General features: G+C 42.8%; 2 protein-coding genes and 3 long non-coding RNA genes across 6 annotated transcripts; 3 read left to right on the forward strand and 2 right to left on the reverse strand.

Annotated features, from left to right (window-relative positions):
- Positions 1 to 194: 194 nt before the first annotated feature.
- Positions 195 to 2,976, reverse strand: LOC139829923 (uncharacterized). The gene is made up of 3 exons (XR_007867716.2): positions 2,186 to 2,976; positions 1,144 to 1,234; positions 195 to 977 (listed from the first exon to the last, which is right to left on the reverse strand). It is a non-coding gene; the product is annotated as an uncharacterized lncRNA (long non-coding RNA).
- A 3,824-nt stretch (positions 2,977 to 6,800) lies between these two features.
- LOC127326228 (uncharacterized) lies at positions 6,801 to 10,818 on the reverse strand. 2 transcript variants are annotated; one of them, XR_007867715.2, is made up of 3 exons: positions 10,029 to 10,818; positions 8,986 to 9,076; positions 6,801 to 8,819 (listed from the first exon to the last, which is right to left on the reverse strand). It is a non-coding gene; the product is annotated as an uncharacterized lncRNA (long non-coding RNA). The 2 variants fall into 2 exon arrangements; XR_011749254.1 differs by lacking the exon at positions 10,029 to 10,818 and having other exon boundaries at positions 8,986 to 10,018.
- Positions 10,819 to 11,788: 970 nt separating this feature from the next.
- Positions 11,789 to 19,381, forward strand: LOC127326274 (uncharacterized). Its single transcript, XM_071824142.1, has 5 exons — positions 11,789 to 11,813; positions 16,996 to 17,393; positions 18,370 to 18,499; positions 18,603 to 18,796; positions 19,019 to 19,381. Exons 1-5 carry the CDS (start codon positions 11,789 to 11,791, stop codon positions 19,364 to 19,366), a joined length of 1,095 nt encoding a protein of 364 aa, XP_071680243.1. The 3' UTR covers positions 19,367 to 19,381.
- A 2,165-nt stretch (positions 19,382 to 21,546) lies between these two features.
- Positions 21,547 to 30,203, forward strand: LOC127326273 (uncharacterized). The gene is made up of 7 exons (XM_071824143.1): positions 21,547 to 21,700; positions 21,782 to 21,859; positions 22,577 to 22,629; positions 27,808 to 28,095; positions 29,073 to 29,202; positions 29,306 to 29,499; positions 29,722 to 30,203. The coding sequence occupies exons 1-7, from the start codon at positions 21,547 to 21,549 to the stop codon at positions 30,067 to 30,069; spliced, it is 1,245 nt and encodes a 414-aa protein (XP_071680244.1). The 3' UTR covers positions 30,070 to 30,203.
- Positions 30,204 to 32,027: 1,824 nt separating this feature from the next.
- Positions 32,028 to 32,574, forward strand: LOC127326272 (uncharacterized). The gene is made up of 3 exons (XR_011749340.1): positions 32,028 to 32,126; positions 32,199 to 32,414; positions 32,496 to 32,574. It is a non-coding gene; the product is annotated as an uncharacterized lncRNA (long non-coding RNA).
- Positions 32,575 to 72,089: the final 39,515 nt, after the last annotated feature.

Below are 72,089 nucleotides of genomic sequence, written 5' to 3' on the forward strand. Positions count from 1 at the left end.
ATTGTCCCAACCATGACAACCCGGACTCGGGGGTAACCGTACCCTTGTATAGTTGTGCGGTGCCTCATGCTAAGAAGAACAAACGTCAAGTTAAGCCCCGTGCCCACGTTGGAGTAGCTATGGTTGCGCCTGTTTAGTTGTTAGAAACGAATACAAAGAACCATGTGTCGTTTTTCTCAAAAACCCAAGTCACACACTTTCCTCTTTCCAACCATCTTTGTCAAGATCCTTTCCTTTCATAAACCATACGCTTGGGTAAGATTGCCTCACCCAAGGTTTTCATAAACATTTACAACAAGGTAAACCTTGAGGGGTTCCCAACCTAAAGTTTCATGAGTTGAACTAATACAACACTATGGCCGAGATGAGGGTCATCACGCCATTGAGGGTATGAAAAAGAGGTATTGGAGTGGATCATACTTGCTTGAGCTAAGCATGTATTATGACAACACAAGAGGAAAATATACTTTCAGATTTGTGGTGCTATCTAACCCAATCAATAGATAGGGATGAGAATTGACCAACACCAACACCATTAAGGGAATCAGGCATACTCATCGCAATTTGAGAATACACCAAAAACATGGTATTGATACATCTACACTAGAAGGGATGTAGTATGAATCTTGTCCCGAGGTGGAACATATTCAAGCTAAATATAGAAAACAAGTTGGATAGCAATGGCCATGATACCATACACCCAACCAATTACCAAGACCTTGACAAGATAAAACTACTAGAGGTACCATGCTTGCATCCAAGCATAGATGACAACAATATGGAGATCATCACACATAGAACCAAGATGCTATTGATAGCACAAGATGACATCCAAAGAGACATCATATCAGAGATCAAAAGATGGCTTGCCTTGGCTTATTTGTCCCCGGACTTCTTCAACTCCATAAATATAAGAATCCCAACAATATAAATAAAATCCTCGTTCGATTCCACTTCTTCTCCGGAATTGTTCGCATCTATCGCCGGAAAATATAAAAGGAACACAATCAATCACATTGCATCAACAAGACAACATTCATCAATCAACAACTAACCATGCAGCCAAGGTATAACATACTAAGGACCTATAGATACCACAAAACAACTTTAAGAGTTTTAGTTTAGAAAACCCCATTTATTTACCTAGTAAAGGTATGAGTGCATCACAACTTAGCAATTGCCTCTCTCGGGTATCACCATGGTATAAACCAAATATCCCCTGGTAGATAACATCCTAAAGAGGACAAGTGCATTAGTTTGACATCAAATACATTCACAAAGCATTTTCAAACATTTTTGGAAAAGTAGAAAACAGTTTTCCTAACTTAATTTGTTCCCATAACACTACAACCAAAATAGGAAGCAAACCATATTCCACATCATTTGAAAACTTAAGCAAAACAAAAGAGCTAATGTTAGGTTGCAGAGGTTTTGTTTTGCAAGCATAAAACAAAGGTTGCCCACCTCTACTAAAAGAGTTGGTCAAGGGTTTTAGATAAACCGAAAAGTTTTGTTTCAACAATGCATGTCACACATAAACATTACTAACAGCAACAAATATGTATGAACAGAGACTAATAATATTTTTCCTAGATAGCCAGTACTAATACAAGACTAACCCAATTGGAATCACTCAAAAAGGTTGAACCTACAATTTTAGGACCTTGCTTGAATCTAACTGTACAGAAAACAAGATCTGTATGCCAAAAATTGTAGATAAATCCTAAAAATATGAGGTCAGTTGCATCTGAAAGGTATTGACAATACGGTTCTAATGCAATTGGTTTCACTCGCAAATTCATCTCCAAGCTCATGGTATAAACAGACAAAGTCAGATCTGACCAGAAATTGATCTATGAATCATTTCAATTCTAGGTGGTTATTTGAGGTGAGACCAACGGCAAAATGAAGCTAATGGAGAGGGCTTTCATCCCCAATTGAGTTTGCTCAAAAAGGTTTTGTAAAACTAAACAAATCTAACAAACAGTGAAACAGCATGTTTTCAGAACTTTAATTACTCAGGAATATCTGCTACGAATTTGAGGATGAAACCAACGCCAAGTTGTAGATCTTTTCATAAGCTAACCGTGGAATTTTGGATCACTCAATTTGGAGCTGTACACGAGTTTTGGTGGATTTTACAAGTTCATACCAGAATCTGAAACAGCAAGATGAAAGAAATTACTGCAAGGTTTTGGACGAATTTTGGTCAAGAACTTCAGATCTGAGGATAGGTGAAGCTTCTCCATGCTTGGATCAACATGTACCTGCATCAAGATCCAAACTTAGCAAGGGAGGAAGAAGAAGAGGAGAGAAAACCATCTAGGATTGGGGAGAAGAAGGAGAGGGATGCTCTCATGGAGAGGGGGAGCTTGAGGGAGGGGGAGAGCTTCATCTTGGAGAGCTTTTCATGGCCATGGCCGGCCATGAAGCTAGGAGGAGCAGCAATTTCGTGGGGAGAGGTAGGAGGAGAGTGTGTGGGAGTGGAGGAAAGAGTGGGGAGTGGAAAAGTGAGAGCAAGTGAGGAGGGGGTGGGCTGCCAAGCCCCTTTATATAGAGGGAGAGGGGGTGGGCTGCCTCCTCATTGATTGGGTTGGTTGGGAGGTAGCCTCTTCATTGATTGGGTTAGTTGGGAGGCTGGTTTGGGGAAGAGATATTTGACCCAAGCTGAATTTATTTGTGGCATTGGGAAGGGACAAAGGAGGAGAGGCTTCCCAAGGTGGAGTAATTATGTGAGAGAGAGGGAAATGGAGAGGCATGATGCATGTGTGCCATGGCATGGCCGGCTACATATTTTTGGCCATGCACAAGTGATCAACAAGAGATAATTGCTACACATGCATGACACCCAAGGTTGAGTGCCTCACAAATTACTAAAATGGTGGCCTAAAAAGATATACAATTTTAGGCAAAGTGATACTAATGCACAAGGGTGCTAAAGTAGATGGTGGTGACATTCTGACCTGATAAAAGATGTGTCCAAGAGAGGATGGTGGTGATGGTGATTTAGACAATGGTAGAGCAAGGCTAGGAGAGATGGTGAGTGAAGTAACCATATACTCACAAGGATGAATATGGTGACAGAAATCATCGGTTCATGATGTCAAGGTGATGATGGAAAATAATAAAGGATTGAGATGGGTATGATGAAATATAAGTTGCGCTTCAAATAAGAGGTCAATTGGGAGTGGTTTGAAATACTCCCTGAGTCTAGGGTTTTGTTGAAGGGATTCCACTTGAAAGCATCAAATGATCATCCATACGATCAAGAATTGGATGATGGGGGATACAATGTGGTGGATCAGAGATGTGCATAAGATGTGCAAGTATTGCCATTTAAATAGAATTCAGTTGAAAGGTATTCAAAACACCTCAATTGTCTAGGGACAATTGAGAAGGAAATTAATTTTAAAAAGACCTTGAAAAGGATTGAGAGAAGTTAGGTAGAACATAGGATTCAAAATGTTCTACTTACTTTATCAAGTAAGGTGGAGTTTTCTAAATTTTAAATAACCAAGAGAAAAACAAGAAATGGTATAAGTACCATAAGCAAGCCTTTTGTAAAAAGGAAAACAAAATAGAAAGTAATGTTTTAGAAATCAGTACTTGGTAGAAATGGGATGAAAAACAAAACCCATTTCAGTTCTGTGTTTTCTTTGAAGAAATATCCTGAAAAGATTTTATAAAACTAGAAGTAGTTTTGTGATCAAAACTAGAGAAGGAAAACAATAGGGTTTTTGAGAAAGAAAACTAATTTAGGGAGGAGTGTTCTCAAGGGTAGACGGTGGTTACAAAATGTACCCATCATTCCCACTCTTGGTCTTGTGAAGATTAAACTTGAATAAAAAAACAGAGATAAAAGAGGAGGAAGTGATCTAGTGTGGAACATTGGATAGGGTACAAGATCAGGGTGAATGTAAGAGTTGTTATGGTAGAATGGGACATGCAAGACGTGGAAGTTGCAGATGGTGATGCATAGATGAGATCCATGCATTGAGGTCACCAATAACAGTTGTGGGTGCTTAGAGATCGACTGCCAAAGTTGGAATCTTATAAGCCCGCCAAAATAGATTGTTGACTTGGATTCAGAATCAGCCAGGAGGAGTGGGTATAAGAGAAGGATGTAGCAAGGGGTAGATGATCCCCAAGTTTTGAATCAAGGATGGTTTGAGCTAGATTATACCACAAGAGGAATTTTGAGAAGGCACACCCATGTTGCCATAAGTAGAGAGGTTTGGTGTAGTGAAAAAGGAAAACAATTTTCCCTAAGCCACACATGTGTTTTATTAGGTGAGTTGTTTGTTTTACCACTAGGGGTGTTGTTCTTTGAGTAGCTCAAGACAAACTTAACAAACAGAACAAGACAATACATCTACCGACAGATCAAAGCAATTCATTACAACCAATGGATCAAGGCAATTCATCTAATTAGTCTTTAAAAAGTTTTTGTTCCCCCTAATTTTTGAAATAAGGACATCTAATCAAGGTTGCAAAAGTTGGGGTGTGACAGATCTTCCACCCTTAAAATAATCTCGTCCCGAGATTACTAAGCGTATAACTAGAGGGGTTGTAAAGTTTAACGAAAGTTAGACTCCATTTTTCTGTCGGCGTGCCGTTGTTGAGAGGGTCGCAACTTCAGCTTCTGAGAGACATGATTGATTTCTTCCGAGGGCAAGCTTTGTGAAGGGTTGACTACTCCATGCAGGTGTTGGATCTGTAGCTTCTTCACGATCCTAGCGGAGGTTCAAGACTATGGGAGGGTTAGTGCACCCAACGGTGCTTGAGCAGGGATGAAAACTTTTTTTTTAGAGTTAGCTTGATTTTAGTGGAAGACGAAGTCTTCCACCCTTAAAATTGTTCATCGGGGAGGGGGCGTTAAAAACTGTAAGCTTTGGCCACGGGTCTTGTCGGGCGCTTTTTGGAGAAGCCATTGATCTTTGGAGTTGAACATCTTCAGCGGGCGTTGAGTAGTCCACGGCTTCAAGAGGGGTTAGTGCATCCCACATTTCCAACGGTGTGTTAGAAAGGTTTAAAATGTTAGGGTTAGCTCCAACTTTTAGTGGAAGACGAAGTCTTCCACCCTTAAGATTTTTCATCGGGCTTTCGGAAAATCTTAGAGCTTCTGCCTTGCGGTCCTGTCGGGGGCTTCTGAAGGAGTCATCGATCTTCCGTACTCAGTTGAAGAATCTTCAGGGGCGACGTGCAAACCGCAACTTCAAGAGGCACTCACGGTGTTAACTAAACCATAGGGGACGCGCCGTGAGTTAGTAAGTTGATGAAACGCCTGGTTGGTACCCATATGAAGCAGCAACAGGGGTCGTCAAAGACAATCTTCAGCTTGAGGGTCGGTGCTGACTTCAGTAGCAACTAAGAAGTTAGCGGGTAAACTACGCCTAAAGTCTTGAGTCTTGAGGTATCTTCAGGAGCCTTCACTTGATGAGGACCAGATGAACCATGTGATGTAGCTTGGCTTTGACGCTATTGTTCACTCAACTTGTTAGACGGTGTGTTAGAGGGTAGTTTTCAAGAAAATATCCTCGAGGTTAGCGCGATTATGCTCCAAGGTTAGTCCAAATTAGTATGTCTTCTCGCAGAGGTGCAGTCATTCTTGAAGGTAGGGCTTCTTCTTTCTTGGCGTAGTCGAGATGCTCCAGCTGATATTGAAGGAAGTTAGCTTAGATGGGGGTTTGGGTTAGTTTTCCTGATGTTTGAAAAACAACTGCTAACGGGGGTAGAGTTAGAGCTTTTCGTTAACTTATCCAACTAACTAGCAGTTAGCAAAACATCGGCGAGGTAGGTGAGGGTGAAAACATCTTTGGGAGGCTTTCTAAGCTAGTTTATCACACTAAGGGTGTTTTTCAGACCGAAAGGCCAAGACAATTATACACACAACAAACAAACAAAAGACACTCAAGGCAGCACACACAAGGGAACTACAAGCAATCATCAAACCAGGCATGGTAACATAAGTACCCATGGAATGCCTAATGCGCGGGGGTAGCTCAATCAAAATGATTGAGTTTGTCCTATCCATCCTATATGTTTGGGGCTGGTCACGTATGCTGACGTCTTCATCTTGCTGACATTGGCTTCAACTTGGATCCTTGTAGCAGTTGGTGGCGACGTAGGCCTGGTGTTGAGTCATCGATGTCGAGGTGAAGACAAAAACTGCGTAGATCTTCTAGTCTCGATATCCCGGAAACATGAGGTCTTCAGAGAGGTAGTTGTGGAGGTACCCCAAGGTTGACAACTTCTGGTGGCTGGCCTAAAAATTACTAGTCAAGAAATTGAGAACTTGATCCTTGACGACTACGAAAGTGCGAGTCCAAAGAGGAACAAAGTCAGCTCCTTGACAAACTTTGGTGACAACCAAAGACATGACGTTATCATCCCTATATGTGCACACTAAGTTGACCTCCAATCTTCATGAGTCTTTCTGAGGGATTGATCCATCTTTGAGTTCGAGTCTCCGGTCTGAGTTGGGGACCTCGTCCAATTTGTAGGTTTGAAGTGGATGAGGCAATAGATTAAGAATTTTTGAATATTTATAGTAAAGTGGAGGGATAAGAATTTAGAAGTTTTTGAAGAAATAAGAGGAGTAGAAGCTTTGCTTCTGACTAAAGAAAGAATTTGTTTCGCAAATAGTTTTTCCCAAGTACTTGTTTCCTAACTAACGTCCATGCTAACTAAGGTCTCCTACAGTCAGGATAGCTCTGATAGCAGCTCTGTGGGGACCCCGGACTAGCTGTCCGAAATACCCTGTTATGTATACAGTTCACGTTCCCATGATCAGTGTGCCGTGAACACATAACCGAACTGATATCAAATTACATCATCCTTTACAAAACGGAATAAGAAAATTACAATAAAGTCACATGACCCATCTTTACAAGATAGCCTCGAAGGGCCTAATCTAATCATCAGAGTAGCAGAATCACTTCAGCAGCGTAGAGCCCAAGTTATCTGCCTTAACCCTACAGGCAACTGACTGGGAAGACGTTCCTAGCTCGCATAGACGTCGTCAACTCCTTCTTCATCTGTCGAAGTCCTCCAGGTCTGGCCAAGTAAATAGCCAGGGACAAAGCCGTGAGTACATTTGAATTGTACTCGCAAACCATCAAGAAGGTGATAACAATTCTAACTAAAGAAGACAAGAGAGGAAGAATAGTTTCTCTGGTGGATATAGCATGTGAAAGAGAATCAGTTTCTCTTGTGGATATAGCATGTGAAAGAGAATCAGTTTCTCTTGTGGATATAGCATGTGAAAGAGAATCAGTTTCTCTTGTGGATATAGCATCCCACATCACAGTTGAAGGGGACACTAAGAAAGTCCTATGACATCTCTATATCTTTGTTAAAGCAGAGTTCCTCTACATGAAACACTAGGAAGGGTCACCCTCTTTTGTTTCGTTTTCCTCGACCATCTCCACATGGTCGGCACACCATCTTTCTCGTACCCTTCCGGTACTTCCAACACACATTTCCTTTGGAAATCATTTTCAAAACCAAAACTCGACACAGCTCTGTAACGGCCATCCCAACCGTCCATGACCGCGGACGCGGCTATTCGAATAGTTTTGACTCTGCAGAGTTTGCACACTTTCACCACAACTATCCGGATACCTATCGTGTGGGCATCATCCCCGCATAACGACATATGCCACGACGGATACCCGGACATAACCTTTCGCCCATTCGACTTAACACGAGGTCCTACCCTATGGAGTATGTACCTCCCCGGCACCGTGGCAGCTCACCTCCTCTAGAGCGTGGCTCCACCGCCAAGCCAGGAGACCCATAGTGTCTTCCGGACGGGTCAGCCCCGAAGGCCTCCCGTTATACTATTGTCCCAACCATGACAACCCGGACTCGGGGGTAACCGTACCCTTGTATAGTTGTGCGGTGCCTCATGCTAAGAAGAACAAACGTCAAGTTAAGCCCCGTGCCCACGTTGGAGTAGCTATGGTTGCGCTGTTTAGTTGTTCCGGGCGAATACAAAGAACCATGTGTCGTTTTTCTCAAAAACCCAAGTCACACACTTTCCTCTTTCCAACCATCTTTGTCAAGATCCTTTCCTTTCATAAACCATACGCTTGGGTAAGATTGCCTCACCCAAGGTTTTCATAAACATTTACAACAAGGTAAACCTTGAGGGGTTCCCAACCTAAAGTTTCATGAGTTGAACTAATACAACACTATGGCCGAGATGAGGGTCATCACGCCATTGAGGGTATGAAAAAGAGGTATTGGAGTGGATCATACTTGCTTGAGCTAAGCATGTATTATGACAACACAAGAGGAAAATATACTTTCAGATTTGTGGTGCTATCTAACCCAATCAATAGATAGGGATGAGAATTGACCAACACCAACACCATTAAGGGAATCAGGCATACTCATCGCAATTTGAGAATACACCAAAAACATGGTATTGATACATCTACACTAGAAGGGATGTAGTATGAATCTTGTCCCGAGGTGGAACATATTCAAGCTAAATATAGAAAACAAGTTGGATAGCAATGGCCATGATACCATACACCCAACCAATTACCAAGACCTTGACAAGATAAAACTACTAGAGGTACCATGCTTGCATCCAAGCATAGATGACAACAATATGGAGATCATCACACATAGAACCAAGATGCTATTGATAGCACAAGATGACATCCAAAGAGACATCATATCAGAGATCAAAAGATGGCTTGCCTTGGCTTATTTGTCCCCGGACTTCTTCAACTCCATAAATATAAGAATCCCAACAATATAAATAAAATCCTCGTTCGATTCCACTTCTTCTCCGGAATTGTTCGCATCTATCGCCGGAAAATATAAAAGGAACACAATCAATCACATTGCATCAACAAGACAACATTCATCAATCAACAACTAACCATGCAGCCAAGGTATAACATACTAAGGACCTATAGATACCACAAAACAACTTTAAGAGTTTTAGTTTAGAAAACCCCATTTATTTACCTAGTAAAGGTATGAGTGCATCACAACTTAGCAATTGCCTCTCTCGGGTATCACCATGGTATAAACCAAATATCCCCTGGTAGATAACATCCTAAAGAGGACAAGTGCATTAGTTTGACATCAAATACATTCACAAAGCATTTTCAAACATTTTTGGAAAAGTAGAAAACAGTTTTCCTAACTTAATTTGTTCCCATAACACTACAACCAAAATAGGAAGCAAACCATATTCCACATCATTTGAAAACTTAAGCAAAACAAAAGAGCTAATGTTAGGTTGCAGAGGTTTTGTTTTGCAAGCATAAAACAAAGGTTGCCCACCTCTACTAAAAAGAGTTGGTCAAGGGTTTTAGATAAACCGAAAAGTTTTGTTTCAACAATGCATGTCACACATAAACATTACTAACAGCAACAAATATGTATGAACAGAGACTAATAATATTTTTCCTAGATAGCCAGTACTAATACAAGACTAACCCAATTGGAATCACTCAAAAAGGTTGAACCTACAATTTTAGGACCTTGCTTGAATCTAACTGTACAGAAAACAAGATCTGTATGCCAAAAATTGTAGATAAATCCTAAAAATATGAGGTCAGTTGCATCTGAAAGGTATTGACAATACGGTTCTAATGCAATTGGTTTCACTCGCAAATTCATCTCCAAGCTCATGGTATAAACAGACAAAGTCAGATCTGACCAGAAATTGATCTATGAATCATTTCAATTCTAGGTGGTTATTTGAGGTGAGACCAACGGCAAAATGAAGCTAATGGAGAGGGCTTTCATCCCCAATTGAGTTTGCTCAAAAAGGTTTTGTAAAACTAAACAAATCTAACAAACAGTGAAACAGCATGTTTTCAGAACTTTAATTACTCAGGAATATCTGCTACGAATTTGAGGATGAAACCAACGCCAAGTTGTAGATCTTTTCATAAGCTAACCGTGGAATTTTGGATCACTCAATTTGGAGCTGTACACGAGTTTTGGTGGATTTTACAAGTTCATACCAGAATCTGAAACAGCAAGATGAAAGAAATTACTGCAAGGTTTTGGACGAATTTTGGTCAAGAACTTCAGATCTGAGGATAGGTGAAGCTTCTCCATGCTTGGATCAACATGTACCTGCATCAAGATCCAAACTTAGCAAGGGAGGAAGAAGAAGAGGAGAGAAAACCATCTAGGATTGGGGAGAAGAAGGAGAGGGATGCTCTCATGGAGAGGGGGAGCTTGAGGGAGGGGGAGAGCTTCATCTTGGAGAGCTTTTCATGGCCATGGCCGGCCATGAAGCTAGGAGGAGCAGCAATTTCGTGGGGAGAGGTAGGAGGAGAGTGTGTGGGAGTGGAGGAAAGAGTGGGGAGTGGAAAAGTGAGAGCAAGTGAGGAGGGGGTGGGCTGCCAAGCCCCTTTATATAGAGGGAGAGGGGGTGGGCTGCCTCCTCATTGATTGGGTTGGTTGGGAGGTAGCCTCTTCATTGATTGGGTTAGTTGGGAGGCTGGTTTGGGGAAGAGATATTTGACCCAAGCTGAATTTATTTGTGGCATTGGGAAGGGACAAAGGAGGAGAGGCTTCCCAAGGTGGAGTAATTATGTGAGAGAGAGGGAAATGGAGAGGCATGATGCATGTGTGCCATGGCATGGCCGGCTACATATTTTTGGCCATGCACAAGTGATCAACAAGAGATAATTGCTACACATGCATGACACCCAAGGTTGAGTGCCTCACAAATTACTAAAATGGTGGCCTAAAAAGATATACAATTTTAGGCAAAGTGATACTAATGCACAAGGGTGCTAAAGTAGATGGTGGTGACATTCTGACCTGATAAAAGATGTGTCCAAGAGAGGATGGTGGTGATGGTGATTTAGACAATGGTAGAGCAAGGCTAGGAGAGATGGTGAGTGAAGTAACCATATACTCACAAGGATGAATATGGTGACAGAAATCATCAGTTCATGATGTCAAGGTGATGATGGAAAATAATAAAGGATTGAGATGGGTATGATGAAATATAAGTTGCGCTTCAAATAAGAGGTCAATTGGGAGTGGTTTGAAATACTCCCTGAGTCTAGGGTTTTGTTGAAGGGATTCCACTTGAAAGCATCAAATGATCATCCATACGATCAAGAATTGGATGATGGGGGATACAATGTGGTGGATCAGAGATGTGCATAAGATGTGCAAGTATTGCCATTTAAATAGAATTCAGTTGAAAGGTATTCAAAACACCTCAATTGTCTAGGGACAATTGAGAAGGAAATTAATTTTAAAAAAAGACCTTGAAAAGGATTGAGAGAAGTTAGGTAGAACATAGGATTCAAAATGTTCTACTTACTTTATCAAGTAAGGTGGAGTTTTCTAAATTTTAAATAACCAAGAGAAAAACAAGAAATGGTATAAGTACCATAAGCAAGCCTTTTGTAAAAAGGAAAACAAAATAGAAAGTAATGTTTTAGAAATCAGTACTTGGTAGAAATGGGATGAAAAACAAAACCCATTTCAGTTCTGTGTTTTCTTTGAAGAAATATCCTGAAAAGATTTTATAAAACTAGAAGTAGTTTTGTGATCAAAACTAGAGAAGGAAAACAATAGGGTTTTTGAGAAAGAAAACTAATTTAGGGAGGAGTGTTCTCAAGGGTAGACGGTGGTTACAAAATGTACCCATCATTCCCACTCTTGGTCTTGTGAAGATTAAACTTGAATAAAAAAACAGAGATAAAAGAGGAGGAAGTGATCTAGTGTGGAACATTGGATAGGGTACAAGATCAGGGTGAATGTAAGAGTTGTTATGGTAGAATGGGACATGCAAGACGTGGAAGTTGCAGATGGTGATGCATAGATGAGATCCATGCATTGAGGTCACCAATAACAGTTGTGGGTGCTTAGAGATCGACTGCCAAAGTTGGAATCTTATAAGCCCGCCAAAATAGATTGTTGACTTGGATTCAGAATCAGCCAGGAGGAGTGGGTATAAGAGAAGGATGTAGCAAGGGGTAGATGATCCCCAAGTTTTGAATCAAGGATGGTTTGAGCTAGATTATACCACAAGAGGAATTTTGAGAAGGCACACCCATGTTGCCATAAGTAGAGAGGTTTGGTGTAGTGAAAAAGGAAAACAATTTTCCCTAAGCCACACATGTGTTTTATTAGGTGAGTTGTTTGTTTTACCACTAGGGGTGTTGTTCTTTGAGTAGCTCAAGACAAACTTAACAAACAGAACAAGACAATACATCTACCGACAGATCAAAGCAATTCATTACAACCAATGGATCAAGGCAATTCATCTAATTAGTCTTTAAAAAGTTTTTGTTCCCCCTAATTTTTGAAATAAGGACATCTAATCAAGGTTGCAAAAGTTGGGGTGTGACAGTGTTGGGTGGATTTCTTTGTTCCATTACCTTCCAGTAGCTTTGAGCAATGTCCAGAAGTGTTAATAATGATTGTGTCACCTCTGAACATGTGATTTTTTGATTATGTACTAACCCCTCTAATGAAGATTATGAGAAGATTGGTGTGAAGGAAGTTTTCAAGGGTCAAGAGAGGAGGATGATATACTATGATCAAGAAGAGTGAAAGCTCTAAGCTTGGGGATGCCCCGGTGGTTCACCCCTGCATATATCAAGAAGACTCAAGCGTCTAATCTTGGGGATGCCCAAGGCATCCCCTTCTTCATCGACAAATTATCAGGTTCCTTCTCTTGAAACTATATTTTTATTCGGTCACATCTTATGTGCTTTACTTGGAGCGTCTGTGTGCTTTTGTTTTTTGTCTTTGTTTGAATAAATGCTTGTGTGGGAGAGAGACACGCTCCGCTGGTTCGTATGAACACATGTGTTCTTAGCTTTTAATTTTCATGGCGAAGGTTGAAACTGCTTCGTTAAATTGTTATATGGTTGGAATTGGAAAATGATACATGTAGTAATTGCTATAAATGTCTTGGGTAATGTGATACTTGGCAATTGTTGTGCTCATGTTTAAGCTCTTGAATCATATACTTTGCACCCATTAATGAAGAAATACATAGAGCATGCTAAAATTTGGTTTGCATATTTGGTTTCTCTAAGGTCTAGATAATTTCTAGTATTGAGTTTGAACAACAAGGAAGACGGTGTAGAGTCTTATAATGTTTTCAATATGTCTTTTATGTGAGTTTTGCTGCACCGGTTCATCCTTGTGTTTGCTTCAAACAACCTTGCTAGCCTAAACCTTGTATCGAGAGGGAATACTTCTCATGCATCCAAATCCTTGAGCCAAACAACACTATGCCATTTGTGTCCACCATACCTACCTACTACATGGTATTTTCCGCCATTCCAAAGTAAATTGCTTGAGTGCTACCTTTAAAATTCCATCATTCACCTTTGCAATATATAGCTCATGGGACAAATAGCTTAAAAACTATTGTGGTATTGAGTATGTACTTATGCACTTTATCTCTTATTAAGTTGCTTATTGTGCGATAACCATGTTCACTGGGGACGCCATCAACTACTCTTTGTTGAATTTCATGTGAGTTGCTATGCATGTTCGTCTTGTCTGAAGTAAGAGCGATCTACCACCCTATGGTTAAGCATGCATATTGTTAGAGAAGAACATTGGGCCGCTAACTAAAGCCATGATCCATGGTGGAAGTTTCAGTTTTGGACATACATCCTCAATCTCATATGAGAAAATTATTAATTGTTGTTACATGCTTATGCATAAAAGAGGAGTCCATTATCTGTTGTCTATGTTGTCCCGGTATGGATGTCTAAGTTGAGAATAATCAATAGCGAGAAATCCAATGCGAGCTTTCTCCTTAGACCTTTGTACAGGCGGCATAGAGGTACCCCTTTGTGACACTTGGTCAAAACATGTGCATTGTGATGATCCGGTAGTCCAAGCTAATTAGGACAAGGTGCGGGCACTATTAGTACACTATGCATGAGGCTTGCAACTTGTAAGATATAATTTACATGATACATATGCTTTATTACTACCGTTGACAAAATTGTTTCATGTTTTCAAAAACCAAAGCTCTAGCACAAATATAGCAATCGATGCTTTTCCTCTATGGAGGACAATTCTTTTACTTTCAATGTTGAGTCAGTTCACCTATTTCTCTCCACCTCAAGAAGCAAACACTTGTGTGAACTGTGTATTGATTCCTACATACTTGCTTATTGCACTTATTATATTACTCTATGTTGACAATATCAGTGAGATATACATGTTACAAGTTGAAAGCAACCGCTGAAACTTAATCTTCTTTTGTGTTGCTTCAATGCTTTTACTTTGAATTATTGCTTTATGAGTTAACTCTTATGCAAGACTTATTGATGCTTGTCTTAAAGTGCTATTCATGAAAAGTCTTTGCTTTATGATTCACTTGTTTACTCATGTCATATGCATTGTTTCGATCGCTGCATTCATGACATATGCTTTACAAATAGTATGATCAAGGTTATGATGGCATGTCACTCCAGAAATTATCTGTGTTATCGTTTTACCTGCTCGGGACGAGCAGAACTAAGCTTGGGGATGCTGATACGTCTCCGACGTATCGATAATTTCTTATGTTCCATGCCACATTATTGATGATATCTATATGTTTTATGCATACTTTATGTCATATTTATGCGTTTTCCGGAACTAACCTATTGACGAGATGCCGAAGGGCCAGCTGCTGTTTTCTGCTGTTTTTGGTTTCAGAAATCCTAGTAAGGAAATATTCTCGGAATCGGACGAAATCAACGCCCAACATCTTAGGATCACGCGAAGCTTCCAGAACACCCGAGAGAGGCCAGAGGGGGGCCACAGGCCCACCAGATGGTAGGCCGGCGCGGCCAAGGGGGGGCCCGCGCCCCCTAGTGTGTCGTCGCCTCGTTGACCTTCTGACGCCGCCTTTTCGCCTATAAGAAGCCCCTCGACCTAAAACCTCGATACGGAAAAGCCACGGTACGAGAAACCTTCCAGAGCCGCCGCCATCGCGAAGCAAAGATCTGGGGGACAGGAGTCTCTGTTCCGGCACGCCGCCGGGACGGGGAAGTGCCCCCGGAAGGCTTCTCCATCGACACCACCGCCATCTTCATCAACGCTGATGTCTCCCATGAGGAGGGAGTAGTTCTCCATCGAGGCTCGGGGCTGTACCGGTAGCTATGTGGTTAATCTCTCTCCTATGTACTTCAATACAATGATCTCATGAGCTGCCTTACATGATTGAGATTCATATGAGTTTTGTATCACAATTCATCTATGTGCTACTCTAGTGATGTTATTAAAGTACTCTATTCCTCCTGCATGATGTAATGTGGACAGTGTGTGCATCATGTAGTACTTGGCGTAGTTTATGATTGTGATCTCTTGTAGATTATGAAGTTAACTATTACTATGATGGTATTGATGTGATCTATTTGGTTATGTTGATCTATCTTGCACTCTAAGGTTATTTAAATATGAACATCGAATATTGTGGAGCTTGTTAACTCCGGCATTGAGGGTTCGTGTAATCCTACACAGTTAGTGGTGTTCATCATTCAACAAGAGGGTGTAGAGTTTAGCATCTATCTATTTATTTATGTGATCAATGTTGAGAGTGTCCACTAGTGAAAGTATAATCCCTAGGCCTTGTTCGCAAATACTGCTATCGCTGCTTGTTTACTGTTCTACTGCATCTCTACTTACTGCAATATTACCACCATCCATCACACGCCAGTCCTGGACAGCAAAGCACTTTTCTGGTGCTGTTGCTACTGCTCATACTTATTCATACCACCTGTATTTCACTATCTCTTCGCCGAACTAGTGCACCTATTAGGTGTGTTGGGGACACAAGAGACTTCTTGCTTTGTGGTTGCAGGGTTGCTTGAGAGGGATATCTTTGACCTCTTCCTCCCTGAGATCGATAAACCTTGGGTGATCCACTTAAGGGAAACTTGCTGCTGTTCTACAAACCTCTGCTCTTGGAGGCCCAACACTGTCTACAAGAATAGAAGCTCCCGTAGACATCAAGCACTTTTCTGGCGCCGTTGCCGGGGAGGAAAGGTAAAAGGCACTCATACTCCGGTTCCAGGTAACAGTACTTTTCTGGCGCCATTGTGTTTGTGCTCGAAGCTATTTCCTTTAGATCCTGCAATTGCATCTTTTTGTTTCTTGTTTACACTAGTAAGGCATAATGGACAACAATGAGCTTCTTATTCTATTTCCTTATTTAAGACATGGATGGTTTGATCCGAAAATTAAAAAACCCATGGAACATATTAGTATGAACACTTTGAACACCATTGTTGCTAATGATATGGAAATTTCTAAGCTTGGGGAAGCTGGTTTTGATGAGCATGATCTTTTTAGTCCCCCAAGCATTGAGGAGAAAATTTACTTTGATGATACTTTGCCTCCTATTTATGATGATTATAATGATAGTAGTCTTTTGGTGTCACTTTGTTATGGAGGATAAATTTGATTATGATTACAATATACCTCCTATATTTGATGATGAGAATAATAATGATAGCTACTTTGTTGAATTTTCTCCCACTACAACTAATAAAATTGATTATGCTTATGTGGAGAGTAATAATTTTATGCATGAGACTCATGATAAGAATGTTTTATGTGATAGTTATATTGTTGAGTTTGCTCATGATGCTACTGAAAATCTTTATGAGAAAGGAAAATATGGTTGTAGAAGTTTTCATGTTACTAAAACACCTCTCTATATGCTTAAAATCTTGAAGCTGCACTTGTTTTATCTTTATATGCTTGTTACTTTGCTCTTCATGAACTTGTTTATTTACAAGATTCCTTTTCATAGGAAGCATGTTAGGCTTAAATGTTTTTTGAATTTGCTTCTTGATGCTCTCTTTTGCTTCAAATACTATTTCTTGCGAGTGCATCATTAAAACTGCTGAGCCCATCTTAATCTATACCAATATAAAAAAGCACAGAGGGGACAGAACCAACGAAACACAGCCATCAGATGGACATCTAACGCTCCAAATCATCACCACAATTAGCGCTAAAACAGCCCAGGCTTACAACTCCCGATCGCTAATCACCCGTCGCCTGCTAATCTCCCGTCGCACGTCGCCCCGTCGCCCGCTAATCTCCATAGTTCGCCGCACGCCGCGCACGCTGCCACCGCGCACGCCGCCCGTCACCCGCCGCCAGCGCCCGCCCGCTTGTCGCCGCTTCGCCGCCGCCCGGACGCTCGCCGCCCGTCGCCAGCCCGCTTCGCCGCCACGCCGCTTCGACGCACGCCGCTTCGCCGCAAGCCGCTTCGCGCCAGACGCCGCTTCGACGCCGCCTTGTCGTCCCTCACCTACAGCGCCGACCGCCGCCTCCAGCGCGACCCGTCGCCTCCGCTACCAGCGGCAATCATCGCCGACTGCCAGCGCGGACCCTCGCCGCCGCCACCAGTGCGGGCCAAGGTGAGAAATATGATTGCATAATTAACAGCCCAGCTGTATGAATTAGTATATGGGATATTGTGCAAGGTAGAGAAAGTAGCCAATTGATATCAATTCTTACCGTCAACTGTATATCCCAATTTGTTGGTAATTCATCTATCCGATTTCTAGATACAACAATGGTGAATTTGTTATCCAAATATTAGATGTTAATGCACTACCAGCTGCATATCTACTACCTCTAGAATATCACAATATGTCGAGCCAGTGAGAGCTGATGAATCACTCAGTTAGAAAGTTGTGTGACCTCCCAATAAGGTGAAATACCAAATGCAATATGGTGAGAATCTGAGACTGCAATAAATTTTTTGTGTGCATCCATTTCGTAGTGGTGTTACCGTGTAAAATTATCTCAGTGGATACAAAGTACAGTTTAGTGATACCTTTTTTGTTTATTTGATGGACGGATATATAATTCGATTTTAGTTTCCTTTGATCGGCGGATATAATTCAAAGGTACATCTATTACAAAGAAACAACTTTTTTAGACATAATCTGTGAATGCAATTCCACGATAACAGGTCAAACGCAAACACGCAATCTTGGTAGTTATGGACATGACTTAGGAATAGCAAATATAAGATGAGTAACGAACCAAAGTATTGCGGTTCTGATAGATTTTTACCTTAGCATCATTGCCATAACCTTCCTGCATTCTCATTTATTTTACTAGATCCATCCATATATTAGTTCTGCGTCTATATTTTTACATAGTATTATCATGATATATTTTCTACCCTTATTTTACATTTATAATGGTTGCATAATAATTATCACAGGTATTTTCTTTGGATCGTCTATGTTGAAAAGCAAATTTCCAAGACTATATTCTCTTTACATGTCTCAGAATATTGCACATGTATGAGTATTTAATACATACTGTACTGGCGGCTGGTACTATGAGGATGGAGATATCCTTAATTGTAAATCCTCTTAGCTTATTGCATATTCTTTTCGTCCTCCGGGGCAGTCTGCATTCGGAGGGCCAGACGCAAGCTTTGCAGAGTTTGACCAAATTTATAACAATGCAGGCGCTACCTTTGGACCAGTTGGACCAGCCTTGGATGGTAGATTTCTGTGTCATAGCCTTTCTGTTTACTGAATTGTTGTCTTTTCAGCGCATGGTACCTGAATACAGCACATCCCGCTGACTCTTAACGTGTGTTCTAGGTCCACCACAAAGGGTCTTATCTGGTGTTCTGCATTCATTTCTTTCAAGCGGCCGAGCTGGCGTGCCATTCCAACCTGTCCCAATACCAGCTCTTGGTTTGTCTGAAGGTGACAAGCAATGTATACGTGATCGTAGCTGCATAATGGCACACCATATTTTGGCTGATCAACCTGAAGAATATATACAAGCACAGGTTAACTTGCAATCTTCCTACCTTTTGTGACTATGGACACTGCCTTGGACCATACGCAGTTGTTCAAGCACTTAGTTCTTTCCTTTATTCCATTAGATTAGCACGTAGCTTCCTTTTAACTTGCTTGACATTCTAAGTTCTGTGTGCTGTTTATGTTTTTCTTATCAATGTTTCTTAGGAAAAAAATATGTTCCTGAATATAACACTTATTATTTATATCAGGTAAACACATTGCTGCATTCTCTTGATATTGACAATAGTTATCGAACGAAAAACCCCCTGCATGGGCCATATCCAGAGATGGAGGAGTACTGGAATCAATCCCTAAGTGCTTTGCGATCTGGCCCAATGCACAATGCTGCACATAATTGGGCTGCTGAGTTCGGCAAGCAAAATAATAACCCTGAGGGTTGGGTTACTGAGTTCGGCAAGCAAAACAACAATCCTGAGGGTTGGATTACTGAGTTCGGCAAGAAAAATAATAACCCTGAGGGTTGGGCACGATCGTTTGAGCAGCAATATGGTCCCAATGGTTGGGCCTCTGAGTTTGAACAGGTCAGAGCCTTATAAATACCCATGGCATTTTCACATGCATCAATTCAGAAGCATTTTCTTCGTTATTCATACTAATCATTTGAGCACACAAGACAACCTAGAAACAAGTTTGACCATGCTGAAGATATCGTTTGACCTTAGGCCCATACACCTATGCTGCAATTGCTGCAGTAGTATCTGAGTAATACTTTCATTATTATATCAGATAGGATCTGAATTTGGATATTGACTTTTCTTCTGGATGTTATCTTTGTCCATACGATTCTATATCATAATTGAAGGCTTTATATTCAATTGAATCTGGTCCAGTAAATGATGATATCTGGCTATCCACGTAACCAAATGCAATTCTGAATTTTATTTGTATCTGCACCATGTGCCTAAACCTGCAGTATTCTTGAGTATGTTCCACTTGTAATAATAATATTATGTTAACCTTGTAGAATTATTTATTTTCTTTTTCTTGAGTAAATAGCAAATATCCAAGAGTGAACGCAAAAAAACAGTAAGATAATGGATCCAAGTTTGTATGAGAAAGATATGCAGGTTTTGTATGCCAGCTATGGCTACCTGATTGCATTCTGATCTTTCCTCAACTCTACCCCTTAAGCTAGATATTATGATATCTTTGAGTACTTGAGTAATACCAGAGAGCTGGATGCATGTAAATAATTGTATGGCGTGCTAAATGGGGGGGGGTTAGTTGTCACCAGAGAGATGGATCTCTGTAAATCAATGTATGGGATACTTAATTGGTTTCTAGCTTTCTGTGGGCAATGTAAATGAAATAGGAAACTGGTTTATCATGGTATTGTATTATTATTTAGCAATATTACACTGACTCATCTTTCACATTAATATCTGCTGGGCTCTGATGATTTTGCCTCATGATATTTCTCCAGCTTTCACAAGGCGCAGATAAGTGGGTTAATAGAGAACCTATAGTATTTATGGCCAATTCTGTTCTTCTCTATGAATTGCACAGGTCTGGCCTCTTTCGAAAAAGAAACGTCTATACTTGACATTTTCATCTAAATTTGTTGCTCGAACTTCCTAGCATCGGATCAATATGTGACAGAGAATGTGCGCAAGGAGGAGCAGAACAGCCGTGGTGCAAGACTGACGCGGAGGTGCTCGTCCATGTGCCACCTGAAGGCAACATTGATAGAAGCAGTTAACTGAATTTACTGAAGAAAGCGACAGCCTTGACTGAATTTCGCTAGAGAAACACGCTCGACGGACAGCGCCGGCGCCGGTGTGCTGGGAGCAGTGGCGAGGTGTGCGTGCAGTGTAGCAGTGATGCGCGAAGGGAACAAATACTACGCGGGCGTGTGTGCAGTGTATGGATCTAATATTAATTGAGCATATTCCGATTGATTTTCTGTTGTGATGAAAATGGATGATATCCCACCCTTCCATTTTTAGTTGCATTTTCTGTTGGGTGTGATATCAATCACCTTTAATAATTGTGTATTTGTTTCCTTCTAGAAATCATCTCATTCCTTATTGCTCCATATCAATTACAATGATCCTCACGTTGACTCAATCATAGTGATTTAATTTGTCATGCTGGCTATATAATCCCCTCCATATGCAGCCAGAGCAAACACACAAGTCCTTTCCCTTACCTCATGGACCACTTGGCCGGTGTCTAGGTTTCTGACGCTGCCAAGCCGCCTCTTCGTCAAGCCCGCTGGACGGCAAACTCCAGGTTTGCTATCACTTGGTTTTGAACAACAAGGTATTAATAAGTAGTTCGAATTGGTAGATGGAATTATGTAGGTTTGCTAATCAGTATTTTGTTTTCATCTACATTGTTAGTATTGTATATATCTTTTTATAGATCAAATCATGATTTACTTAGTAGGAATATTGTCTTTTCAAGCCGTTACAAATCATTACATCCATATAGCAATGGTCATCATGCCCCCCTCTGGTGGTTCACATTTTTTTCTGCCACACCACGATAAGGTACATGTGTTTCCTAATTAACCATAGATACTTATGTTTACAAGAACAATATGTCCGAAGTGTTCGATCTCCCAAACGGAACTATCATTGGTATTCTTGTTTAATATAAAATTTATACATGATTACATATATTGAGCCTTACTAATTGTAAATCATTCTTAGATGTTTCCGGCGTCGTGACGTATGTCGGCCCAGCTGAGGCTGATTTTTGTGCCCCTAGCGGCATGAGGGAGATCGCTATAGTTGATAGCGGACACAACACAATCTTCCTGCGTTTTTTTGGTGAGTCTGCTTATCTACTCGGCGATCAGCTGTTATCTGCAGAACAGAACAATGCAGTTGTTGTGGCCTCCAACATGGAGGTTGTTCATCAATCAAGTAAGCTAATTACTTATTACTTATGTACTCAAATTTAAATATTAAATCCAGATATGTTGACTTTATTGATTATTTTTTCAGAGTCTCTTGATAACACCAGTGCCACCACTGTCACATTTGAGCCATGCGCAAAATGCTCTCAGTTTAATATTCTCGAAGGCAAGTATTACAAACACACCAAGTATTTACTAATATTTTTTCCATAGTGTCTAAATATTTCTTTTGTTATGTTTTAGGTGTTAGGCAATACTCCGTGCTGAGACATCAATCCGGGAGCACGTGAAAAAATTGGTCTTATACAGAAGGGACATATATGAGGGTCAGATCGATCTCACTTAAGAACCTCCATCCAAGACATCAAAGCTTAATAATGGTGGATCTAATGTTCCTCTGTGAAGGATCTATTTGGTTACATGACCCAGGGCGTAAAGAGATCGACTATGATGGATGAGCTAGATTAGCTCGAGAGTTCAAAATAATAATAAATAAAAAGTACAATGCTCTCTCTTCGTTTAGGGATGACCTGTTTAATACAGACTTCAAGTATCATGTGTGCCTGAAACAATGTTTATTTTCCGTGGTTTGATGATTTTGTTACTTTGAAGTTGCAATTTTTTAATGCTATTATACTTCCCTGAATTGTAGATATATCTCATATATTACACGTACGAGGTGGCTATACTGAATTTTTCTTATATTTATCATACAACCTACTCATTTGCCTATTGTACGAAACTTTCTAAAATTTTGCATCTATGGACACATGTACTTAGTTTGTTGAAACTTACGCCTGCTTTAGGTTCATAACTTCACATAGCACGGGTTAATCTTGCCATCAGGTTTGCATGTATAAGACTGAATTTTGTTGTCTGGTAGTTGTTCTGAGAATGGACTGCATCTGGTACTTTGATGGATTTCCTTCCAATAAGGCATTACACGTGATGATATTTATCACCTAAGATTACACGTGCATTGCACGTGCACAATTACTAGTGGCTATAAAGAAAGAACTTCTTGGGAGATAACCCATGTGTTTATTTTGCTACAGTACCTCTATTTTATATTTGTGTCTTAGAAGTTGTTACTACTGTAACAACCTCTCCTTATCCTCATTTTGTTGCATTGTTGTGCCAAGTAAAGTCTTTGATAGTAAGGTTCATACTAGATTTGGATTACTGCGCAGAAACAGATTTCTTGCTGTCACGAATCTGGGCCTAATTCTCTGTAGGCAACTCAGAAAATTATGCCAATTTACGTGAGTGATCCTCAGATATGTACGCAACTTTCATTCAATTTGAGCATTTTCATTTGAGCAAGTCTGGTGCCTCAATAAAATTCGTCTTTTCGGACTGTTCTGTTTTGACAGATTCTGCCTTTTATTTCGCATTGCCTCTTTTGCTATTTGGGATGGATTTTTTTGTTCCATTAACTTCCAGTAGCTTTGGGCAATGTCCAGAAGTGTTAAGAATGATTGTGTCACCTCTGAACATGTGAATTTTGATTATGCACTAACCCTCTAATGAGTTGTTCTGAGTTTGGTGTGGAGGAAGTTTTCAAGGGTCAAGAGAGGAGGATGATACAATATGATCAAGAAGAGTGAAAGCTCTAAGCTTGGGGATGCCCCGGTGGTTCATCCCTGCATATTTCAAGAAGACTCAAGCATCTAAGCTTGGGGATGCCCAAGGCATCCCCTTCTTCATCAACAAATTATCAGGTTCCTTCTCTTGAAACTATATTTTTATTCGGCCACATCTTATGTACTTTGCTTGGAGCGTCTGTGTGCTTTCGCTTTTGTTTTTGTTTGAATAAATGCTTGTGTGGGAGAGAGACACGCTCCGCTGGTTCATATGAACACATGTGTTCTTAGCTTTTAATTTTCATGGCGAAGGTTGAAACTGCTTCGTTAATTGTTATATGGTTGGAAACGGGAAATGCTACATGTAGTAATTCTAAAATGTCTTGGATAATGTGATACTTGGCAATTGTTGTGCTCATGTTTAAGCTCTTGCATCATATACTTTGCACCTATTAATGAGGAAATACATAGAGCTTGCTAAAATTTGGTTTGCATAATTGGTCTCTCTAAGGTCTAGATAATTTCTAGTGAAGAGTTTGAACAACAGGGAAGACGGTGTAGAGTCTTATAATGTTTACAATATGTCTTTTATGTGAGTTTTTCTGCACTGGTTCATCCTTGTGTTTGTTTCAAATAACCTTGCTAGCCTAAGCCTTGTATCGAGAGGGAATACTTCTCATGCATCCAAATCCTTGAGCCAATAACTATGCCATTTGTGTCCACCATACCTACCTACTACATGGTATTTCTCCGCCATTCCAAAGTAAATTGCTTGAGTGCTACCTTTAAATTTATATCCTCTACCTTTGCAATATATAGCTCATGGGACAAATAGCCTAAAAACTATTGTGGTATTGAATATGTACTTATGCACTTTATCTCTTATTAAGTTGCTTGTTGTGCGATAACCATGTTCCTGGGGACGCCATCAACTACTCTTTGTTGAATATCATGTGAGTTGCTATGCATGTCCGTCTTGTCTGAAGTAAGGGAGATTTACCGCTAGAATGGTTAGAGCATGCATAATGTTAGAGAAGAACATTGGGCCGCTAACTAAAGCCATGATCCATGGTGGAAGTTTCAGTTTTGGACAAATATCCTCAATCTCATATGAGAAAATTAATTGTTGTTGAATGCTTATGCATTAAAGAGGAGTCCATTATCTGTTGTCTATGTTGTCCCGGTATGGATGTCTAAGTTGAGAATAATCAATAGCGAGAAATCCAATGCGAGCTTTCTCCTTAGACCTTTGTACAGGCGGCATAGAGGTACCCCTTTGTGACACTTGGTTAAACATATGCATTGCGATGATAATCCAGGTAATCCGAGCTAATTAGGACAAGGTGCGGGCACTATTAGTATACTATGCATGAGGCTTGCAACTTGTAGGATATAATTTACATGATGCATATGCTTTATTACTACCGTTGACAAAATTGTTTCTTGTTTTCAAAACCAAAGCTCTAGCACAAATATAGAAATCGATGCTTCCCTCTGCGAAGGGCCATTCTTTTACTTTTATGTTGAGTCAGTTCACCTATTTCTCTCCACCTCAAGAAGCAAACACTTGTGTGAACTGTGCATTGATTCCTACATACTTGCATATTGCACTTGTTATATTACTTTGCATTGACAAATATCCATGAGATATACATGTTACAAGTTGAAAGCAACCGCTGAAACTTCATCTTCCTTTGTGTTGCTTCAAATACCTTTACTTTGAATTATTGCTTTATGAGTTAACTCTTATGCAAGACTTATTGATGCTTGTCTTGGAAGTACCATTCATGAAAAGTCTTTGCTATATGATTCATTTGTTTACTCATTGTATTACCATTGCTTTGATCGCTGCATTCATTACATGTGCTTACAATAGTATGATCAAGGTTATGATGGCATGTCACTCCAGAAATTATCTTTGTTATCGTTTACCTGCTCGGGACGAAAACTAAGCAGGGATGCTGATACATCTCCGACGTATCGATAATTTCTTATGTTCCATGCCACATTATTGATGATATCTACATGTTTTATGCATACTTTATGTCATATTTATGCGTTTTCCGGAACTAACCTATTGACGAGATGCCGAAGGGCCAGCTGCTATTTTCTGCTGTTTTTGGTTTCAGAAATCCTAGTAAGGAAATATTCTCGGAATCGGACGAAATCAACGCCCAACATCTTAGGATCACGCGAAGCTTCCAGAACACCCGAGAGAGGCCAGAGGGGGGCCACAGGCCCACCAGATGGTAGGCCGGCGCGGCCAAGGGGGGCCCGCGCCCCCCTAGTGTGTCGTCGCCTCGTTGACCTTCTGACGCCGCCTTTTCGACTATAAGAAGCCCCTCGACCTAAAACCTCGATACGGAAAAGCCACGGTACGAGAAACCTTCCAGAGCCGCCGCCATCGCGAAGCAAAGATCTGGGGGACAGGAGTCTCTGTTCCGGCACGCCGCCGGGACGGGGAAGTGCCCCCGGAAGGCTTCTCCATCGACACCACCGCCATCTTCATCAACGCTGATGTCTCCCATGAGGAGGGAGTAGTTCTCCATCGAGGCTCAGGGCTGTACCGGTAGCTATGTGGTTAATCTCTCTCCAATGTACTTCAATACAATGATCTCATGAGCTGCCTTACATGATTGAGATTCATATGAGTTTTGTATCACAATTCATCTATGTGCTACTCTAGTGATGTTATTAAAGTACTCTATTCCTCCTGCATGATGTAATGTGGACAGTGTGTGCATCATGTAGTACTTGGCGTAGTTTATGATTGTGATCTCTTGTAGATTATGAAGTTAACTATTACTATGATGGTATTGATGTGATCTATTTGGTTATGTTGATCTATCTTGCACTCTAAGGTTATTTAAATATGAACATCGAATATTGTGGAGCTTGTTAACTCCGGCATTGAGGGTTCGTGTAATCCTACACAGTTAGTGGTGTTCATCATTCAACAAGAGGGTGTAGAGTTTAGCATCTATCTATTTATTTATGTGATCAATGTTGAGAGTGTCCACTAGTGAAAGTATAATCCCTAGGCCTTGTTCGCAAATACTGCTATCGCTGCTTGTTTACTGTTCTACTGCATCTCTACTTACTGCAATATTACCACCATCCATCACACGCCAGTCCTGGACAGCAAAGCACTTTTCTGGTGTTGTTGCTACTGCTCATACTTATTCATACCACCTGTATTTCACTATCTCTTCGCCGAACTAGTGCACCTATTAGGTGTGTTGGGGACACAAGAGACTTCTTGCTTTGTGGTTGCAGGGTTGCTTGAGAGGGATATCTTTGACCTCTTCCTCCCTGAGATCGATAAACCTTGGGTGATCCACTTAAGGGAAACTTGCTGCTGTTCTACAAACCTCTGCTCTTGGAGGCCCAACACTGTCTACAAGAATAGAAGCTCCCGTAGACATCAAGCACTTTTCTGGCGCCCTTGCCGGGGAGGAAAGGTAAAAGGCACTCATACTCCTGGTTCAGTGTAACAAAGATTTTCTGGCGCCATTGTGTTTGTGCTCGAAGCTATTTCCTTTAGATCCTGCAATTGCATCTTTTTGTTTCTTGTTTACACTAGTAAGGCATAATGGACAACAATGAGCTTCTTATTCTATTTCCTTATTTAAGACATGGATGGTTTGATCCGAAAATTAAAAAACCCATGGAACATATTAGTATGAACACTTTGAACACCATTGTTGCTAATGATATGGAAAATTCTAAGCTTGGGGAAGCTGGTTTTGATGAGCATGATCTTTTTAGTCCCCCAAGCATTGAGGAGAAAATTTACTTTGATGATACTTTGCCTCCTATTTATGATGATTATAATGATAGTAGTCTTTTGGTGCCGCCTGTTATGGAGGATAAATTTGATTATGATTACAATATACCTCCTATATTTGATGATGAGAATAATAATGATAGCTACTTTGTTGAATTTGCTCCCACTACAACTAATAAAATTGATTATGCTTATGTGGAGAGTAATAATTTTATGCATGAGACTCATGATAAGAATGTTTTATGTGATAGTTATATTGTTGAGTTTGCTCATGATGCTACTGAAAATCTTTATGAGAAAGGAAAATATGGTTGTAGAAGTTTTCATGTTACTAAAATACCTCTCTATATGCTTAAAATCTTGAAGCTGCACTTGTTTTATCTTTATATGCTTGTTACTTTGCTCTTCATGAACTTGTTTATTTACAAGATTCCTTTTCATAGGAAGCATGTTAGGCTTAAATGTTTTTTGAATTTGCTTCTTGATGCTCTCTTTTGCTTCAAATACTATTTCTTGCGAGTGCATCATTAAAACTGCTGAGCCCATCTTAATCTATACCAATATAAAAAAGTACTGAGGGGGCAGAACCAACGAAACACAGCCATCAGATGGACATCTAACGCTCCAAATCATCACCACAATTAGCGCTAAAATAGCCCAGGCTTACAACTCCCGATCGCTAATCACCCGTCGCCCGCTAATCTCCCGTCGCACGTCGCCCCGTCGCCCGCTAATCTCCCGTAGCCCGCCGCACGCCGCACGCCGCACCGCCGCACGCCGCCCCGTCACCCGCCGCCCCGCCGCCCGGACGCCCGCCGCCCCGTCGCCCGCCGCCCCGCCGCACGCCGCCCGACGCACGCCGCCCCGCCGCAAGCCGCCCCGCCGCACGCCGCCCCGACGCCCGCCGCCCCGTCGTCCCTCACCTACAGCGCCGACCGCCGCCTCCAGCGCGACCCGTCGCCTCCGCTACCAGCGGCAATCATCGCCGACTGCCAGCGCGGACCCTCGCCGCCGCCACCAGTGCGGGCCAAGGTGAGAAATATGATTGCATAATTAACAGCCCAGCTGTATGAATTAGTATATGGGATATTGTGCAAGGTAGAGAAAGTAGCCAATTGATATCAATTCTTACCGTCAACTGTATATCCCAATTTGTTGGTAATTCATCTATCCGATTTCTAGATACAACAATGGTGAATTTGTTATCCAAATATTAGATGTTAATGCACTACCAGCTGCATATCTACTACCTCTAGAATATCACAATATGTCGAGCCAGTGAGAGCTGATGAATCACTCAGTTAGAAAGTTGTGTGACCTCCCAATAAGGTGAAATACCAAATGCAATATGGTGAGAATCTGAGACTGCAATAAATTTTTTGTGTGCATCCATTTCGTAGTGGTGTTACCGTGTAAAATTATCTCAGTGGATACAAAGTACAGTTTAGTGATACCTTTTTTTGTTTATTTGATGGACGGATATATAATTCGATTTTAGTTTCCTTTGATCGGCGGATATAATTCAAAGGTACATCTATTACAAAGAAACAACTTTTTTAGACATAATCTGTGAATGCAATTCCACGATAACAGGTCAAACGCAAACACGCAATCTTGGTAGTTATGGACATGACTTAGGAATAGCAAATATAAGATGAGTAACGAACCAAAGTATTGCGGTTCTGATAGATTTTTACCTTAGCATCATTGCCATAACCTTCCTGCATTCTCATTTATTTTACTAGATCCATCCATATATTAGTTCTGCGTCTATATTTTTACATAGTATTATCATGATATATTTTCTACCCTTATTTTACATTTATAATGGTTGCATAATAATTATCACAGGTATTTTCTTTGGATCGTCTATGTTGAAAAGCAAATTTCCAAGACTATATTCTCTTTACATGTCTCAGAATATTGCACATGTATGAGTATTTAATACATACTGTACTGGCGGCTGGTACTATGAGGATGGAGATATCCTTAATTGTAAATCCTCTTAGCTTATTGCATATTCTTTTCGTCCTCCGGGGCAGTCTGCATTCGGAGGGCCAGACGCAAGCTTTGCAGAGTTTGACCAAATTTATAACAATGCAGGCGCTACCTTTGGACCAGTTGGACCAGCCTTGGATGGTAGATTTCTGTGTCATAGCCTTTCTGTTTACTGAATTGTTGTCTTTTCAGCGCATGGTACCTGAATACAGCACATCCCGCTGACTCTTAACGTGTGTTCTAGGTCCACCACAAAGGGTCTTATCTGGTGTTCTGCATTCATTTCTTTCAAGCGGCCGAGCTGGCGTGCCATTCCAACCTGTCCCAATACCAGCTCTTGGTTTGTCTGAAGGTGACAAGCAATGTATACGTGATCGTAGCTGCATAATGGCACACCATATTTTGGCTGATCAACCTGAAGAATATATACAAGCACAGGTTAACTTGCAATCTTCCTACCTTTTGTGACTATGGACACTGCCTTGGACCATACGCAGTTGTTCAAGCACTTAGTTCTTTCCTTTATTCCATTAGATTAGCACGTAGCTTCCTTTTAACTTGCTTGACATTCTAAGTTCTGTGTGCTGTTTATGTTTTTCTTATCAATGTTTCTTAGGAAAAAAATATGTTCCTGAATATAACACTTATTATTTATATCAGGTAAACACATTGCTGCATTCTCTTGATATTGACAATAGTTATCGAACGAAAAACCCCCTGCATGGGCCATATCCAGAGATGGAGGAGTACTGGAATCAATCCCTAAGTGCTTTGCGATCTGGCCCAATGCACAATGCTGCACATAATTGGGCTGCTGAGTTCGGCAAGCAAAATAATAACCCTGAGGGTTGGGTTACTGAGTTCGGCAAGCAAAACAACAATCCTGAGGGTTGGATTACTGAGTTCGGCAAGAAAAATAATAACCCTGAGGGTTGGGCACGATCGTTTGAGCAGCAATATGGTCCCAACGGTTGGGCCTCTGAGTTTGAACAGGTCAGAGCCTTATAAATACCCATGGCATTTTCACATGCATCAATTCAGAAGCATTTTCTTCGTTATTCATACTAATCATTTGAGCACACAAGACAACCTAGAAACAAGTTTGACCATGCTGAAGATATCGTTTGACCTTAGGCCCATACACCTATGCTGCAATTGCTGCAGTAGTATCTGAGTAATACTTTCATTATTATATCAGATAGGATCTGAATTTGGATATTGACTTTTCTTCTGGATGTTATCTTTGTCCATACGATTCTATATCATAATTGAAGGCTTTATATTCAATTGAATCTGGTCCAGTAAATGATGATATCTGGCTATCCACGTAACCAAATGCAATTCTGAATTTTATTTGTATCTGCACCATGTGCCTAAACCTGCAGTATTCTTGAGTATGTTCCACTTGTAATAATAATATTATGTTAACCTTGTAGAATTATTTATTTTCTTTTTCTTGAGTAAATAGCAAATATCCAAGAGTGAACGCAAAAAAACAGTAAGATAATGGATCCAAGTTTGTATGAGAAAGATATGCAGGTTTTGTATGCCAGCTATGGCTACCTGATTGCATTCTGATCTTTCCTCAACTCTACCCCTTAAGCTAGATATTATGATATCTTTGAGTACTTGAGTAATACCAGAGAGCTGGATGCATGTAAATAATTGTATGGCGTGCTAAATGGGGGGGGGGGGGGGGGGGGTTAGTTGTCACCAGAGAGATGGATCTCTGTAAATCAATGTATGGGATACTTAATTGGTTTCTAGCTTTCTGTGGGCAATGTAAATGAAATAGGAAACTGGTTTATCATGGTATTGTATTATTATTTAGCAATATTACACTGACTCATCTTTCACATTAATATCTGCTGGGCTCTGATGATTTTGCCTCATGATATTTCTCCAGCTTTCACAAGGCGCAGATAAGTGGGTTAATAGAGAACCTATAGTATTTATGGCCAATTCTGTTCTTCTCTATGAATTGCACAGGTCTGGCCTCTTTCGAAAAAGAAACGTCTATACTTGACATTTTCATCTAAATTTGTTGCTCGAACTTCCTAGCATCGGATCAATATGTGACAGAGAATGTGCGCAAGGAGGAGCAGAACAGCCGTGGTGCAAGACTGACGCGGAGGTGCTCGTCCATGTGCCACCTGAAGGCAACATTGATAGAAGCAGTTAACTGAATTTACTGAAGAAAGCGACAGCCTTGACTGAATTTCGCCAGAGAAACACGCTCGACGGACAGCGCCGGCGCCGGTGTGCTGGGAGCAGTGGCGAGGTGTGCGTGCAGTGTAGCAGTGATGCGCGAAGGGAACAAATACTACGCGGGCGTGTGTGCAGTGTATGGATCTAATATTAATTGAGCATATTCCGATTGATTTTCTGTTGTGATGAAAATGGATGATATCCCACCCTTCCATTTTTAGTTGCATTTTCTGTTGGGTGTGATATCAATCACCTTTAATAATTGTGTATTTGTTTCCTTCTAGAAATCATCTCATTCCTTATTGCTCCATATCAATTACAATGATCCTCACGTTGACTCAATCATAGTGATTTAATTTGTCATGCTGGCTATATAATCCCCTCCATATGCAGCCAGAGCAAACACACAAGTCCTTTCCCTTACCTCATGGACCACTTGGCCGGTGTCTAGGTTTCTGACGCTGCCAAGCCGCCTCTTCGTCAAGCCCGCTGGACGGCAAACTCCAGGTTTGCTATCACTTGGTTTTGAACAACAAGGTATTAATAAGTAGTTCGAATTGGTAGATGGAATTATGTAGGTTTGCTAATCAGTATTTTGTTTTCATCTACATTGTTAGTATTGTATATATCTTTTTATAGATCAAATCATGATTTACTTAGTAGGAATATTGTCTTTTCAAGCCGTTACAAATCATTACATCCATATAGCAATGGTCATCATGCCCCCTCTCGGTGGTTCACATTTTTTCTCGCCACACCACGATAAGGTACATGTGTTTCCTAATTAACCATAGATACTTATGTTTACAAGAACAATATGTCCGAAGTGTTCGATCTCCCAAACGGAACTATCATTGGTATTCTTGTTTAATATAAAATTTATACATGATTACATATATTGAGCCTTACTAATTGTAAATCATTCTTAGATGTTTCCGGCGTCGTGACGTATGTCGGCCCAGCTGAGGCTGATTTTTGTGCCCCTAGCGGCATGAGGGAGATCGCTATAGTTGATAGCGGACACAACACAATCTTCCTGCGTTTTTTTGGTGAGTCTGCTTATCTACTCGGCGATCAGCTGTTATCTGCAGAACAGAACAATGCAGTTGTTGTGGCCTCCAACATGGAGGTTGTTCATCAATCAAGTAAGCTAATTACTTATTACTTATGTACTCAAATTTAAATATTAAATCCAGATATGTTGACTTTATTGATTATTTTTTCAGAGTCTCTTGATAACACCAGTGCCACCACTGTCACATTTGAGCCATGCGCAAAATGCTCTCAGTTTAATATTCTCGAAGGCAAGTATTACAAACACACCAAGTATTTACTAATATTTTTTCCATAGTGTCTAAATATTTCTTTTGTTATGTTTTAGGTGTTAGGCAATACTCCGTGCTGAGACATCAATCCGGGAGCACGTGAAAAAATTGGTCTTATACAGAAGGGACATATATGAGGGTCAGATCGATCTCACTTAAGAACCTCCATCCAAGACATCAAAGCTTAATAATGGTGGATCTAATGTTCCTCTGTGAAGGATCTATTTGGTTACATGACCCAGGGCGTAAAGAGATCGACTATGATGGATGAGCTAGATTAGCTCGAGAGTTCAAAATAATAATAAATAAAAAGTACAATGCTCTCTCTTCGTTTAGGGATGACCTGTTTAATACAGACTTCAAGTATCATGTGTGCCTGAAACAATGTTTATTTTCCGTGGTTTGATGATTTTGTTACTTTGAAGTTGCAATTTTTTAATGCTATTATACTTCCCTGAATTGTAGATATATCTCATATATTACACGTACGAGGTGGCTATACTGAATTTTTCTTATATTTATCATACAACCTACTCATTTGCCTATTGTACGAAACTTTCTAAAATTTTGCATCTATGGACACATGTACTTAGTTTGTTGAAACTTACGCCTGCTTTAGGTTCATAACTTCACATAGCACGGGTTAATCTTGCCATCAGGTTTGCATGTATAAGACTGAATTTTGTTGTCTGGTAGTTGTTCTGAGAATGGACTGCATCTGGTACTTTGATGGATTTCCTTCCAATAAGGCATTACACGTGATGATATTTATCACCTAAGATTACACGTGCATTGCACGTGCACAATTACTAGTGGCTATAAAGAAAGAACTTCTTGGGAGATAACCCATGTGTTTATTTTGCTACAGTACCTCTATTTTATATTTGTGTCTTGGAAGTTGTTACTACTGTAACAACCTCTCCTTATCCTCATTTTGTTGCATTGTTGTGCCAAGTAAAGTCTTTGATAGTAAGGTTCATACTAGATTTGGATTACTGCGCAGAAACAGATTTCTTGCTGTCACGAATCTGGGCCTAATTCTCTGTAGGCAACTCAGAAAATTATGCCAATTTACGTGAGTGATCCTCAGATATGTACGCAACTTTCATTCAATTTGAGCATTTTCATTTGAGCAAGTCTGGTGCCTCAATAAAATTCGTCTTTTCGGACTGTTCTGTTTTGACAGATTCTGCCTTTTATTTCGCATTGCCTCTTTTGCTATTTGGGATGGATTTTTTTGTTCCATTAACTTCCAGTAGCTTTGGGCAATGTCCAGAAGTGTTAAGAATGATTGTGTCACCTCTGAACATGTGAATTTTGATTATGCACTAACCCTCTAATGAGTTGTTCTGAGTTTGGTGTGGAGGAAGTTTTCAAGGGTCAAGAGAGGAGGATGATACAATATGATCAAGAAGAGTGAAAGCTCTAAGCTTGGGGATGCCCCGGTGGTTCATCCCTGCATATTTCAAGAAGACTCAAGCATCTAAGCTTGGGGATGCCCAAGGCATCCCCTTCTTCATCAACAAATTATCAGGTTCCTTCTCTTGAAACTATATTTTTATTCGGCCACATCTTATGTACTTTGCTTGGAGCGTCTGTGTGCTTTCGCTTTTGTTTTTGTTTGAATAAATGCTTGTGTGGGAGAGAGACACGCTCCGCTGGTTCATATGAACACATGTGTTCTTAGCTTTTAATTTTCATGGCGAAGGTTGAAACTGCTTCGTTAATTGTTATATGGTTGGAAACGGGAAATGCTACATGTAGTAATTCTAAAATGTCTTGGATAATGTGATACTTGGCAATTGTTGTGCTCATGTTTAAGCTCTTGCATCATATACTTTGCACCTATTAATGAGGAAATACATAGAGCTTGCTAAAATTTGGTTTGCATAATTGGTCTCTCTAAGGTCTAGATAATTTCTAGTGAAGAGTTTGAACAACAGGGAAGACGGTGTAGAGTCTTATAATGTTTACAATATGTCTTTTATGTGAGTTTTTCTGCACTGGTTCATCCTTGTGTTTTTTTCAAATAACCTTGCTAGCCTAAGCCTTGTATCGAGAGGGAATACTTCTCATGCATCCAAATCCTTGAGCCAATAACTATGCCATTTGTGTCCACCATACCTACCTACTACATGGTATTTCTCCGCCATTCCAAAGTAAATTGCTTGAGTGCTACCTTTAAATTTATATCCTCTACCTTTGCAATATATAGCTCATGGGACAAATAGCCTAAAAACTATTGTGGTATTGAATATGTACTTATGCACTTTATCTCTTATTAAGTTGCTTGTTGTGCGATAACCATGTTCCTGGGGACGCCATCAACTACTCTTTGTTGAATATCATGTGAGTTGCTATGCATGTCCGTCTTGTCTGAAGTAAGGGAGATTTACCGCTAGAATGGTTAGAGCATGCATAATGTTAGAGAAGAACATTGGGCCGCTAACTAAAGCCATGATCCATGGTGGAAGTTTCAGTTTTGGACAAATATCCTCAATCTCATATGAGAAAATTAATTGTTGTTGAATGCTTATGCATTAAAGAGGAGTCCATTATCTGTTGTCTATGTTGTCCCGGTATGGATGTCTAAGTTGAGAATAATCAATAGCGAGAAATCCAATGCGAGCTTTCTCCTTAGACCTTTGTACAGGCGGCATAGAGGTACCCCTTTGTGACACTTGGTTAAACATATGCATTGCGATGATAATCCAGGTAATCCGAGCTAATTAGGACAAGGTGCGGGCACTATTAGTATACTATGCATGAGGCTTGCAACTTGTAGGATATAATTTACATGATGCATATGCTTTATTACTACCGTTGACAAAATTGTTTCTTGTTTTCAAAACCAAAGCTCTAGCACAAATATAGAAATCGATGCTTCCCTCTGCGAAGGGCCATTCTTTTACTTTTATGTTGAGTCAGTTCACCTATTTCTCTCCACCTCAAGAAGCAAACACTTGTGTGAACTGTGCATTGATTCCTACATACTTGCATATTGCACTTGTTATATTACTTTGCATTGACAAATATCCATGAGATATACATGTTACAAGTTGAAAGCAACCGCTGAAACTTCATCTTCCTTTGTGTTGCTTCAAATACCTTTACTTTGAATTATTGCTTTATGAGTTAACTCTTATGCAAGACTTATTGATGCTTGTCTTGAAAGTACCATTCATGAAAAGTCTTTGCTATATGATTCATTTGTTTACTCATTGTATTACCATTGCTTTGATCGCTGCATTCATTACATGTGCTTACAATAGTATGATCAAGGTTATGATGGCATGTCACTCCAGAAATTATCTTTGTTATCGTTTACCTGCTCGGGACGAGCAGAAACTAAGCTTGGGGATGCTGATACGTCTCCGACGTATCGATAATTTCTTATGTTCCATGCCACATTATTGATGATATCTACATGTTTTATGCATACTTTATGTCATATTTATGCGTTTTCCGGAACTAACCTATTGACGAGATGCCGAAGGGCCAGCTGCTGTTTTCTGCTGTTTTTGGTTTCAGAAATCCTAGTAAGGAAATATTCTCGGAATCGGACGAAATCAACGCCCATCATCTTAGGATCACGCGAAGCTTCCAGAACACCCGAGAGAGGCCAGAGGGGGGCCACAGGCCCACCAGATGGTAGGCCGGCGCGGCCAAGGGGGGGCCCGCGCCCCCCTAGTGTGTCGTCGCCTCGTTGACCTTCTGACGCTGCCTTTTCGCCTATAAGAAGTCCCTCGACCTAAAACCTCGATACGGAAAAGCCATGGTACGAGAAACCTTCCAGAGCCGCCGCCATCGCGAAGCCAAGATCTGGGGGACAGGAGTCTCTGTTCCGGCACGCCGCCGGGACGGGGAAGTGCCCCCGGAAGGCTTCTCCATCGACACCACCGCCATCTTCATCAACGTTGCTGTCTCCCATGAGGAGGGAGTAGTTCTCCATCGAGGCTCGGGGCTGTACCGGTAGCTATGTGGTTAATCTCTCTCCTATGTACTTCAATACAATGATCTCATGAGCTGCCTTACATGATTGAGATTCATATGAGTTTTGTATCACAATTCATCTATGTGCTACTCTAGTGATGTTATTAAAGTACTCTATTCCTCCTGCATGATGTAATGTGGACAGTGTGTGCATCATGTAGTACTTGGCATAGTTTATGATTGTGATCTCTTGTAGATTATGAAGTTAACTATTACTATGATGGTATTGATGTGATCTATTTGGTTATGTTGATCTATCTTGCACTCTAAGGTTATTTAAATATGAACATCGAATATTGTGGAGCTTGTTAACTCCGGCATTGAGGGTTCGTGTAATCCTACACAGTTAGTGGTGTTCATCATGCAACAAGAGGGTGTAGAGTTTAGCATCTATCTATTTATTTATGTGATCAATGTTGAGAGTGTCCACTAGTGAAAGTATAATCCCTAGGCCTTGTTCGCAAATACTGCTATCGCTGCTTGTTTACTGTTCTACTGCATCTCTACTTACTGCAATATTACCACCATCCACCACACGCCAGTCCTGGACAGCAAAGCACTTTTCTGGTGCTGTTGCTACTGCTCATACTTATTCATGCCACCTGTATTTCACTATCTTTTCGCCGAACTAGTGCACCTATTAGGTGTGTTGGGGACACAAGAGACTTCTTGCTTTGTGGTTGCAGGGTTGCTTGAGAGGGATATCTTTGACCTTTTCCTCCCTGAGATCGATAAACCTTGGGTGATCCACTTAAGGGAAACTTGCTGCTGTTCTACAAACCTCTGCTCTTGGAGGCCCAACACTGTCTACAAGAATAGAAGCTCCCGTAGACATCACCTCGGCATAACCCCTATGACGCTTGTTCAGAGGGAACCCATACTAAGACACCTAAATTTCCAGCTAAGCCTTACCCAGATTCAGGTATTGTGGGGGTACTTGTAAAATTGGAATGGTATCGCATCCGAACCCAACCATCAGTTTTTGTAAAGTTCACCAAGTCATTCACAGATCATATTCACCTTCAAAATCTTTCAAATAGAATGACTCATCATTCCAAGGTTTTCAAAGTCATTTCATTTCACAAGTTCACAACTAAGGTAGTCACTTTTAATTTAGCACTAGCATCTCGGTATGAGGGGGGCTAAGTACTTTGCTTTGCTTCTAAGCTAACCTTGATACTCTTGTACTAATCCAATACTAATCAAGTGAATCATAAATCAGAAGTACTTTGATAAAACAAAAGTAAATAAAGCTTGTAAAGTAAAACTGGGAAATAGGATCATAAGCATAAAGTAAATGGGGTAATGCCTTGCTCATGGTGAGCTTTGCACTTTGCAAGAGTATTATCTTGCATTGGTGTTAACTTGCAACATTATAACTTGCAATAGTCTAGCTTTCCTTGGTTGTTGAGGTGGTCAAAGTGCTCTTCTTCTTCTGGGTAGAATCCTTCCTCTTCCTGGTATTCTCCGGCACTAGCGTCTATATACGAATATGGGGTATACAATCATCATACCAAACTTACATACTAAACTAAGCACACATAAGCTTTACACAACTTAAACAAGCATCACACACTACTATTAAGTGGGTGGATGTGTTCCTTTCTTATTTTAAGAAAAATAATTTCCTCTCATACTAACTTAGGTGTTACTTTCAATTACTTAGAGAAATAATTTCCTCTCATTATCTTATTAAGATTTAATTTCTCTCATGAACAATATATGACCTAGGTTGACCAAAGTCAACCTCTTCATACTCATCAATTAAGAAAATGATTTAAATGAGGTTCCATACCTCATGCAATTTAATACTATCATGGTAGTGATTTAATGTCACCAAATAACTCAGTATGAGATTATATAGACCATGGTCACTACCTCACGTTGAATTACTTGAGAACAAGATTTAAATGAGAGGAAAACCTCTCATATGATTTAACACATAGTTGTAACTAATTTAAAACTACTATTGAGGTGACTTAATATCATCAACAATTCATATGAGACCTATATGACCAGAGTCTCTACCTCATTTTGAATTGTTCATGACAAGATTTAAGTGAGGGAAAAACTCCCCTATGATTTATTAATAGTTTTGGACAATATCTTTGACTAGAACTAACCATATAGTCCTTTAATTAATATAGGCCATGATCATTCAAAGTAAGCATGGTATATTTTTGCATAAACAATTGGTACAAGTGTAATGTGATTTATAGGAGTTGGAATTAACCTAAAATCATTTGTGGTTGATTTTTAATATTTATTCTAAGGCAGAAAAGTCCTTGTCTTGTTTATTTTGCTACATTAATTCATCAAATTTGGTTGGGTAGATTTGATTTTATTTAAATTTGAAAAAGCATCTACAAGGAATTAATTAAATTTCCAAAATTTGAATTCAAACTTTGGGCTTGCGCGGGAAAGCATTTGGGCCGAAACGAGGGGAGACGAACTGGGATGGCCCAGTAACGCTTCGGTGCGCCACGGGCCAACTTATAGGGGGCTCCACATGTCAGCGACTGTAACTCACCGAATCAGTACGGGATGCTGAGAGGCGTTGGATCAGAAGAGGATCGTGCGGCTGTGCGTCTTCGTCGTCGTCGGGGAGAAGGGGCTGCTGCTGCGGCGGAGGTAGCGGGTCGGCGGTGATCCTGGACTCCAGCGAGGCTGGGCGTCGACGGCGTTCAACGTGGTCGACGACGGCGAGGCGAATGGTGGTCGAGGGAGCGGCAGGGGTGGACGAATTTGTCGGCGAGCTTGCAGGGTAGTGGCGGGCTGCTCCGGCGAAATTCCGGTGAAGGAGGGCTCGATCGAGGAGGGGAAGGGGGATTGGCGAGCTAGAAGAAAGAGGGGAGGCGGCTGGTGTGAGGGTTGGAGGCGCGGGTGTTCTCTTTTATAGGTGAGCAAGGTGGCCGTGGGGTGCGCGGTGAGGGCGACAGCTGCGCGGCAACTCCGGCGATGGAGAGGGGTAGACGAGGGCAGGGCGAGGTAGGCGACGGCAAGGCGAAGCTAGCGCGCTTGCTGGCGAGGTGGGGGACGGCCAGGTGAGTGTGGGCGACGTCGAGCTCTGGCGGCACGGGCGCGGGAAAATGGCGAGCTGGTCGACGGCGACGGCGCTCGCGAGGACACGGGCGCGTGTCTGGCGGATTTGTGTGGCGGCGGCGAGGCTCGCGGTGCAGAGAGGGGGGGCCAGGGGTGGCGGCGAGCGTTGGAACGGCGCGTGCACTGGGAGTGTCCATGGGTGGCGCCCATGCCATCGTCAGCATGCTTGGCCGTCGAGGGCGCGACGCGTGCTGGCCTCTGTGGCCTTCCTCTCCGACAATGGCCATGCTAGGTAGGTTCAGTAGAGTGAGGTGGAGGGTTTTGGCAAGGTGGCCAGGGTTGGAGGTGAAAGGAGAGAGGGGGAGAAGCATGTGTGCATGTCCATGGCCGGCATGGTGTGGTCTAGGGCTAGGTTTTCTTGTCCCCTTAGGGTTGCTGTGCAGGTGTAGGGAGAGAGGGGACAGGGGAGCAAGATGGAGTGAAAGGGGGCAGTAGGGTTTGGGGTAGATCACTATTTCCAATAGTGTTGCATAGTTCCATATTTGCAAATTGATGAATTTTGTCCAAATTCAATTGAGTTCAAAGGTTGCAAGATTTGAATTGTGTGGGTTTAGTTGAGTTATAATTGACCAGAGACAACTATGTGGGGTGGTGGAATTTTAAAAATCAAAGAATAGCAAAATTTGACAAAGTGAGATTGTTGTTCATATTAAAAAGTCTCAACATCCAAGATGAATTTGGCATGGTGGTCTTTACCAAAGTTGTTCTCCTTGATGTGCTCTTGGATGACATGCAAAGAATTGGGAAAGTTTAGTTTGAAAAACTTGAAATATAGAGGCTCAAAGTAGTGACCAGAATATAAATGGCAGATTTGACTATTATTGTATGTGAGCCCATTTTGAGTTTGAATTTGATTTGATTTATGTTTCTTTGATTCCAAAAGTTGTAATAAGTGTTTAGTAGCATAATACAATTAGTGGTGAAGGCCAAATTGGTCTAGGTCAAAGATTTAGAAAAATGACATAAACCATATGTGAGGGTTTTGTGAATTCTAACTTTTATTCTTTTATTTTTCTTTGCTTCATTTTGACAAGGGTGAGGTTTATTTGGTGTTAGATTGAGTTAGGTGAAAGGTTCAAACCATTTTGATGCAATGGAGGTGGCTAGGTCAAGATTTGATAATTTGGCTATAACACATGAGAGGGGACATGTCAATTTTTCTTATTCTTGTAATGTGCTCCCCTTGCTTCACTTTGGAAAGATTGAGGGTCAATTTAGGGTTAGATTAGGTTTAGAGATGGTTTCACACCATTTGGTAAAAGTAGAAGTGCATAGGACAAGAATTGGTGAAAATGGCTATGTGTCACATATGCCCCTATGTATATGTGGCATTTGATTTTTAATTTGACTAGGCTTGACCCAATTGATATTGTTGAGTGTTGAAATGGTATATAGGAGTGATCCAACCATTCACTACAAGTCTTAGGGTCAAGATCCTCAATTTCACAAATTTGATATTTTGCTCTCATATGCCTCTATGGCATTATTACTTTCTTTTTAAAATCTTTTGTTTCACTTTGGATTGGGTTTGAGAAGTACTAGATAAGGTTTATGAAGGTTTTCCAATCCTCTAAATAAAGTAGAAAGGCCTAGGGTAAAGTTTTACCAAAATAGCCGTAGGCACATATGCCTTTTTTGTTAAGATCTTTTCTTTTTATTTTATTTTTCCAAGATTGATGACAAGAGGGGTGAGGTTTAGGGTTTAGTAAGTTTTGCAATGGTTCACCACCATTTAGCAAAGTTAGACAGGTGGAGTTTCAACATCTCCATATTAGGACTATATGCTCACATATGTCTTTTCCTTTATTTTAGTTTTCTCAAAATAGATCCAAAGTATTCTTGAGAGGGTTAGGGTTTTTCTTATTTGATTTCTTTCTCTTTTATTTTATTTGGTTTGTGATCTTCACTTGATCACTTTAGGGTTTTAGGTTTTATCACATAAGTATAATAACACTCATCATGGCCAAAAGCACAAGTAAAAGGTATGAGCACTAAGCATATCACTCTATTTAAGAAAAGTTTTTGTTGGTTCTCATTTTTGGAAAAGGGAAATTCATTTTCTCTTTGTTTTGAAATTTGGGGTGTTACACGGCATCAATGGCAGGCCTGGCAGGGTCAATGCGATGATCTCTCTTGAAGATGGAGCAGAGGAAGACGGTGGTAGCAACTTCTACGGCGTGTGCGTTGGCGTATGCTGAGAGTCCGCTTGACTGGATGTGCTTCTCATCTGCTATTGGGCGGCCTGGGAAGGCATTTGGTTTTTGGATGATATGAGTTGGTGAATTGTCACCGCCTTCATCCCTCGGTAGGTTTAGCGAGGTGGCTTCGAATTTTGATCTTTTGTATTGCTCTTGTATGGGTTTATGAATAATCTAATAAAAAAAGCCGTGCGCATCATTTGGATGCAGAAGCTGGGGCGATATTTCCCCCATTTCGAAAAAAAAGTTCTATGCTGATTGGTCTCTGAAACGGAGAAGAGCCATGATCCTATTTTGCTTGAGCCGATGCATGTGTGGCAAGGTTGGTTATTCTAAGACTAAGATTTGCATCCATATATTATCTGAAGTTAAACTATCTATTATGTTCTTTTTTCTTCTTCTACAGTTCTGTGTGATTTCTGAGTCGTGACTAAGTACTTCCTTTTAGAATTTAATTAGCAATGCGCCAATGCATGAGCCTATTCTTAAATTAATGAGCCTTATGATGAGTGATTAGTTTGCTAGATTTGTGTGCCTTCGTCATACTCCTCAGCGTTTCCACTCTGACATCTTTTGCTCACACATTCACACCCCTTATATCTGCCCGGCCTCACGGACTCATACACCTATATGCTATACCTCTATGAATGCAGAGTGCGACCTTATAGACAAGGAAGCTTGGATTAAAAACAAGTATAAACTGAAGGCTGGAACAACCAATAAGTAAGCTATGTTGATTTGCATAAATCTTAGATATTTCACTTTAGGTGCATTAATTTGCTAACGGTTCACTTTCCCATTAACATTTGGCAAACTTGAGCAAAAGAAACGAGTACCGGTTTAATTTTCGTTGCTTAGTTTCTTACAAATATACAAGTTGGAGAATAGATTGAACTGGTATAATTTACACTTTAGGGAACTTATGATTTGCGGATATATTTAGAATACATGAGTAAAAAAGTTTGTATGGATGACCGCGTATTTTCCAATATTAACTGAGCGCACTACATAATGAAATATATTGACCACATACATGATAAATGAATAAAAGGGGCTCTAGTGTATGATATTATTATGGATTTCCATTGATGCTTGTGTGTTGTTACTTCGTGCAATCATTGGCTTTGATTGATGAAGCTGCGCCCTGCGCCCCTGCTACTCAGGCTAACTTTATGAATTGCTAATTATATAGCTTTCCCGAGAGGACAGATTGATCGGCCGTCGTCGGCGGCAAGGCTGCCAAGTGAACGAGATGTGGTCGCCACTACACAGGCAAGGTTGATCGACCGTCATCGTCTGTAAGGCAACCGAGTGAATGAACTGCGCTGCCGCCACCAGTACGCAGGCAAGTAAACCCTCATCAATAAAATCTCACGCACTATTTTAGTTTCATTAAATTCATTGGCAGAATTACGCAAAATTGTTTTATGTCTGATATAGATTATACAATACAAATAAATAAATAAATAAAATAGGAACTATAATCTTCATCTTTGGTGTTTATATGATCTTCGCTACTACTAATGCACTAAAGTATAAGAATTTACCGAGCTGCTTATGCAGATACTACTGAAGTTTCTCCAGGGATGTAGTACGGAGTATTGTCTCAATAGATCTTTTATTTCTTTGGCAAATAGGTAAAAATTTTCCGAGAAAAAAAGAGCATATATTAATATCGCGGAGATACCAATTACATCCAGCCTCTGCAACAACATCATGCCCTAATTGCATAAATGATGCACATAGCCAAAAAAAAAAAAAAAAATACAGAAAAGAAAAGACATGGGAGACGGTGGGATTTTCAGATAAGCAATACTACGTAGTAAGCAGTAAGCTCGCTGTATGGTTTCTCTCTAAAAAATCACGTACTCAAATACATGTTTCTAGATGATTTTTTTACGCTAAATAACATATCAGTTGCGTCCTTCAGGCGCTGCTTTATAATTAATTGTTTAGTTGATATTTGTTGTTGCATGAATATGATTTCTTTATAAGTTTTTTTTTGCGGGTATATTTCTTTATAAGTTACATACACAGATTCTTGAATTTAAATATGGCAAGAAAATTGAAGCAGGTTAAAATCATATTTAAGTTTGGACAACTGCATATTTGTGCCTTGCAACTTGATGGACTGCAGGAGGCATATTCGATAAGCTGCATCTATTTATCCATCCAAAAACAAATGTTGCATTTATGTAAGTGGTGCATCACATTTTTCGAGAGTTTACTCAGGTGCGCTAGATCTTTGCATAATTATTTGTAGGAGGACACTCAGACTTCTTGGTCAAAATCATGATGACTGAACAAACCTTTGTTTGTGTTTGGAACTTACAACTCTAATTATTTTTCTGCTCTATTATGGCGCAAACCAGGCTGAGAATGACACGGTATACTATCATTCGTGTGTTGTAACCTAGCTGCCGTTTTAGTACAACTTGGCTCTATCATTTGCACACCAGAAAACAAAAGGAAGACTTCTACAATTATATATACTCAACCATACGACAATGTAAGTAAATATACTCCTTCATCCGTTGCATATATAACATGGAGAGTATTTTTTTTCTGTTCTAATCATATAATGTCATTGAATGTACATTTCCCACCAATATTTTTTGAGGTAAATATTTATTTATTTATTAGTTGCAGATATAATGTGGAGAATATTTTTTGAGAAACACAGTACAAACGCAGACGCTCACATACACGCGCATACACTCACCCCTATGAACGCACACACGCACACCCTACCCCTATGAGCATCTCCGGAAGACTGAGCCGGCGGATTGGATCTTGAAATTGACGAAGTCACCACAGGCGCCTCGCTGTCGACGGGAACGTCGCCTCCCACTGAATGAATATTCCGCCTTTATGAGACACACAGATGTCAACTGTAATCATATAATATTGTCATTAATTAAACATACATTTGCTGCCAATATTTAGTTATTTATTATGTAGCTAGGAAGAGTATATATGTATCTGTCTAAGATGTTTTACTATTTGCAAGAACATACGAGACATATGTATAAATACCATGCTAAGAAAATAAAGCATAAAGGAGGAAGAAAAAATTAGAACCTGGATTTATTTATCTAAAATATCTATATCCAATTATCCATACGTACATTTCAGTAGCAATTATGGATGAAAATTCGTTGTAGGCCCGCCAAACTAAGATTGAACATATGGAATAAAGTATCCATTGTTATATAAACTATGTCATCTTTAATCATCAATATAATTGACAGGATACTACGCTGACACAACAGAAGCATGGCGAATTTTTGAAGTAATTTTTTTTAATATATCCATGTGTGGGACATATGTAGCCCGTGCGATGCACGGGTTGATGACTAGTGTTACCCCTAATTGGGATGTAAAATATTGTTTTGGAGGCCGCTTTTGATCAATAATAAGGAATACTCACCTTCTCCCTTAAGATGAAAATTTGCTTTTATCTGTTGCATTGACTAACAAACCTTGGAAAAGATAGGAAATTTGACAAAAGTAAATAAATGATTTTGTTGTTCATTGATGTATGTTCAGAGTTGCCATCGAGTTGCAAAAAGGTTCAAAATCGATTGGTACAAAAAAATGACAAGGTGGTTAATGTTAATGATGCTAAATTATCATTTAAGTAGGGGATAAGAACGCCAAGGGGCATTTTTATATCTCCACCCACACCTACAGCTTGTAAGCCCATAGCTCCACAGCCAACCCGAACATGCATATTTTCTATTTACCACTCCAGACATAAGAGCATCTCCACCGGCGCGGCCCAAATAGGCGCCAGCAGGGCGTCGACACCTCCGTTTAGAGGACGCCGACACAGCATCTTCCATTTGGAGGAGCTGCTCCCACACCGGCGCCCCAAACAGGCGGCCCCGATAGATAATTTGAATTTGAAATCTCAAGCACAACTATAGAAATTCGAATAAGTATACGAATATGAAGTTTGGGCCAACACACGGCAACCAAATACGAATAGGTTTTGGAATAAGAAGTTTGGGCCAACACACGGCCACCAGATCGCCGTTTCCGGCGCAAAAAAAGGGCTTTCCAAGCCAGATGATCACATGATCACATGAAGGAGGTCACGGGCGGCGCAACCTCGACGGCTTCCTCATCGGCGGCCGGCGGCAGCTCCGTCGCTGCAACAGGATCTATGGTCGCCGGGTGTGGTGACCCTGCATACCACTGCATGTTGTAGTATGCCAGTCGTTGATATAACATTCACGAAGTACCATTCCGCAAATATTACATCCCTCAGAGTAGTACAACAGAACATAGCAGGTCCATAACTCATTCATTTATTATTACAACTATCATACACATGTCATCTCGGAGCTCCTCTTGGGTCCTAAGAGGAATACTCCTGGGTTCGAGGCGAACCCAACATAGCTTACAATATAAGAGTCTCATTAAGTTATACATTTATTTCCTCGAGCAGCTAAATACTAAGAGTTCGGGCTGCTCGGTTACTACTACTACTGGATATCTCTAGGCTTGATCTCCTCCGGAAGCCTCCCCGGATCCGTAGACGATGAGGTAGTCTACGCCTTCTATTCCTCCAGAGAGGTCTGGTTCTTCATAGCCGATGATCTCGGCTCCTTCATTGTTGTCGTAGTCCTCCTCCAGACGATTCAGACAATCTAAGCATGGGATTTAAGAGTGGTATGAGTACGAGCGTACTCAACAAGTTCATTATAGATAAGAGGTGTTTAATGCTCTAGCTACAATATTAGACCAGAAAGTCTAATACCAATGCAAGTTTTGATAAACATTTCTTTAAGAGATTGCTTTTATTCCAAAGAGCTATGTCCGTCAGCCTTCACCGGTTTACTAGAACTTCATGGAGCTCCTTTCCGGCCGCGTTCGCAGTTCCTCATCCCGGAACAGGGAGTGACAGGTCACAGTTCTTTACACTCTGCAGAGGTGTGTTGCTTTACCCATAAGAGATATTAACCTTGGTGCCAACCGGGCAGCTTTCCCGTCCACACTTCCTTTGGTGTGAGGCCCGGTATAAGGTCTAGCCAATCATGTTCCTCCGCTACCTCGAACACCCACCCTTTGTTGCATGCCCCGACCCTGGGTCCTCGCCGGTCCCATTATTCCCACTCACGGGTGGACCCCGACCACGACGACAGTTTGGGATCGAACCAAACTCCTTCGCCGGTAGCTGCAACCCATCATAGACCACAATACCGTGGGGACTTAAGGCTTCCCCAGCCAACCGCTTGCACTTCGAGCGACAAGTGTCTACGGACTATGTCGTGGGGACTTAAGGCTTCCCCAGCCAACCGCTTGCCCTGACAGATACAAGTGTCTACGGTAAAGCGCATCCGTTGATGAACGAGAGGTGGAAACACTTTTGACTACTCCGTCCCACTCCGGATCTTATGGTTAACACGGGTATTACGGCACAAGAATCACTGGCGACATTTGTTGTTTAATCCTAGATGGATATAAGCCCGTGCAATGGAACCTCCACCATATCAACACAATCCATGGTTCCATTGCCCACCACATAGTCATATTCATAGTTATGAAAGTAGTGGTTTTGATTTTTATGCAATAGTGATAACCATAATACTTTGCAAGTAATTTGATAGAAATACTCAATTGACATGAGCAACTGATGAACTTGCCTGAACACTGCAAAGTGTTGCAGTTGGATGGTGTGGACTGACCCTTGTCCTCTGGTTCTGAAAAATAGCATCATTGTCCGATAAGGGCAATGGTTAAAGAAGCAATTATGCATGGTTCCAGTTTTAGGGTTTGTCCCCCCCTTCTGATGTCGTTATTATTTCATGTAGGAGGTTATTACTAAGAATAATTTGGGGATACTTGATTTAAAGTAATATACAACCTTGAAATGTTGTCAAGGTGTTTTTAAAGTCCAAATGCATTAATGGACTTATTTTTTATTATTGAAAATTATATGTGTGATTTAAATGATTATTTAAATCATCAAATGAAGACTTATTCTTAATTGTCTTCAAAAATTCTCCTTTGTATTTTATTATGATAGAGAATTTTATGCTGATCTATTTTCATATTTTTAATTATTTTTTTAGAGCTATTAAGCATTTCTTATATAATTTCAAAGTTTCTGTATTTATTGGAATTATGAAATGACTGAATTGCCCCTGGGCCCACCTGTCAGTGCGGCCCAGCGGGTTAACCCTAACCCGAGCCACTCGTGGCTCGGTCGGTCGCACCGACCCCTTCTCCCCCACTCGCGCACGAACCCTAGCCCTCACGGGCTCTGGCGATCCCCGCGTCGCCGCCCCCTTCACCGAATTACTCCGGCCAACTCCGGCCGTCGCCGCCGGTGAGGTTAGGTGGATCTGAACCGTCTCTCGACGGCGGACATGGTGGTCCGCGTCGATCTGACGCTCGCATCCCCGTTCGCTCGACCTCGACCCTCAAGTGCGCCAGGCTCTTCGGCGTTCATCGCCGCTGTGCGCTGGAGAAGCCGTGGGCTTCTCCCTGGCGCCTCTGGCGCCGTGTCGCCACCGCGAGCCTCGCCGTGGTGGTGCTGGTGCTGCTTCTCCGCCGCGGCCTGGCCTGGCTGGCGCCGCCGTTCGCCCGGCGTGTGCCGCTGTGGCCGCCACGGCCGTGTTTGCTGGCTCCCCTCACCTGTGAGTGCTCTACGCCTCTTCTCTCTCTCTCTCTCTCTCACTCTGCTCCATCTGCTCCTGTTCGACTAGCTCCGCCGCTGGCCTGCTCTCCCTGTGGAGATGCCTGCCATGTAGATGTACTGCTGCGGCTATGCTCCTGCGGCCTTACGCCATTACTGCTGTGCTTGTGCTGACATGCGCATGCTGTTGCTATGCTGCTCTACTGCTTATGCGTGTGCTGCTGCTGTGGCCATTTCTTCTGTGTTCATGCATGTGCTCGACTGCTGCTTCCCTGTGCTTCTATTCTTGATGCTGAACTTGCCAATTACTCAAGTGTGTTTATAAATGCTGCACTGGCTTGATTGCAGTGTGCAATCCTTGCAAGTTTGCAAGAGTCAGTGCCTCTGGTGTGCTTTCCTGTGTGATATAATTCATGGAACTGCTCCATTGAGCATAGCTGTGCTTGCACAGCTCTATTTCTTGATGAACTGCTTTTGGATACTATCATATCTAGCTTATTTGATTATCTGCTATGCCATTGTTCCAGTTCTGTGGTCAATTCAATTGTCTGGACATGTATTGGTGCTATACTTGATGTCTAGCATGCTGTAGCATGCTCTTACAAGCTTCTGGTGGTCATATGATCACCAGTTGCTTGTAGAAACTGCTCTTTGTTGTCAGTACCTCACTGTGGTCCACTCTGTGCTGTGTGTGTATCACACAGGCTTGGCCTGTGTATGCTGGTGCTTGTCCAAGCATCAGTGGATGCTTGCAATGATCCATTGGATCATCTGTCAGATTCTGTGTATAATAGCTTGACTATTTCATTTATCTGTGTAGTTCTGATTGCTTAAAGATAAATGATGTGAACTGCTTAGCAGTAATGATCTCATGGATGAATTGATGAGACTAGAGGGATGCCAACCACTGGTTGGGTACCCTAGCTCATACTGAACCCTATTGGGTGATGATGTGATGTGCTGGGCTTGGTGGCTTCATTGTTTTTGTGGTTGAGGTGGCCTCAACAGCATTTCTTGCTGTTCAGGAAGCTCCCACCCTATTTGGCTTGATGTGTATGGACAAATGCTTTCTGGTTAAACCATATTTGGTTGCCAGATGCTTTTACTGTTGACAAACATGTATAGACACTTGATTGTCTATCTGTCTGATGGTTTAGCTGGCTATAGGTTGTCAAGTGAACTTGTGTAGCTGGCTAGGGACTAAATCCATGTTGGATTTCTCTGATTGTGTCCCTGTGTGGACACAATCAGTGTTCCCTGGATAATTTCCTACTGGCTTTTTCTATGTTTGCTTGTACCAAATGGCTAGATAGCCATATGATGACACAAACATGGCTTCCTACCCTTGTGGTGTGCTTCAGATCATGCATGTGCAATTTATGAACAAAACCATGTGGTTTGTTCATGATGATGTGTATACCTCACTCCAGCTCCTAGAATTGGTGTTGGTGTAGAGGTTTTGCTTCTGGTTGGATTATGAGCTTGCCCTGCTCCTCCTGGCTTGCTGGTGATGCTTGGTGAATTTTTGGTGATTGGGAATTAGATTGAACAGCAGTAGCTGTTCTTGTGTTCTTGTGTTTTTGGTAACTTACCCAGTGAGGCTGTTGTCGATGCAATGGTTAGGGTTTGCTTCTGAAAAGTTTATATATGATCAGCCATTCCTTCCCTGGTCGACAGCAAGGCCTGATCTCTCATGGTGACACACAGAGCTGTGTGTGTGTTGTGCTGCATGCACAAGGCCTGGTGAGCTGCTAGGCTGTGTGTGTGTGCACATGCTTGGTATCTGGCTTGTGTCTTGGCTGAGAGATGGATCAGCTCGGCAGCTTTGATCATATCCCTTCCCTTTTCATTTAGTTTCTAACCTGCCAAGTGGCTATGCCACTTGGCATAACTTGTGTTTGTTGTGTTTATGTGCAGGTTCAAAATGATGATCAAATGGACAAGATGATCTTCAAGCTCAAGATTAGATGATATTCACATTGTAGTATTTAGGACAGATTCATACTTGTACTTTTCTTTTATCTTCTTTTTCTATTTATCCAAATTTGTGTAATGTGTTGTAATAATTCATTTATTTCAATTCTGAATATTGTAATTGACAATGTATAATGTGTGATTATCAATAAAGCTCCCATTTTCCTTAATGAGCTTTACATAATTGTTGTATTACTTATAATCTTGATTATTGATAATTGTTTATAAAATTATCTCAAGTTTGAATTATGTGATAATCATTTGATGTTTGAATTTGAATTTCAAATTCAAATTTGGATTGAATTCAATCATACAACTTAGTTTAGAATTCAATCATGCAACTTAAGTTTGTGATGCAAACTCTCCACTCTCTTCTCAAAACCCTAGTTTAGTTGAATAAGGAACAGGTTTGTCGCACTCTCGAAACCCTAACCCTGTAAGGTGTCGAGAGAGAAACTTGTCCCCCTTCGATGCAGTTTTTGTTTAAAAGCGCGAAATTTCCCCGTAAATTACAATGCAATGCACATCCCTTTCTAAAATCTACCCCTCGATCGTCTCTAAACCTGGGACATTACAGCCTTTCCCCCTTAAAGAAAACTTCGTCCCGAAGTTGTGGTTGTAATACCTGAAGAGTTCGGGGTATGTTTTCCTCAGGTCTTCCTCCTTTTCCCAGGTGGCTTCCCTCTCGGGGTGATGCTTCCATTGTATCTTGCAATACTTGATAGCTTTATTTCTGAGTTGTTTCCAGCTCTCCTCGAGAATCTTGGCTGGCTTCTCGATGTAAGTCAAGTCTGGTTGTAACTCGAGCTCTTCATGTGATACGGGTTCATCGGGGGTCTTTAGACACTTTCGGAGTTGCGACACATGGAATACATTGTGAACCTGAGATAACCTTCCCGGTAATTCCAATTCAAAGGCTAATCCTCGGTTTTGACTCAAAATCTTGAAAGGTCCTATGTATCTAGGACTGAGCTTTCCTTTTACTCCAAACCTCTGGAGTCCTTTCATCGGGCTTACCTTAAGATATACCATGTCTCCAACTCGTGGCTCCCATGTTCTCCTCTTCTGATCGGCATAACTCTTTTGCCGACTTTGGGCTATCTTGAGCCTATCTCTGATAATGTCAATGATTTGTTGTTTTTCCTTGACATAATCAGGATTAAACTCCTTGCTTGCTCCAGCTTTATACCAACATATCGGTGATCTACACTTTCTTCCATACAGAGCTTCAAACGGTGCCATCTTGATGCTGCTTTGATAGCTATTATTGTATGAAAACTCTGCTAGTGGTAAGTGCTCCTCCCATGATCCTCCGAAGTCTAGGGCACAAGCCCTAAGCATATCCTCTAAGATCTGGTTGGTTCTCTCGGTTTGTCCACCTGTCTGGGGGTGGTAAGCGGTACTATAGTCCAACTGGGATCCTAAAGCTTCGTGTAGTTGCTTCCAGAATGCTGATGTGAACACGGATCCTCGATCCGACACTATCTTCTTAGGCACTCCATGCTTACTCACGATCTCTTTGATGTAAAGATCGATGAGTTTCTCTCCTTTATCCTGCTGATTTACTGCTAAGAAGTGGGCGCTCTTCGTCAACCGGTCCACGATTACCCATATCATGTCCTTCTTTTTATTGGTCATGGGTAGTCCGGTGATGAAATCCATCCCTATTTCCTCCCATTTCCACTCTGGAATAGGTAAAGGTTGTAACTTTCCTGCTGGACTCTGGTGTTCAGCCTTCACTCTCTGGCAGGTATGGCATTCCGCCACATATTGTGCTATTTCTCTCTTCATGTTGTTCCACCAGAATAACTCCTTTAGATCCATGTACATCTTTGTACTTCCCGGATGAATGGAGTATGGTGTTTGATGAGCTTCCCGGAGTATTACTTCCTTAATTTCAGCAATATCCGGAACGCAAATTCTCTTCTGGAACCATAATGATCCAGATTCTCCGTGGTGAAATTCTGATGGTCTTCCTTCATCTATTCTTCTCATCTCCTCAACGATAAATGGATCGTCCAGCTGACCCATCATTATCTCATTCTTCAGGTTGACATTCAACTCATCGGCTACTTGCAACGCCGATAATCCTTCATGAGCTTCCTTCTCCCAAAGTTGTATTTGGGCTTGACTTATTTCCTTCCTCAACTCCGGTGATATCTCTTGTTCCACTCCGCCGGTACTCTTCCTGCTCAAGGCATCTGCTACAACATTGGCCTTCCCTGGAGTGTAATTGATGGTCAAATCATAATCCTTGATTAGTTCAAGCCATCTTTTCTGCCTCATGTTGAGTTCCTTCTGGGTGAAGAAATATTTGAGACTCTTATGATCGGTATAGAGCTCACACTTGGCTCCATAAAGAAAATGTCTCCAAGTTTTGAGTGCAAATACAACTGCTGCTAGTTCCAAGTCATGTGTTGGATAATTCACTTCATGAGGTCTGAGTTGCCTCGATCCATAAGATATCACTTTCCGATCTTGCATGAGTACGCAACCCAATCCATGTTTGGATGCGTCACAGTACACGGTGTAATCCTTGCCAACTTCCGGAACTGCTAACACCGGTGCCGTGGTGAGTTTCTCCTTTAGAGTTTGAAAACTCTTCTCACACTCCTCTGACCACACGAAAGGTGTGTTCTTTCTTAACAGTTTCATCATGGGTCCTGCTATCTTGGAGAATCCTTCAATGAATCTCCGATAATATCCTGCCATTCCTAGGAATCCTCGGATTTCCTTGACAGTCTTGGGTGCTTCCCATTCTAGAACTGCTGCTACCTTACTCGGGTTAACAGCTATTCCATCTTTACTAATAACATGACCAAGGAATTCCACTTGATCTAGCCAAAATTCACACTTGCTAAATTTGGCATAGAGTTGATGTTCCCTTAGTGTTTGCAACACTAACCTCAAATGTTCAGCATGTTCGGCCTTGTTCTTGGAATATATCAAGATATCATCGATGAATACGATGACAAACTTGTCTAGATATGGCATGAAGATCTTATTCATGAGATTCATGAATATTGCTGGGGCATTGGTTAATCCAAAAGGCACTACAAGGTATTCATGATGTCCATACCTTGAGACAAAGGCAGTTTTCGGAACGTCTTCCTTGTTGATCTTTATCTGGTGATAACCGGATCTTAGATCAATCTTGGAAAAGACTCCCGCGCCTCTAACTTGATCAAATAGATCTTGTATTCTTGGAAGTGGATACTTGTTCTTGATTGTGACGTTGTTCAGATTCCTGTAATCTCCACACATCCTTCTTCCTCCATCTCTTTTATCCACGAAGATCACAGGTGATCCCCATGGTGAAACACTCTCTTGTATGAATCCTTTCTGTTCCAAGTCATCCAGTTGCTCCTTTAGTTCTTTCAACTCCTTAGGCCCCATTTTATATGGTGCTTTAGCAATCGGAGCTGTTCCTGGAATTAGGTCGATAGTGAATTCTATCTCCCTATCTGGTGGCATACCAGGTAATTCCGCAGGAAATACATCCTGGAATTCATTCACCACAGGTATATCCTCTAGTTTCACTTCCTTCATGCTGTTCAGCTGTAGCTCCACTTCAATCTGCGTATGTTTGTCGCCTTGGTAGATCATTCTACTTCCATCGGGGCTTTTCAATGATACTGTCTTGTTCACACAGTCGATCAATGCTCCATTAGCTTCTAACCAGTTCATACCAAGAATGACATCAATGTCCTTCATCGGTAGAATGAACAGGTCCGCGTCAAACGCGCACTTATTGATCATGATGACTTGTTTTTGTTTGGTATGGGTTACTACTATCGTTCCCCCCGCGGAAAGTATAGTTATGGGTGTATCTAACTTAGTGCAACTAATCCCATGTTTGATGATGAATTGTTGAGAAATGAATGATGTAGTTGCACCAGTATCAAAAAGTACTTTGCCAGGATGAGTGAGTATCTGGAGCGTACCTATCACCGCCTGATCGGAGTTGACCACCTCCTCCAGACTAGTGCAGTTCAGCTTGCCGAAAGGCTTCTTATTCTTCCAGTTCCCTCTGGTGTTTCCTCCTCGATTTCCTCCTCCTCCTGACTGACCTCCTCCACTATTTTTCTTGGGGCAGTCCTTCAGCATGTGCCCCTCCTGACGACAACCAAAGCATATTATCCTTGGCTTTCTACAGTCCTTGGCAAAATGCCCTGGAAGTCCACAGCTTCGACAGACCATTGGATTGGCAGTCTGGAAAGCTTGGTTCCTCCTACTACCGTAGTAGTTACTGTTGTTGTTGTTGTTGTTGTTGTATCTGGGCTTGAAACTCAGGCTGGTATTAGGCTTGTTACTAACAAACCTCTTAGGCTCAAACTTGGCCTTTTTCCTTTTCTCCTCCTGCAGTTGTTTGAAATCATCTTCCAGAGTGATGGCAGCATCCACCAACTCTTGAAACTCTGTTGCTCTCATCATACGGAGCTGTACCTTGAACTGGGGACTTAACCCCCTCAGAAACCTATTCTTCTTCTTGTCCTCGGTGTTGACTTCTTCAACAGCATACCGGGACAGCTTTGAGAATTCCCTGACATAAGTCAGGATTGCCTTGTCCTTCTGCTCGAGACTTTCAAATTCTCGATGCGTCAGCTCCACAATACTTTCAGGGACATTGGATTCCCTGAACTTCCTCGTGAACTCCTCCCAGGTAAATACCTTTCCAGCCGGATAAATGGCTACGATATTGTCCCACCATGATGCGGCAGGTCCACACAGCAGATGAGTAGCATAACGAACCTTCTCTTGGTCGTTACATCCAACGGTATTGAGCTTTCGTTCAGTATCCATAAGCCAATCTTCCGCGTCCATTGGCTCGGGCGCGTATGCGAAAGATATAGGCTTGGTGTTCTGGAAGTCTGCTAAGGTGACTCCCGGATTCTCGGGTCTCTCCACCCGGTTCTGTTGCAGCAGCTCTTGAAAGAATTTGTTCTGCTGCTCCAACGTCACACGTTGTCTTTCCTCCACCAGCTGCATGTACTGGATAAAATTCTGCTGCGTCATGGGTGGTGGTGGTGGTGGAAACTGATCTCTGGCTGCTCCCTCAGCCTCTTCCTTTTGTTTTGCTTCGCGCTCCATGCGCTACGCTTCGGTCTCCTCTCCTAACGCTCCCGACATAACCCCCTAGTTCTGCAACACAAGATGATACTCATAATTACTCCATGCGCAAGTTTTCTGAGCTCAACTTTGTGCACAGAACTAGTCACGCAATGGAAATCAAGAAGCAAATCCAAATCATACAAAACATATACCATGTATATACATACTTAAGTGGTCTTATTACAATACTCAAGTTGATGTGAGTATGCAAACTCACTTATTAAAGTATATGTACAAATTTATACAAATATTACATACTATAATACACGTGGTACTTGTGTATTATAGCCTCGCCTCCCTTGGTGGACTCTAGTCGATCTTCACTCCCGGTACATCCCAGGCTTCCATCCGGTCGAACGTGTCGTCCTCCTGATAGACCCTGGAACATAAGGTCTCCTCGTCGGCTGGTAATCCGAATCAGATGATGATCCTAGGGAGAAATCAGTGTTCACAAACTGATCGTTAAGTGCATCATAGTCCACCCATTGGGTGTACTCCCCTGTAGCTCCGCCATATGTGTTACCAACACTCATACCCGACTCAACCTGTGTCGGATACCCTCCATCAACTCCTTCATTACTAGGATAACTCTGGTTCTGGGTTGTGGCATCATCATTCATCTCCCCATCATAATACACAGAAGTACTATGAGTTCCAGTATCAGATCCCCAACGCCAACCCGTGGAATTTTCTATAGGAGTCTCGGAACGCTGATTGTTTCCGGATTCCTCTCCGCCCTTGTATCCCCCATAGGAACTACCCAGATAGTTCCCAGGTGTAACAGGTGTAGTTTCACGCTCAAGAGGATCAATACTAATGTAGTCACCAGCTGAGTAAACTGGTGTATGCACCACATTCTCCATAGGTTCTTTCCCTCTAATCTCCTCCTTGGGTTCAGTAAACTCCTCTAGCATCGTATCAATTGCTCCCGTCAGATGATGGTTCAACTGAAAGAGTAATGATATGAAGTTGCCGCTATTATCCATATATTTTGCAGCTGCTATGGGTTTGCGTTTTGCATATTTGTAGTGGTTAAGCATGGGATCTTCTTCCTCCTGATTATGAGGAATATGGGAGAATTCAAAACCCATAAGCTCTTTCGTCTTATGTTCCCGAATGTCGGTTATGGCTCTCATAACCGCTATATGGTAGGCTGTGTTGATAGTCCTGGCTTCCCCTGCTGGCATGACTACGCTCATTCCCAGAGATTCGGGAAGTCGCAGTCCTACCCTACACTTGGCCAATACAGTACCATCATAGTACATGTATTTCTTTACTTGGATCTGGGGATCACACCCAAATTCAAGTAACATGGCTCGTAGAATATCTGCAAGTCCTCCTTCGTATTCACTCAGTGTGGAATCCATCACTTTCACGTTTCGTCCGGGACGTGAACTTGCCATGTTGGCTGTAGAAATAGAGAGATTATAGAATTAGTAATAATGCATCATAATAGAGATAATAAAGAATTATCGCACTAAAAGATATGATTGTTGTATTCTCAATTGAATATACACCATATTTTTAGAGAATTCTTTACTAGTCCTATTTGACTCCTAACGTTTGGTCCCATTTACTAGGTTCCAACCTAAGGTCAAAGCTTTTGCTCTGATACCAACTGTGGTGACCCTGCATACCACTGCATGTTGTAGTATGCCAGTCGTTGATATAACATTCACGAAGTACCATTCCGCAAATATTACATCCCTCAGAGTAGTACAACAGAACATAGCAGGTCCATAACTCATTCATTTATTATTACAACTATCATACACATGTCATCTCGGAGCTCCTCTTTGGTCCTAAGAGGAATACTCCTGGGTTCGAGGCGAACCCAACATAGCTTACAATATAAGAGTCTCATTAAGTTATACATTTATTTCCTCGAGCAGCTAAATACTAAGAGTTCGGGCTGCTCGGTTACTACTACTATTGGATATCTCTAGGCTTGATCTCCTCCGGAAGCCTCCCCGGATCCGTAGACGATGAGGTAGTCTACGCCTTCTATTCCTCCAGAGAGGTCTGGTTCTTCATAGCCGATGATCTCGGCTCCTTCATTGTTGTCGTAGTCCTCCTCCAGACGATTCAGACAATCTAAGCATGGGATTTAAGAGTGGTATGAGTACGAGCGTACTCAACAAGTTCATTATAGATAAGAGGTGTTTAATGCTCTAGCTACAATATTAGACCAGAAAGTCTAATACCAATGCAAGTTTTGATAAACATTTCTTTAAGAGATTGCTTTTATTCCAAAGAGCTATGTCCGTCAGCCTTCACCGGTTTACTAGAACTTCATGGAGCTCCTTTCCGGCCGCGTTCGCAGTTCCTCATCCCGAACGAGGAGTGACAGTCACGATTCTTTACACTCTGCAGAGGTGTGTTGCTTTACCCATAAGAGATATTAACCTTGGTGCCAACCGGGCAGCTTTCCCGTCCACACTTCCTTTGGTGTGAGGCCCGGTATAAGGTCTAGCCAATCATGTTCCTCCGCTACCTCGAACACCCACCCTTTGTTGCATGCCCCGACCCTGGGTCCTCGCCGGTCCCATTATTCCCACTCACGGGTGGACCCCGACCACGACGACAGTTTGGGATCGAACCAAACTCCTTCGCTGGTAGCTGCAACCCATCATAGACCACAATACCGTGGGGACTTAAGGCTTCCCCAGCCAACCGCTTGCACTTCGAGCGACAAGTGTCTACGGACTATGTCGTGGGGACTTAAGGCTTCCCCAGCCAACCGCTTGCCCTGACAGATACAAGTGTCTACGGTAAAGCGCATCCGTTGATGAACGAGAGGTGGAAACACTTTTGACTACTCCGTCCCACTCCGGATCTTATGGTTAACACGGGTATTACGGCACAAGAATCATCATGGCGACATTTGTTGTTTAATCCTAGATGGATATAAGCCCGTGCAATGGAACCTCCACCATATCAACACAATCCATGGTTCCATTGCCCACCACATAGTCATATTCATAGTTATGAAAGTAGTGGTTTTGATTTTTATGCAATAGTGATAACCATAATACTTTGCAAGTAATTTGATAGAAATACTCAATTGACATGAGCAACTGATGAACTTGCCTGAACACTGCAAAGTGTTGCAGTTGGATGGTGTGGACTGACCCTTGTCCTCTGGTTCTGAAAAATAGCATCATTGTCCGATAAGGGCAATGGTTAAAGAAGCAATTATGCATGGTTCCAGTTTTAGGGTTTGTCCCCCCCTTCTGATGTCGTTATTATTTCATGTAGGAGGTTATTACTAAGAATAATTTGGGGATACTTGATTTAAAGTAATATACAACCTTGAAATGTTGTCAAGGTGTTTTTAAAGTCCAAATGCATTAATGGACTTATTTTTTATTATTGAAAATTATATGTGTGATTTAAATGATTATTTAAATCATCAAATGAAGACTTATTCTTAATTGTCCTCAAAAATTCTCCTTTGTATTTTATTATGATAGAGAATTTTATGCTGATCTATTTTCATATTTTTAATTATTTTTTAGAGCTATTAAGCATTTCTTATATAATTTCAAAGTTTCTGTATTTATTGGAATTATGAAATGACTGAATTGCCCCTGGGCCCACCTGTCAGTGCGGCCCAGCGGGTTAACCCTAACCCGAGCCACTCGTGGCTCGGTCGGTCGCACCGACCCCTTCTCCCCCACTCGCGCACGAACCCTAGCCCTCACGGGCTCTGGCGATCCCCGCGTCGCCGCCCCCTTCACCGAATTACTCCGGCCAACTCCGGCCGTCGCCGCCGGTGAGGTTAGGTGGATCTGAACCGTCTCTCGACGGCGGACATGGTGGTCCGCGTCGATCTGACGCTCGCATCCCCGTTCGCTCGACCTCGACCCTCAAGTGCGCCAGGCTCTTCGGCGTTCATCGCCGCTGTGCGCTGGAGAAGCCGTGGGCTTCTCCCTGGCGCCTCTGGCGCCGTGTCGCCACCGCGAGCCTCGCCGTGGTGGTGCTGGTGCTGCTTCTCCGCCGCGGCCTGGCCTGGCTGGCGCCGCCGTTCGCCCGGCGTGTGCCGCTGTGGCCGCCACGGCCGTGTTTGCTGGCTCCCCTCACCTGTGAGTGCTCTACGCCTCTTCTCTCTCTCTCTCTCACTCTGCTCCATCTGCTCCTGTTCGACTAGCTCCGCCGCTGGCCTGCTCTCCCTGTGGAGATGCCTGCCATGTAGATGTACTGCTGCGGCTATGCTCCTGCGGCCTTACGCCATTACTGCTGTGCTTGTGCTGACATGCGCATGCTGTTGCTATGCTGCTCTACTGCTTATGCGTGTGCTGCTGCTGTGGCCATTTCTTCTGTGTTCATGCATGTGCTCGACTGCTGCTTCCCTGTGCTTCTATTCTTGATGCTGAACTTGCCAATTACTCAAGTGTGTTTATAAATGCTGCACTGGCTTGATTGCAGTGTGCAATCCTTGCAAGTTTGCAAGAGTCAGTGCCTCTGGTGTGCTTTCCTGTGTGATATAATTCATGGAACTGCTCCATTGAGCATAGCTGTGCTTGCACAGCTCTATTTCTTGATGAACTGCTTTTGGATACTATCATATCTAGCTTATTTGATTATCTGCTATGCCATTGTTCCAGTTCTGTGGTCAATTCAATTGTCTGGACATGTATTGGTGCTATACTTGATGTCTAGCATGCTGTAGCATGCTCTTACAAGCTTCTGGTGGTCATATGATCACCAGTTGCTTGTAGAAACTGCTCTTTGTTGTCAGTACCTCACTGTGGTCCACTCTGTGCTGTGTGTGTATCACACAGGCTTGGCCTGTGTATGCTGGTGCTTGTCCAAGCATCAGTGGATGCTTGCAATGATCCATTGGATCATCTGTCAGATTCTGTGTATAATAGCTTGACTATTTCATTTATCTGTGTAGTTCTGATTGCTTAAAGATAAATGATGTGAACTGCTTAGCAGTAATGATCTCATGGATGAATTGATGAGACTAGAGGGATGCCAACCACTGGTTGGGTACCCTAGCTCATACTGAACCCTATTGGGTGATGATGTGATGTGCTGGGCTTGGTGGCTTCATTGTTTTTGTGGTTGAGGTGGCCTCAACAGCATTTCTTGCTGTTCAGGAAGCTCCCACCCTATTTGGCTTGATGTGTATGGACAAATGCTTTCTGGTTAAACCATATTTGGTTGCCAGATGCTTTTACTGTTGACAAACATGTATAGACACTTGATTGTCTATCTGTCTGATGGTTTAGCTGGCTATAGGTTGTCAAGTGAACTTGTGTAGCTGGCTAGGGACTAAATCCATGTTGGATTTCTCTGATTGTGTCCCTGTGTGGACACAATCAGTGTTCCCTGGATAATTTCCTACTGGCTTTTTCTATGTTTGCTTGTACCAAATGGCTAGATAGCCATATGATGACACAAACATGGCTTCCTACCCTTGTGGTGTGCTTCAGATCATGCATGTGCAATTTATGAACAAAACCATGTGGTTTGTTCATGATGATGTGTATACCTCACTCCAGCTCCTAGAATTGGTGTTGGTGTAGAGGTTTTGCTTCTGGTTGGATTATGAGCTTGCCCTGCTCCTCCTGGCTTGCTGGTGATGCTTGGTGAATTTTTGGTGATTGGGAATTAGATTGAACAGCAGTAGCTGTTCTTGTGTTCTTGTGTTCTTGTGTTTTTGGTAACTTACCCAGTGAGGCTGTTGTCGATGCAATGGTTAGGGTTTGCTTCTGAAAAGTTTATATATGATCAGCCATTCCTTCCCTGGTCGACAGCAAGGCCTGATCTCTCATGGTGACACACAGAGCTGTGTGTGTGTGTTGTGCTGCATGCACAAGGCCTGGTGAGCTGCTAGGCTGTGTGTGTGCACATGCTTGGTATCTGGCTTGTGTCTTGGCTGAGAGATGGATCAGCTCGGCAGCTTTGATCATATCCCTTCCCTTTTCATTTAGTTTCTAACCTGCCAAGTGGCTATGCCACTTGGCATAACTTGTGTTTGTTGTGTTTATGTGCAGGTTCAAAATGATGATCAAATGGACAAGATGATCTTCAAGCTCAAGATTAGATGATATTCACATTGTAGTATTTAGGACAGATTCATACTTGTACTTTTCTTTTATCTTCTTTTTCTATTTATCCAAATTTGTGTAATGTGTTGTAATAATTCATTTATTTCAATTCTGAATATTGTAATTGACAATGTATAATGTGTGATTATCAATAAAGCTCCCATTTTCCTTAATGAGCTTTACATAATTGTTGTATTACTTATAATCTTGATTATTGATAATTGTTTATAAAATTATCTCAAGTTTGAATTATGTGATAATCATTTGATGTTTGAATTTGAATTTCAAATTCAAATTTGGATTGAATTCAATCATACAACTTAGTTTAGAATTCAATCATGCAACTTAAGTTTGTGATGCAAACTCTCCACTCTCTTCTCAAAACCCTAGTTTAGTTGAATAAGGAACATGTTTGTCGCACTCTCGAAACCCTAACCCTGTAAGGTGTCGAGAGAGAAACTTGTCCCCCTTCGATGCAGTTTTTGTTTAAAAGCGCGAAATTTCCCCGTAAATTACAATGCAATGCACATCCCTTTCTAAAATCTACCCCTCGATCGTCTCTAAACCTGGGACATTACACCGGGGGAGGCATGAACGTCGACGGTGCCGGGGGAAACATGAACGCGGACGGTGCCGGTGCAGACATGGACGGTGCCGGGGGAGACATGAACGCGGACGGTGCCGGTGCAGACATGGACGGTGTTGGGGGAGACATGAACGCGGACGGTGCCGGTGCAGACATGGACGGTGTCGGGGGAGACGCTGACGCAGCTCGCGCCGCCATCACCTCTTGGCCGATGCGCTCGCGGTACATCTCGTGCCACGCCCGCGCCAAGCAGGGGTCCATCTTCTCCATGTCGGTCATCAAGATCTTCGATTCTTGAGACATTTTGGCCAACGATAGCTGCATCGCTTCGTTGGTGGCCTTCATGGCAGCGGCGTGAGCTTCCATCTTCGCCGCCTCCACCCTCTCCTTCTCCAACTCGATCTTGGCGTCTTGCTTGTCGAGGATGGCCTTCCACACGACGACGGCTCTATCGGCAGCTTCCTTGTTCTCCACCGAGAACGAGGTGATCATCTTCTCGATGGAGGCATCCATGGCTGCCAATACCGGCGCCGCATTCCTGTCGGCCTTGGCCTTCTTGTTGACAATGGGGCGCCCGGTGGAGGCGTAGGCTGGATCGACCGGCCCATCTTCCCCATCCTTCAAGAGAGTGTGGAGGAGGTCGTCCCATTTCTTGCAACCTTGGAGCTTGTTGTAGCAATGCATAAACGGAAAGCCTCTGTCCTCATGTTGGTTCTTGTACATTTCGAGTGTTTTGAGCATCTAACAATATATGATGCAAAACAATGAAAAACATTGAAGATCATCAATTCATATGCAACAACATTGATCATTAATTCCTATGCAAATAAGATAGGCGTAGATCATAACCAATCCACCATCATCGTGTCGCTCTCCTTCCGTGCCTTGATCTTCTCATAGTAGCCGTGGAACTTGCTACACGCCGCCTTGATCAAGTTCCAACGGTGAGAGAGGGCGCCCTCGTTCCGGTTCATCTCTATGGTGGCGTAATCACCATAGTTCTTCTTCTCGTTGAAACAATCGAGGATGCGCTTGTAATACTTGCCCCCGGTTTGACTTGCGCCGGTGATGGGGCAAAAACTCACTTGCTTCCACTCCTCGATGAGGCATTCATCCTCCAAGGACCTCCACCTCGGACCACGAGTGCCGACGGAACGCCTGTGCTTCCTCCTCACGCTCGCGCCGGTCTCGGCATCGATCAGCTCCTCCTGGACTTCCTCCTCGCCTTCGTCCTTGTCAGCCTCTTCTTCGTAGTCGTCGACCGGGGGTTCGTAGGCATGGCCGCGTATGATGCCGTTCAGGATCTCCTCCTCGCCGACAAACTACGTAGAAAGTTACAAACTTTGAGTCACCGCCGGTGTCTACGATGCACACAACACTTAGAAAGAAAGAAATGCACCTCGTCCTGGCCCATGGACACGCCGGACCTGCTGCCGAACACCTGCTGGGTGCGCCTGCTGTCGTCGGGGAAGAGGTCACGGGGAAGGCCGGTGCCGTCCGTCACGTGGCCCTGGGTGCGGAGCAGGTCAGGCGAATCGTTCAGGTCGGGGAAGCGGAAGGCGCCGCTACCCCGAGCCGTTGAATCCGACGAGAACGGGGCGTTGTTGTCGACGGTCATGTCGCTGTCCCCGAACTCGAGGGAGTAGCGGGCGCGGCCGTCCATCTGCGACATCCGCATTTGCGAGACCGGCGACGCGTCCGTGGTGTACCTCGCATAGTAACCCGGCGACGATGGAGAGCTCGAGATGTTGTTCAGGCAGCCGCCCAAGCTCAGGCACGCTTCCGCAGAGGCCGCCCCTTTCGCTGCGTCGAGGGTGGCGATGCGGCTCCTCCTGCGGTCGGCCGTGACGAAGGCGCGGTGTTCCATATCCGTCTCCCAGTCCTCCTACGACATGGTCGCCGGCTTGTCCTTCGGCGCGATGGTGCGCATCTTCGGCGGCGCCTTCGTCGGCGCCTTCGCTGCCTTCACCGGAGCCTTTCTCTTCGGTGGCATGGCGCGGCTGCGAGGGTTTGTTGGGTTGGTGGCTGGATGGGAGATGGAGCGGCTGGCGGAAGAAATGAGCGGTGGAGGGGACGAGGTTTTGGGGGAGAAGATGTATATTTTGTTGTTGTGTGGCTGACAGGCGGCTCCCACGCCCAAAATTTTCAGCCTCGCGAGGCGCCGGCGCGCCCAATTCGCGCCCTTGGCGAAGGGGCCGGCACGGGGTTGCCGGCGCTTTTATTGGGCTCCAAAAATCGTCGCGCCGTTTGAAGGGCGCCGGGGCGAGCCCATTTTCTGCCCCGGCCCCCAAAAAGCTACCGGGGTCGCTATCGAGGTCTCCGTGCTCTAATATTCTACTACCTCCGTTTCAAGGAATAAGGCGTCCTCGTTTTACGTGTTTTGTGTTTGACCAAGAATTACTTCAAACATATAAAGATTGTTTGTATGAAATTAGTATCATTAGAAAGTGCTTTTCAATACGAATCCAACAGTGCTAATCTATATCTATATACCTAATAATAAAGGGAGGATTGTTTCCTTGGTCCAACACTTTTTTATACTGATTTACCCTCCCATCAATTTACATAATACTACATCAGAACTACCCTCCGTTGTTCGGTCCGTTTTCGTCCGTTAATGTCAACCAAAATTTTCGTCCGTCCTTCTAGACTCCACGCGCCATACGTCGTGCTACCGCTTGTTGGTCGTGCAGCCTTCGTCCAGGAGACTTGCAGCAGCGGAGGGAAGCTCGCCAGGAGCTGCGCGCCTGCGGCGTGCAAGTGCATCCTGTTTGTCGCATCCTCGACCTGCCGCTAGACAAGACCTACGTTTTGGGGCAGACCCTGTGGGGCCGTGTCAAGCGGCGCGGCTCGTCGGCTCTCCCACGTACGGATGTACCCCGGACGTGCTCGCCACACCAAGGTCGAGCATCGCCGACAGAGGCCTGTGCAGCGTCAGCGAGACGGCCGGCGGCCCAGTCTGCCCGCTGTGCCTCGAGGAGATGGCGCCTCCGCCGGTGGACTCGCGGGGAGGCGCGGCCTGTGCCGCTGCTGACGTGCAACACCTGCCGGCCGGAACTCCACGCTGAGTGTTTCGGGGGCAGGGACGACGTGTGTCCAGCCCGGTGGTGGAAGACGAGCCGGAACAGGGAGCAGTATATGAACGAGGAAGGCGGATATGCAAATCGAATATGAATCAATCATTGTACATGAGCCTCGGTGATTATTTACTTGGTATGATAGTTCATACAGATCCTATAGAGTCTGCAAAGTCCATGTTCTCAGCAGTACTGATCCTGTCAAGGCAATTGAATAACTATCACGAGTTCACGACTACTACCTGTAACATAGTAGCAGATACTTAATGACTCTCCGGTTATTCTCCAACGCAAGGCAAGGCAGTACCGCAGTAGGCTGTTGCGCCTCCGCCTGCATGCAGCTTTTGCTGATCTATGCAGCAGATTTTCAGGCTCTTCCTTCATGGAGATTTGCTTAGCCAAAAGGTGCCAGAACCGAGCTGCCGTGTTTATATTCGTCAAACGGATATAGATGCTGATTGGTGAATTGTTTCCTTCCGGAACAGATATATAGCTCGTGTGCTGATTTCTGAATGCAGCCAAGACGATATGAATGAAATTTCTTTTGGACTGAAAAGAAGATATAGAGTAACCATTTTAATAAGGTTTTTCTTTTTTTTGAAAGGTCCAGCTAAAACAGTGGCTTTCATGAATTAGTAGGGGGAATATGTCAAAACGGAAGATAAGGAAAAAGAGATAACAATATAAGTTAAACTAAAAATAGAGGCTAAACGAGGATGTTCAATGTGGCTCGATCGGGATTTCACAAGCCCTGACCGAAGCAAGTCGATCGTGAGAAGGAAAATGAGGGGTGGTATGAGGGCTCCCTAGCATACATAGTGACGGTGACCAATAACAATGTTGTGTAGAAGGATAGATGGTGTCATCAGAGAGAGAAGGGAGATCCAGTCACACAACTATACAGAGAAGCCCATAAGCTCGAGGAGCACAAATAAATATTCCCATGAGATGGCATCAAAGGTCTTCGTAAAGTCTAGCCTTAAAAAGAGAGATAGCTTCTTAGCCAAGGTAATACCCTGGTATATTTTCAATGGTTTCAACAACATCCCTGAAACAAATAACCCGTAGCAACGCACGGGCTTTTTTGCTAGTTACACATAATATAATCAAGATTTTGTTGCTTAATTTTGATGATCAAAGTTTGTCTTGGAATTCGCGTGCACCTTATTCGTTAAAATGAAGGTAGTACTAGAGCAATGTTCTTTTATAGAGCTTATGATTGCTTTCTGACAAAATAAACAACTATCATTAGTTGGAGATATTCTTTAAAAGAGTTAATCCTGTTGAGATCGGTGGGAAATAAATCCTATACGACCTGAGCATGTACGACCCGGCCGGTAGACCACGTTCCCGTTCCTACACGTAGCAAAGCATATTCCAATCTGGTATTAGAGGCGCTGGTTGTTTTCAGATGAAGGGTGCCAGATTTGGTCCACCGCCGGGTCGCACGAGGAGGGTCGTATAGGATTTATTTCCGAGATCGGTGGCTTCTCAGTGCTCGGCCGATGCCCTCCTAATGTTTACATGGTCGTGTGGGTCTGCGGTAATACGTGCCTCCCGCTGCTCCTTTTGACGGTGCCGCTCGACGCGTAACGCAGCCCCGCGCTCCATTTTTTTTTTTTTTTTTTTTCCTCTTTCTCCGCAGTGCACTCTAGGGTTTCTGGCCGCCGCCCCGTCAAGGTCGCCGCCCAGTCGTCCGATCGGAGGTCCACGGGTGAGAAGGGAGCGGAGACAGCTGTCTCGTCCTGTCGCTCCCGCGAGCGCAGGGCGAAACCCTAGCCTTCCCCAACTCCAGCCCCTCCTCCCCCCGCCCCTCCCTCGCCGCCGCCAGAGGGCGTCGCCGGGCAAAGCCCCGGGGCGCCGGCGGCGGCGGGGCTTCTCTCTCCCCTGCGTGGCTGTGGTGGCGCGGGCCGGCGCGGTCGGCGGGGGTGCCGTGCTTCTCGTCTGGCGCGGCGGCGCGGTGGCCTGACCACGGCGCGGTGAAGGCGCTTCTCCGGCGGGGTGGCGGCGCAGCTTCTCGGCTTACGGCCGGGCGGCGCGGCCCTGCGACGGCGCGCCGTGGCCATGGGTGGCGGCGGCGGGCCCGGTCTGGGCCGCCGGGCCTAGGTCTGGGCCTCATCAGGGCTGCCTCGGGTGGGTGGCCTCGATGCGTCAGGTCGGCGAGCAGCGAGGGCGCTGGTTCGTCTCCCCCGATGTCCTGCGGCGGGCATCGTGGTGGGTGCCTCGGTCCGGCGTCCTCGACTCCTCGGGATGTGAGGCGGCGGCGGGCGGCGTCTGCGGCGTGGAGCTACGGTTCACGTCGGTTCTGAGGTAGTAGCTGCTGTCCTGGGCTCCTGCTCATCCTCCCCCACCTCCCGGACGAAAGTCCAAAATCTTGTTGATTGGGCGGCGGCGACGCGCTGCTGCGCCGTGACCTTCTTGGAGGCGCCGCCTGGGGAGGTTTCGGTAGGTTGGCGGAGCTGAAGGTTGCAGCTTTGGGCAATGTCGGTCCTTGAGCAGCTGCGGTGATCTCTAGCCCGTATGCGTGCGTCGACGACAGTCCGCCCCGTCCTCTGCAGGTGCTCCCGGCGGATTTCTCGTCGTTGGTGGATGTCCAAGTGCTCGGCAGTGCGGCCGGTATGGTGTGATCCTTGTCAAGGTAGTCTCTCCAGGGTGGCGTCGGGTCCGGAGCCCAACACCTCTGCGGCTCTCGGGTGAGCCTCTCTCATGTCCGATGGTTCGACGCCTTCGAACCAGGCGAGAGGGCAGGGGCCCTCTTCGGCATGAGAACAGGTTGGTGCTTCTGGTGCTCGGAGTTCTGGCTGTTCTCCTCGGAATCAAGACTACAATTCTGCTCCGGGCAGTGCCTCGCCGTGCCTCCGGTCGGTGTCCTTGGTGTCGAACAGCGGCGGTCTGCACTCCTGCAAGCTTATCCTCGCTCGTAGTGCAGTGTTGTGATTCGTTCTGTATGTACCCGTGTATCTGTCCTGCCGTGGTGTGCGTGTGTGGTGTGGTGTCCTGTTGTAACTCCTGGCCGGTTGATGGCTTTGTTAATTCAAAGCTGGGCTTTCGAGCCTTCTGTTTAAAAGAAGGGAGCGGAGGAGGAGAGAGGTTCGCCGGAGGGCTTGAGCGCCTGCACGATGAGCGGCGGCGACGACCAGCACCACCAGGCGCTCGACGATTTGGATCGTTCCCTCACCTTGCCATCGGAGAAAGAGGTGGCGCTCGCTGCCGTGACCAACGACAACCCCACCACGTGAGTCCCCTGCACTCCCCTCTACTCCTGTCTCAGAGCCCGTCGCCCATCCATTGAACCCTAGGCCTGGCCGCACCTGCCTCCATCCTCTTCTCCCATTCTCTGGTCACCCATTGCCACCTCCACCGGCGTGAGGAGGTCCCTGCTTTCAGACCCTAACCGCCTCTAATGGGCGTCCGCCAGCTCGCCCATAGATCGGCGCAGAAGCAGTAGGAGCCAGGTCGATGGCTTCACCGGACAGCGGCCAGGCCCCGGCGCAAGGAGGGGAAACCGCATCCGCCTCCCCGTGGCATCTCTGCAAGCTACAAGGTCCCGAGCCTCATTTCCTCTGTAATCTTAGTAGGAAGATGCAAGGCCTCTGAAAAATCTTGGATTGAATCCCGTTTCCCAGGTAATCTTAATTGACCCCCTTTCCTCGGTAATAATCTTAAAAGAAAGATGCAAGGCCGCTGAAAAATCTTGGATTGAATCCCGTTCCCAGGTAATCTAAATTGAATTCTGTTATCTGTGCATACTCACTTGAATCTTTATTTACCATGTTTTTATTGAATTATTATTTTATTTTTGTTTGCATCGGATGTCAGAAATTATCATTCCGTTCGTATCAAATTCGTGGGGAGAGGATACATATCAATTGTGCATGTTATTCTCTTCCCTAAATGATTGTAGGGCTGCCGTGCCCGGAGGACTTCAATAGTTCAACTGCCGCATTGCCATCTAGGATGCCCGAGTGTGCAATGCTCCATCGACTCAATGCTAGGCACTGATGGTGAAGTGGAGGACCAATTTTGGATCTGCAATAGCTCAAGGTGGCTCCTAGCCGACGAGGCACCGAGACGGACACATGTATCCATATCGGGTTGATACAATACAGAAATGCGGCATTTTGAAAAAGCGCGGATACGAGGATACATTTAAATAGCTTTCTGAATTAGAAATAAATTTACACCAGTACATTGATACAACGGCATTTGGTATTGCCCCACACCCTCTGATTTCTCTGAAGTAGAACCTTAGGATTTGTAGCTTGCTCTGCCATTAGATATTAATCTACAAAATAGATAGAGATAGAGAGAGAGCTGCAATTAGATTACAATTAATAATCGTAGGAAGGAGAGCACAACACAAGACAGGATCAGAGGATGAAGGGAACTGCTAATGCTGCTGGAGAGAAGGAACCGAGGAAGGGTACGCCGAGGCTGCAAATGCATGTCTCCTTCTAGCCCGTGTCGAAATCCTTTTCTTATAATTTTCCCTACGGATGTTAGAGACTTAGAAGAATTTCTTGACCATCTTTATATTGAACAATGGCTCACTTAAAAAAATGGTTGATCAATTTTGTCACAAACCTATAAATGTCACCACATGATTAGTTCGAAAACAGTCTGCAAATACATGCCACTCCAGTTACACCCATAGTATGATCCTGATCACTCTCCTGGTAATTTTACCTCATGTTCTATGTTTTCACCTTCCAATTCACAAACAGAATAGTTTGCCAGAAGCCAAGATCATGTCTCACATTCCTCCTTGCGAACACACTTCTAAAGCTATTTACATAGACAAAGACATCCGAGCAGGGCGTCACGTCTACGGCCGAACCTCTTACTTCAGCAAATCGGCGAAGTAGCACGGCCATAGTAGAGATGGTTTTGTTTAAACATATGGATTTTGTCACATGTAATGGTACGCATTTAATAGTTCTAGATGGAGCTCGGTGTCTGTGGTTAGCAGTACCGTCAATATTGACTCTTCTTTCCATTTCACATAAGGTATATTTAGTTTATCTGCATATTTAAGAGGCGGTTGACTGGTTGTAGCAAAGTTCTCATGATGGAAGGAGGAATAATGTAAATCATCCACGTATGATTCTCTTACCTTGCTCTGAATCTTTTTATGAGAAAATCAAGCTATATGCTAAGTTGCGTTGTTGTTGAGATTGTTATTTCCGCCAAGTTGCTTTAACTACAGTTTCTAACGAGAATTCATTATGCAAGTGTTTCTAGCTAAAGGTCCATTTAGATTACTCCCCTATTCAGCTCAGCTGAATAGTACTTTAAAAGGCAATATTCAGCTGGGATACTATAGATTGCAAAATTTGCCTACCTAATGCGTTTCTCCCCTATATATGTACATATTCATACATGATTCTGGGATTGCAAACGTATATCGAAAGTTGTTTCTCTTCTTAGTTTATAAATTCTTCAATTTTGCCGCAATTGCTTCATGTGTTCTTTGTGCACCTCACAGACACTATAAAAAACATTGTAATAATGGTTTTGGTTTCCGAAACAATAGACCAATTGCTTCATGTGTTCTTTGTGCAGTCATATGTTACTTTGGTTGCCTGCAATTAAAATATTCTTAAGGTCTATAACAATAAGAATAAGTTACTTGGTCTGTAGTTCGACATGTTATTTGTTCATATTATGTTCATCTATAAAAAAGTAGAATATATTTTCATTTAGAAGTTGCATTGGTAGTGGTTATCGTGTGTTTTACCAACTTTACATGATTAGTCATGTGTAGTTTGGAGTACTTCATACTATTATGAGTATGTTACCCTTATTGTTCTTGATAGTATGACATTCATGACATTAGGTGGAGTACTGTGATCAATCTTTCGTGCATTGTCATTTGGGGGATTTTGTGATTGATAGATAGGAAATTATACATAATCTTTTGTGATCAATCTTTTGTTCATTTTTGTTAGCACTGGCTACTGATCTGCGGTTATATACAGTGCCAATTATACATAATTTTTATCCATCTTAGATGGCACTATTATTTATAGGTGAATTATCCTATTTTAGATGGCACTATTATTTATAGGTGAATTATCCTATTTATCCGTTATGTAAAATATACAAAGGATCTTATTCACTGTTGTTTGCAATAGATTTATGAGCTTAGGTTTTCTTTTGGTCTTCCCAAGCTGAAAATAAACGCTTGCGCTTCCTCTCTTTGTCTAGCTTCTATTTTTTTTTGGGTTACACAAGATTGAATTGTGTAAATAAGACAAAGCGACATCTGAATATTTCGCGAAGAGAACGGAAGTTTGTTTAGTACAAAACCATGACATCCTTTTTTTCGGTGTTGCATTCGGCATTCTTTATTTCTCTAAGGCTTTCCAAAATTATGCAAGATGGTTTGATACATCAATAGTTGTCAGATGATTTCTCATGTATTCGTAGATAAAGTTAATGAAGAGAATATTCATGGTTGTGTGTTTTACCGAGAGCCACAGTTGAGTGCTATTTTTTTTATGCTAGATGTAAGTACATATATTCCTCCATAGAGTATTATTGGTGTTTATGTACTTCATCTTTCAAAGGAAAATTCAATATGATCATGTTCTACTTGATATTTTCATGTTTTTTTAAAGCAAATGTAGTATGCATTTTATTTTCTATCTGTGCTTTTATATAATGTTAGCATTGACCGATGAAGATTGCATTTGTTTCTGTGGTGGGATTTGCCAAGGGTGATCTGGGGTTATATGATACCGCATTT

The sequence above is a fragment of the Lolium perenne genome, chromosome 7 (assembly GCF_019359855.2).
Source record: "Lolium perenne isolate Kyuss_39 chromosome 7, Kyuss_2.0, whole genome shotgun sequence".
Taxonomy (NCBI): domain Eukaryota; kingdom Viridiplantae; phylum Streptophyta; class Magnoliopsida; order Poales; family Poaceae; genus Lolium; species Lolium perenne.

Coding starts and splice junctions, on each gene's coding strand:
- LOC127326274 (XM_071824142.1), top strand. CDS start 11,789: ATGCAAGACGTGGAAGTTGCAGATG. Junction 17,394..18,369: donor CGCCACCAGTGCGGGCCAAG/GTGAGAAATATG, acceptor AAATCCTCTTAG/CTTATTGCATATTCTTTTCG. Junction 18,797..19,018: donor AAGAATATATACAAGCACAG/GTTAACTTGCAA, acceptor TATTTATATCAG/GTAAACACATTGCTGCATTC.
- LOC127326273 (XM_071824143.1), top strand. CDS start 21,547: ATGAGGGAGATCGCTATAGTTGATAGCGGACACAACACAATCTTCCTG. Junction 22,630..27,807: donor ATGGATTTCCTTCCAATAAG/GCATTACACGTG, acceptor AATCTCCCGTAG/CCCGCCGCACGCCGCACGCC. Junction 29,500..29,721: donor AAGAATATATACAAGCACAG/GTTAACTTGCAA, acceptor TATTTATATCAG/GTAAACACATTGCTGCATTC.